Consider the following 71,290-nt stretch of genomic DNA (forward strand, 5'->3'; position numbering starts at 1 on the left):
CCTCCTCTTTAGCCTGGCACCCTATTATGCCAGGATTTAAATCGAATTAAAGAGGAGATGATAGATGAAACCTGAGCAATATGTACTGTCTCTTCCCTTCCTCTTCCTTCCTTCTTTCCTTCTTTCCTTCTTTCTTTCCAGCTGGCACAACCCACATCCCCTCTCCCTCCTCTTTAGCCCGGCACCCTATTTGGCCAGCATTTAAATCGGATTAAAGATGGGAAGCTAGATGAAAGCTGAGCTATATGTACTGTCCCTTCCTCTTCCTTCCTTCTTTCCTTCTTTCCTTCTTTCCTCTCAGCTGGCAAAACCCACATCCCCCCTCCCCCCTCCCTCCTCTTTCTCCTGGCAGCCTATTTGGCCAGGATTTTAGACGGATTAAAGAGGAGATGCTAGATAAAATCTGAGCTTTATGTACTGTCTCTTCCCTTCCGCTTCCATCCTTCCTTCTTTCATTCTTTCCTTCTAGCTGGCAAAGCCCACATCCCCCTCCCACCTCTCTCCTCTTTCTCCTGGCACCCTATCTCCCCAGGTATTAAATCGGATTAAAGAGGAGATGCTAGATGAAACCTGAGGTATATGTACTGCCTCTTCCCTTTCTCTTCCTTCTTTCCTTCTTTCCGTATTTATATCCTTACTTCCAGCTGACAAAACCCAAATCTCCCCTCCCTCTTCTTTCTCCTGGCAACTAATTTTGCTAGGATTTAAATCATATTAAGGAGGAGATGCTAGATGAAACTGGAGCAATATGTACTGTCTCTTCCCTTCAGCTTCCATCCTTCCTTCTTTCCTTCCTTCATTCCAGCTGGCAAAACCCACATCCCCCCTCCCCGCTCCCTCCGCTTTCTCCTAGCACTCTATTTGGCCAGGATTTAAATCGGATTAAAAAGCAGATGCTAGATGAAACCTGAGCTATATGTACTGTCTCTTCCCTTCCTCTTCCTTCCTTCCTTATTTTCTTCCATCCTTCCAGCTAGCAAAACTCGCATCCCCCCTCCCCTCCCTACTCTTTCTCTTGGCACCCTATTTGTCCAGCATTTAAATCGGATTAAAGATGGGAAGCTAGATGAAACATGAGCTATATCTACTGTCTCTTCCCTTCCTCTTCCTTCTTTCCTTCTTTCCTTCTTTGCTCTCAGCTGGCAAAACCCACATCCCCCCTCCCCCTCCCTCCCCTTTCTGCTGGCACCCTATTTGTTTAAGATTTAAATCGGATTAAAGAGGAGATGCTAGGTGAAACCTGAGCTATATGTACTGTCTCTTCCCTTGCTCTTCCTTCCTTCTTTCCTTTCAGCTGGAAAAACCCACATCCCCCTCCCCCCTGCCTCCTCTTTCTCCTGGCACCCTATTTGGCCAGGATTTAAATCGGATTAAAAAGGAGATGCTAGATTAAACCTGAGCTATATGTACTGTCTCTTCCCTTCCTCTTCCTTCCTTCCTTATTTTCTTCCATCCTTCCATCTGGCAAAACTCGCATCCCACCTCCCCCTCCCTACACTTTCTCTTGGCACCCTATTTGGCCAGCATTTAAATCGGATTAAAGATGGGAAGCTAGATGAAAGCTGAGCTATATGTACTGTCCCTTCCTCTTCCTTCCTTCTTTCCTTCTTTCCTTCTTTCCTCTCAGCTGGCAAAACCCACATCCCCCTCCCCCCTCCCTCCCCTTTCTGCTGGCACCCTATTTGTTTAAGATTTAAATCGGATTAAAGAGGAGATGCTAGGTGAAACCTGAGCTATATGTACTGTCTCTTCCCTTGCTCTTCCTTCCTTCTTTCCTTCTTTCCTCTCAGCTGGCAAAACCCAAATCCCCCTCCCCCCTCCCTCCGCTTTCTCCTAGCACCCTATCTGGCCAGTATTTTGCCAGGATTTAAATCATATTAAGGAGGAGATGCTAGATGAAACCTGAGCAATATGTACTGTCTCTTCCCTTCAGCTTCCATCCTTCCTTCTTTCCTTCCTTCATTCCAGCTGGCAAAACCCACATCCCCCCTCCCCCCTCCCCCCGCTTTCTCCTAGCACCCTATCTGGCCAGTATTTAAATCAGATTAAAGAGGAGATGCTAGATTCAACCTGCGCTATATGTACTGTCTCTTCCCTTCCTCTTCCTTCCTTCTTTCCATCTTTCCTTCATTCCTTACAGCTGGCACAACCCATATTCCCCCCCCCCGCCCCACTCGCCCCTCTTTATCCTGGCACACTAATTGGCCAGGATTTAAATCGGATTAAAGAGGAGATGCAAGATGAAACTTGAGCTATATGTACTGTCTCTTCCCTGCCTCTTACTTCCTTCTTTTGTTCTTTCATTCTTTATTCCAGCTGGCAAAACCCAAATCTCCCCTGCCTCCTCTTTCTCCTGGCACCCTAATTGGCCAGTATTTAAATCGGATTAAAAAGGAGATGCTAGATGAATCCTGAGTTATATGTAGTGTCTCTTCCCTTCCTCTTCCTTCCTTCCTTCCTTCCTTCCAGCTGGCAAAACCCACATTCCCCCTCCCCCTCCCTACTCTTTCTATTGGCACCCTATTTGGCCAGGATTTAAATCGGATTAGAGAGGAGATGCTTAGATGAAACCTGAGCTATAAGTACTGTCTCTTCCCTTCCTCTTCCTTCATTCTTTCGTTCTTTCCTTCTTTCCTTTCAGCTGGCAAAACCCACATCTCCCCTCCCCTTTCCCTCCCCTTTCTCCTGGCACACTATTTGGCCAGGATTTAAATCGGATTAAAGAGGAGATGTCTAGATCCAACCTGAGCTATAAGTACTGTCTCTTCCTTTCCTCTTCCTTCCTTCTTTCCTTCTTTCCTTCCAGCTGGCAAAACCCACAACCCCCTACCCTGTCCCTCCTCCCTTCCTCTTCCACCCTTCTTTCCTTCTTTCCTTCCTTCCTTCCAGCTGGCAAAACCCACATCCCCCTACCCCCTCCCTCTTCCCTTCCTCTTCCTTCCTTCTTTCCTTCTTCTTTCCTTTCATCTGGCAAAACCCACAACCCCCTACCCCCTCCCTCTTCCCTTCCTCTTCCTTCCTTCCTTCTTTCCTTCATTCCTTCTTTCCTTTCAGCTGGCAAAACCCACTTCCCCCCTCCCCTTTCCCTCCCCTTTCTCCTGGCACCCTATTTGGCCAGGATTTAAACCGGATTAAAGAGGAGATGCTAGGTGAAACCTGAGCTATATGTACTGTCTTTTCCTTTCCTCTTCCTTCCTTCTTTCCTTCTTTCCATCTTTCCTCTCAGCTGGCAAAACCCACATCCCCCCTTCCCCCTCCCTCCCCTTTCTGCTGGCCCCCTATTTGTTTAAGATTTAAATAGGATTAAAGAGGAGATGCTAGGTGAAACCTGAGCTATATGTACTGTCTCTTCCCTTGCTCTTCCTTCCTTCTTTCCTTCTTTCCTCTCAGCTGGCAAAACCCAAATCGCCCTCCCCCCTCCCTCCTCTTTCTCCTGGCAGCCTATTTGGCCAGGATTTTAAACGGATTAAAGAGGAGATGCTAGATAAAATCTGAGCTTTATGTACTGTCTCTTCCCTTGCTCTCCCTTCCTTCTTTCCTTCTTTCCATCCAGCTGGAAAAACCCACATCCCCCTCCCACCTCTCTCCTCTTTCTCCTGACAGCCTATCTGGCCAGGATTCAAAACGGATTAAGAGGAGATGCTAGATGAAAACTGAGCTTTATGTACTGTCTCTGCCCTTCCACTCCCTTCCTTCTTTCCTACCAGCTGGCAAAATCCACATCCCCCCTCCCTCCTCTTTCTCCTGGCACCCTATGTGGCAAGGATTTAAATCGGATTAAAGAGGAGATGCTAGATGAAACCTGAGCAATATTTACTGTCTCTTCCCTTCCGCTTCCATCCTTCCTTCTTTCATTCTTTCCTTCTAGCTGGCAAAGCCCATACCTCCCCTCCCTCCTCTTTAGCCTGGCACCCTATTATGCCAGGATTTAAATCGGATTAAAGAGGAGATGATAGATGAAAACTGAGCTTTATGTACTGTCTCTGCCCTTCCACTCCCTTCCTTCTTTCCTACCTCCTGGCAAAACCCACATCCCCCCTCCCTCCCCTTTCTCCTGGCATCCTATCTGGCCAGGATTTAAATCGGATTAAAGAGGAGATGCTAGATGAAACCTGAGCTATATGTACTGTCTCTTCCCTTCCTCTTCCTTCCTTCTTTCCTTTCAGCTGGAAATCCCACATCCCCCTCCCCCCTGCCTGCTCTTTCTCCTAGCACCCTATTTGGCCAGGATTTAAATCGGATTAAAAAGGAGATGCTAGATGAAACCTGAGCTATATGTACTGTCTCTTCCCTTCCTCTTCCTTCCTTATTTTCTTCCATCCTTCCAGCTGAAAAAACTCGCATCCCCCCTCCCCCTCCCTACTCTTTCTCTTGGCACCCTATTTGGCCAGCATTTAAATCGGATTAAAGATGGGAAGCTAGATGAAACCTGAGCTATATGTACTGTCTCTTCCTTTCCTTTTCCTTCCTTCTTTCCTTCTTTCCTTCCGTCCTTCCAGCTGGCAAAACCTACATCCCCCCTCCCTCCCCTTTCTGCTGCCACCCTATTTGTTTAAGATTTAAATCGGATTAAAGAGGAGATGCTAGGTGAAACCTGAGCTATATGTACTGTCTCTTCCGTTCCCCTTCCTTCCTTCTTTCCTTCTTTCCTTCTTTCCTCTCAGCTGGCAAAACCCACATCCCCCCTCCCCCCTCCCTCCCCTTTCTGCTGGCCCCCTATTTGTTTAAGATTGAAATCGGATTAAAGAGGAGATGCTAGGTGAAACCTGAGCTATATGTACTGTCTCTTCCCTTGCTCTCCCTTCCTTCTTTCCTTCTTTCCATCCAGCTGGAAAAACCCACATCCCCCTCCCACCTCTCTCCTCTTTCTCCTGGCACCCTATCTCGCCAGGTATTAAATCGATTAAAGAGGAGATGCTAGATGAAACCTGAGCTATATGTGCTGCCTCTTCCCTTCCTCTTCCTTCCTTCTTTCCTTCTTTCCGTATTTATATCCTTCCTCTCAGCTGGCAAAACCCAAATCCCCCTCCCCCCTCCCTCCTCTTTCTCCTGGCAGCCTATTTGGCCAGGATTTTAAACGGATTAAAGAGGAGATGCTAGATAAAATCTGAGCTTTATGTACTGTCTCTTCCCTTGCTCTCCCTTCCTTCTTTCCTTCTTTCCATCCAGCTGGAAAAACCCACATCCCCCTCCCACCTCTCTCCTCTTTCTCCTGACAGCCTATCTGGCCAGGATTCAAAACGGATTAAGAGGAGATGCTAGATGAAAACTGAGCTTTATGTACTGTCTCTGCCCTTCCACTCCCTTCCTTCTTTCCTACCAGCCGGCAAAATCCACATCCCCCTCCCTCCTCTTTCTCCTGGCACCCTATGTGGCAAGGATTTAAATCGGATTAAAGAGGAGATGCTAGATGAAACCTGAGCAATATTTACTGTCTCTTCCCTTCCGCTTCCATCCTTCCTTCTTTCATTCTTTCCTTCTAGCTGGCAAAGCCCATACCTCCCCTCCCTCCTCTTTAGCCTGGCACCCTATTATGCCAGGATTTAAATCTGATTAAAGAGGAGATGATAGATGAAACCTGAGCAATATGTACTGTCTCTTCCCTTCCTCTTCCTTCCTTCTTTCCTTCTTTCCTTTCATCTGGTAAAAGCCACATCCCCCCTCCCCCTCCCTCCTCTTTCTCCTGGCACCCTATTTGGCCAGGATTTAAACCGGATTAAAGAGATGCTAAGTGAAACCTGATCTATATGTACTGTCTCTTCCTTTCCTTTTCCTTCCTTCTTTCCTTCTTTCCTTCCGTCCTTCCAGCTGGCAAAACCTACATCCCACCTCCCCCCTCCCTCCCCTTTCTGCTGCCATCCTATTTGTTTAAGATTTAAATTGGATTAAAGAGGAGATGCTAGGTGAAACCTGAGCTATATGTACTGTCTCTTCCGTTCCTCTTCCTTCCTTCTTTCCTTCTTTCCTTCTTTCCTCTCAGCTGGCAAAACCCACATCCCCCCTCCCCCCTCCCTCCCCTTTCTGCTGGCCCCCTATTTGTTTAAGATTTAAATCGGATTAAAGAGGAGATGCTAGGTGAAACCTGAGCTATATGTACTGTCTCTTCCCTTGCTCTTCCTTCCTTCTTTCCTTCTTTCATCTCAGCTGGCAAAACCCAAATCCCCCTCCCCCCTCCTCTTTCTCCTGGCAGCCTATTTGGCCAGGATTTTAAACGGATTAAAGAGGAGATGCTAGATAAAATCTGAGCTTTATGTACTGTCTCTTCCCTTGCTCTCCCTTCCTTCTTTCCTTCTTTCCATCCAGCTGGAAAAACCCACATCCCCCTCCCACCTCTCTCCTCTTTCTCCTGACAGCCTATCTGGCCAGGATTCAAAACGGATTAAGAGGAGATGCTAGATGAAAACTGAGCTTTATGTACTGTCTCTGCCCTTCCACTCCCTTCCTTCTTTCCTACCTGCTGGCAAAACCCACATCCCCCCTCCCTCCTCTTTCTCCTGGCATCCTATCTGGTCAGGATTTAAATCGGATTAAAGAGGAGATGCTAGATGAAACCTGAGCTATATGTACTGTCTCTTCCCTTCCTCTTCCTTCCTTCCTTCTTTCCTTTCAGCTGGAAAAACCCACATCCCCCCTCCCCCCTGCCTCCTCTTTCTCCTAGCACTCTAATTGGCCAGGATTTAAATCGGATTAAAAAGGTGATGCTACATGAAACCTGAGCTATATGTACTGTCTCTTCCCTTCCGCTTCCATCCTTCCTTCTTTCATTCTTTCCTTCTAGCTGGCAAAGCCCATACCTCCCCTCCCTCCTCTTTAGCCTGGCACCCTATTATGCCAGGATTTAAATCGAATTAAAGAGGAGATGATAGATGAAACCTGAGCAATATGTACTGTCTCTTCCCTTCCTCTTCCTTCCTTCTTTCCTTCTTTCCTTCTTTCTTTCCAGCTGGCACAACCCACATCCCCTCTCCCTCCTCTTTAGCCCGGCACCCTATTTGGCCAGGATTTAAATAGGATTAAAGAGGAGATGATAGATGAATCTTGAGCTATATGTACTGTCTCTTTCCTTCCTCTTCCTTCCTTCTTTCCTTCTTTCCTTTCATCTGGTAAAAGCCACATCCCCCTCCCCCTCCCTCCTCTTTCTCCTGGCACCCTATTTGGCCAGGATTTAAACCGGATTAAAGAGATGCTAAGTGAAACCTGAGCTATATGTACTGTCTCTTCCTTTCCTTTTCCTTCCTTCTTTCCTTCTTTCCTTCCGTCCTTCCAGCTGGCAAAACCTACATCCCCCCTCCCCCCTCCCTCCCCTTTCTGCTGCCACCCTATTTGTTTAAGATTTAAATCGGATTAAAGAGGAGATGCTAGGTGAAACCTGAGCTATAGGTACTGTCTCTTCCGTTCCTCTTCCTTCCTTCTTTCCTTCTTTCCTTCTTTCCTCTCAGCTGGCAAAACCCACATCCCCCCTCCCCCCTCCCTCCCCTTTCTGCTGGCCCCCTATTTGTTTAAGATTTAAATCGGATTAAAGAGGAGATGCTAGGTGAAACCTGAGCTATATGTACTGTCTCTTCCCTTCCGCTTCCATCCTTCCTTCTTTCATTCTTTCCCTCTAGCTGGCAAAGCCCATACCTCCCCTCCCTCCTCTTTAGCCTGGCACCCTATTATGCCAGGATTTAAATCGAATTAAAGAGGAGATGATAGATGAAACCTGAGCAATATGTACTGTCTCTTCCCTTCCTCTTCCTTCCTTCTTTCCTTCTTTCCTTCCTCCTTTCCAGCTGGCACAACCCACATCCCCTCTCCCTCCTCTTTAGCCCGGCACCCTATTTGGCCAGGATTTAAATAGGATTAAAGAGGAGATGATAGATGAATCTTGAGCTATATGTACTTTCTCTTTCCTTCCTCTTCCTTCCTTCTTTCCTTCTTTCCTTTCATCTGGTAAAAGCCACATCCCCCCTCCCCCCTCCCTCCTCTTTCTCCTGGCAACCTATTTGGCCAGGATTTAAACCGGATTAAAGAGATGCTAAGTGAAACCTGAGCTATATGTACTGTCTGTTCCTTTCCTTTTCCTTCCTTCTTTCCTTCTTTCCTTCCATCCTTCCAGCTGGCAAAACCTACATCCCCCCTCCCCCCTCCCTCCCCTTTCTGCTGCCACCCTATTTGTTTAAGATTTAAATCGGATTAAAGAGGAGATGCTAGGTGAAACCTGAGCTATATGTACTGTCTCTTCCGTTCCTCTTCCTTCCTTCTTTCCTTCTTTCCTCTCAGCTGGCAAAACCCACATCCCCCTCCCCCCTCCCTCCCCTTTCTGCTGGCCCCCTATTTGTTTAAGATTTAAATCGGATTAAAGAGGAGATGCTAGGTGAAACCTGAGCTATATGTACTGTCTCTTCCCTTGCTCTCCCTTCCTTCTTTCCTTCTTTCCATCCAGCTGGAAAAACCCACATCCCCCTCCCACCTCTCTCCTCTTTCTCCTGGCACCCTATCTCGCCAGGTATTAAATCGATTAAAGAGGAGATGCTAGATGAAACCTGAGCTATATGTGCTGCCTCTTCCCTTCCTTTTCCTTCCTTCTTTCCTTCTTTCCGTATTTATATCCTTCCTCTCAGCTGGCAAAACCCAAATCCCCCTCCCCCCTCCCTCCTCTTTCTCCTGGCAGCCTATTTGGCCAGGATTTTAAACGGATTAAAGAGGAGATGCTAGATAAAATCTGAGCTTTATGTACTGTCTCTTCCCTTGCTCTCCCTTCCTTCTTTCCTTCTTTCCATCCAGCTGGAAAAACCCACATCCCCCTCCCACCTCTCTCCTCTTTCTCCTGACAGCCTATCTGGCCAGGATTCAAAAAGGATTAAGAGGAGATGCTAGATGAAAACTGAGCTTTATGTACTGTCTCTGCCCTTCCACTCCCTTCCTTCTTTCCTACCAGCTGGCAAAATCCACATCCCCCTCCCTCCTCTTTCTCCTGGCACCCTATGTGGCAAGGATTTAAATCGGATTAAAGAGGAGATGCTAGATGAAACCTGAGCAATATTTACTGTCTCTTCCCTTCCGATTCCATCCTTCCTTCTTTCATTCTTTCCTTCTAGCTGGCAAAGCCCATACCTCCCCTCCCTCCTCTTTAGCCTGGCACCCTATTATGCCAGGATTTAAATCGGATTAAAGAGGAGATGATAGATGAATCTTGAGCTATATGTACTTTCTCTTTCCTTCCTCTTCCTTCCTTCTTTCCTTCTTTCCTTTCATCTGGTAAAAGCCACATCCCCCCTCCCCCTCCCTCCTCTTTCTCCTGGCACCCTATTTGGCCAGCATTTAAACCGGATTAAAGAGATGCTAAGTGAAACCTGAGCAATATGTACTGTCTCTTCCCTTCGTCTTCCTTCCTTCTTTCCTTCTTTCCTTCCGTCCTTCCAGCTGGCAAAACCTTCATCCCACCTCCCCCCTCCCTCCCCTTTCTGCTGCCATCCTATTTGTTTAAGATTTAAATTGGATTAAAGAGGAGATGCTAGGTGAAACCTGAGCTATATGTACTGTCTCTTCCGTTCCTCTTCCTTCCTTCTTTCCTTCTTTCCTTCTTTCCTCTCAGCTGGCAAAACCCACAACCCCCTCCCCCCTCCCTCCCCTTTCTGCTGGCCCCCTATTTGTTTAAGATTTAAATCGGATTAAAGAGGAGATGCTAGGTGAAACCTGAGCTATATGTACTGTCTCTTCCCTTGCTCTTCCTTCCTTCTTTCCTTCTTTCCTTCTTTCCTCTCAGCTGGCAAAACCCACAACCCCCTCCCCCCTCCCTCCCCTTTCTGCTGGCCCCCTATTTGTTTAAGATTTAAATCGGATTAAAGAGGAGATGCTAGGTGAAACCTGAGCTATATGTACTGTCTCTTCCCTTGCTCTTCCTTCCTTCTTTCCTTCTTTCATCTCAGCTGGCAAAACCCAAATCCCCCTCCCCCCTCCTCTTTCTCCTGGCAGCCTATTTGGCCAGGATTTTAAACGGATTAAAGAGGAGATGCTAGATAAAATCTGAGCTTTATGTACTGTCTCTTCCCTTGCTCTCCCTTCCTTCTTTCCTTCTTTCCATCCAGCTGGAAAAACCCACATCCCCCTCCCACCTCTCTCCTCTTTCTCCTGACAGCCTATCTGGCCAGGATTCAAAACGGATTAAGAGGAGATGCTAGATGAAAACTGAGCTTTATGTACTGTCTCTGCCCTTCCACTCCCTTCCTTCTTTCCTACCTGCTGGCAAAACCCACATCCCCCCTCCCTCCTCTTTCTCCTGGCATCCTATCTGGCCAGGATTTAAATCGGATTAAAGAGGAGATGCTAGATGAAACCTGAGCTATATGTACTGTCTCTTCCCTTCCTCTTCCTTCCTTCCTTCTTTCCTTTCAGCTGGAAAAACCCACATCCCCCCTCCCCCCTGCCTCCTCTTTCTCCTAGCACTCTAATTGGCCAGGATTTAAATCGGATTAAAAAGGTGATGCTACATGAAACCTGAGCTATATGTACTGTCTCTTCCCTTCCGCTTCCATCCTTCCTTCTTTCATTCTTTCCTTCTAGCTGGCAAAGCCCATACCTCCCCTCCCTCCTCTTTAGCCTGGCACCCTATTATGCCAGGATTTAAATCGAATTAAAGAGGAGATGATAGATGAAACCTGAGCAATATGTACTGTCTCTTCCCTTCCTCTTCCTTCCTTCTTTCCTTCTTTCCTTCTTTCTTTCCAGCTGGCACAACCCACATCCCCTCTCCCTCCTCTTTAGCCCGGCACCCTATTTGGCCAGGATTTAAATAGGATTAAAGAGGAGATGATAGATGAATCTTGAGCTATATGTACTGTCTCTTTCCTTCCTCTTCCTTCCTTCTTTCCTTCTTTCCTTTCATCTGGTAAAAGCCACATCCCCCTCCCCCTCCCTCCTCTTTCTCCTGGCACCCTATTTGGCCAGGATTTAAACCGGATTAAAGAGATGCTAAGTGAAACCTGAGCTATATGTACTGTCTCTTCCTTTCCTTTTCCTTCCTTCTTTCCTTCTTTCCTTCCGTCCTTCCAGCTGGCAAAACCTACATCCCCCCTCCCCCCTCCCTCCCCTTTCTGCTGCCACCCTATTTGTTTAAGATTTAAATCGGATTAAAGAGGAGATGCTAGGTGAAACCTGAGCTTTATGTACTGTCTCTGCCCTTCCACTCCCTTCCTTCTTTCCTACCAGCTGGCAAAATCCACATCCCCCTCCCTCCTCTTTCTCCTGGCACCCTATGTGGCAAGGATTTAAATCGGATTAAAGAGGAGATGCTAGATGAAACCTGAGCAATATTTACTGTCTCTTCCCTTCCGCTTCCATCCTTCCTTCTTTCATTCTTTCCTTCTAGCTGGCAAAGCCCATACCTCCCCTCCCTCCTCTTTAGCCTGGCACCCTATTATGCCAGGATTTAAATCTGATTAAAGAGGAGATGATAGATGAAACCTGAGCAATATGTACTGTCTCTTCCCTTCCTCTTCCTTCCTTCTTTCCTTCTTTCCTTTCATCTGGTAAAAGCCACATCCCCCCTCCCCCTCCCTCCTCTTTCTCCTGGCACCCTATTTGGCCAGGATTTAAACCGGATTAAAGAGGAGATGCTAGGTGAAACCTGAGCTATATGTACTGTCTCTTCCCTTGCTCTTCCTTCCTTCTTTCCTTCTTTCCTCTCAGCTGGCAAAACCCAAATCGCCCTCCCCCCTCCCTCCTCTTTCTCCTGGCAGCCTATTTGGCCAGGATTTTAAACGGATTAAAGAGGAGATGCTAGATAAAATCTGAGCTTTATGTACTGTCTCTTCCCTTGCTCTCCCTTCCTTCTTTCCTTCTTTCCATCCAGCTGGAAAAACCCACATCCCCCTCCCACCTCTCTCCTCTTTCTCCTGACAGCCTATCTGGCCAGGATTCAAAACGGATTAAGAGGAGATGCTAGATGAAAACTGAGCTTTATGTACTGTCTCTGCCCTTCCACTCCCTTCCTTCTTTCCTACCAGCTGGCAAAATCCACATCCCCCCTCCCTCCTCTTTCTCCTGGCACCCTATGTGGCAAGGATTTAAATCGGATTAAAGAGGAGATGCTAGATGAAACCTGAGCAATATTTACTGTCTCTTCCCTTCCGCTTCCATCCTTCCTTCTTTCATTCTTTCCTTCTAGCTGGCAAAGCCCATACCTCCCCTCCCTCCTCTTTAGCCTGGCACCCTATTATGCCAGGATTTAAATCGGATTAAAGAGGAGATGATAGATGAAAACTGAGCTTTATGTACTGTCTCTGCCCTTCCACTCCCTTCCTTCTTTCCTACCTCCTGGCAAAACCCACATCCCCCCTCCCTCCCCTTTCTCCTGGCATCCTATCTGGCCAGGATTTAAATCGGATTAAAGAGGAGATGCTAGATGAAACCTGAGCTATATGTACTGTCTCTTCCCTTCCTCTTCCTTCCTTCTTTCCTTTCAGCTGGAAATCCCACATCCCCCTCCCCCCTGCCTGCTCTTTCTCCTAGCACCCTATTTGGCCAGGATTTAAATCGGATTAAAAAGGAGATGCTAGATGAAACCTGAGCTATATGTACTGTCTCTTCCCTTCCTCTTCCTTCCTTATTTTCTTCCATCCTTCCAGCTGAAAAAACTCGCATCCCCCCTCCCCCTCCCTACTCTTTCTCTTGGCACCCTATTTGGCCAGCATTTAAATCGGATTAAAGATGGGAAGCTAGATGAAACCTGAGCTATATGTACTGTCTCTTCCTTTCCTTTTCCTTCCTTCTTTCCTTCTTTCCTTCCGTCCTTCCAGCTGGCAAAACCTACATCCCCCCTCCCTCCCCTTTCTGCTGCCACCCTATTTGTTTAAGATTTAAATCGGATTAAAGAGGAGATGCTAGGTGAAACCTGAGCTATATGTACTGTCTCTTCCGTTCCCCTTCCTTCCTTCTTTCCTTCTTTCCTTCTTTCCTCTCAGCTGGCAAAACCCACATCCCCCCTCCCCCCTCCCTCCCCTTTCTGCTGGCCCCCTATTTGTTTAAGATTGAAATCGGATTAAAGAGGAGATGCTAGGTGAAACCTGAGCTATATGTACTGTCTCTTCCCTTGCTCTCCCTTCCTTCTTTCCTTCTTTCCATCCAGCTGGAAAAACCCACATCCCCCTCCCACCTCTCTCCTCTTTCTCCTGGCACCCTATCTCGCCAGGTATTAAATCGATTAAAGAGGAGATGCTAGATGAAACCTGAGCTATATGTGCTGCCTCTTCCCTTCCTCTTCCTTCCTTCTTTCCTTCTTTCCGTATTTATATCCTTCCTCTCAGCTGGCAAAACCCAAATCCCCCTCCCCCCTCCCTCCTCTTTCTCCTGGCAGCCTATTTGGCCAGGATTTTAAACGGATTAAAGAGGAGATGCTAGATAAAATCTGAGCTTTATGTACTGTCTCTTCCCTTGCTCTCCCTTCCTTCTTTCCTTCTTTCCATCCAGCTGGAAAAACCCACATCCCCCTCCCACCTCTCTCCTCTTTCTCCTGACAGCCTATCTGGCCAGGATTCAAAACGGATTAAGAGGAGATGCTAGATGAAAACTGAGCTTTATGTACTGTCTCTGCCCTTCCACTCCCTTCCTTCTTTCCTACCAGCCGGCAAAATCCACATCCCCCTCCCTCCTCTTTCTCCTGGCACCCTATGTGGCAAGGATTTAAATCGGATTAAAGAGGAGATGCTAGATGAAACCTGAGCAATATTTACTGTCTCTTCCCTTCCGCTTCCATCCTTCCTTCTTTCATTCTTTCCTTCTAGCTGGCAAAGCCCATACCTCCCCTCCCTCCTCTTTAGCCTGGCACCCTATTATGCCAGGATTTAAATCTGATTAAAGAGGAGATGATAGATGAAACCTGAGCAATATGTACTGTCTCTTCCCTTCCTCTTCCTTCCTTCTTTCCTTCTTTCCTTTCATCTGGTAAAAGCCACATCCCCCCTCCCCCTCCCTCCTCTTTCTCCTGGCACCCTATTTGGCCAGGATTTAAACCGGATTAAAGAGATGCTAAGTGAAACCTGATCTATATGTACTGTCTCTTCCTTTCCTTTTCCTTCCTTCTTTCCTTCTTTCCTTCCGTCCTTCCAGCTGGCAAAACCTACATCCCACCTCCCCCCTCCCTCCCCTTTCTGCTGCCATCCTATTTGTTTAAGATTTAAATTGGATTAAAGAGGAGATGCTAGGTGAAACCTGAGCTATATGTACTGTCTCTTCCGTTCCTCTTCCTTCCTTCTTTCCTTCTTTCCTTCTTTCCTCTCAGCTGGCAAAACCCACATCCCCCCTCCCCCCTCCCTCCCCTTTCTGCTGGCCCCCTATTTGTTTAAGATTTAAATCGGATTAAAGAGGAGATGCTAGGTGAAACCTGAGCTATATGTACTGTCTCTTCCCTTGCTCTTCCTTCCTTCTTTCCTTCTTTCATCTCAGCTGGCAAAACCCAAATCCCCCTCCCCCCTCCTCTTTCTCCTGGCAGCCTATTTGGCCAGGATTTTAAACGGATTAAAGAGGAGATGCTAGATAAAATCTGAGCTTTATGTACTGTCTCTTCCCTTGCTCTCCCTTCCTTCTTTCCTTCTTTCCATCCAGCTGGAAAAACCCACATCCCCCTCCCACCTCTCTCCTCTTTCTCCTGACAGCCTATCTGGCCAGGATTCAAAACGGATTAAGAGGAGATGCTAGATGAAAACTGAGCTTTATGTACTGTCTCTGCCCTTCCACTCCCTTCCTTCTTTCCTACCTGCTGGCAAAACCCACATCCCCCCTCCCTCCTCTTTCTCCTGGCATCCTATCTGGTCAGGATTTAAATCGGATTAAAGAGGAGATGCTAGATGAAACCTGAGCTATATGTACTGTCTCTTCCCTTCCTCTTCCTTCCTTCCTTCTTTCCTTTCAGCTGGAAAAACCCACATCCCCCCTCCCCCCTGCCTCCTCTTTCTCCTAGCACTCTAATTGGCCAGGATTTAAATCGGATTAAAAAGGTGATGCTACATGAAACCTGAGCTATATGTACTGTCTCTTCCCTTCCGCTTCCATCCTTCCTTCTTTCATTCTTTCCTTCTAGCTGGCAAAGCCCATACCTCCCCTCCCTCCTCTTTAGCCTGGCACCCTATTATGCCAGGATTTAAATCGAATTAAAGAGGAGATGATAGATGAAACCTGAGCAATATGTACTGTCTCTTCCCTTCCTCTTCCTTCCTTCTTTCCTTCTTTCCTTCTTTCTTTCCAGCTGGCACAACCCACATCCCCTCTCCCTCCTCTTTAGCCCGGCACCCTATTTGGCCAGGATTTAAATAGGATTAAAGAGGAGATGATAGATGAATCTTGAGCTATATGTACTGTCTCTTTCCTTCCTCTTCCTTCCTTCTTTCCTTCTTTCCTTTCATCTGGTAAAAGCCACATCCCCCTCCCCCTCCCTCCTCTTTCTCCTGGCACCCTATTTGGCCAGGATTTAAACCGGATTAAAGAGATGCTAAGTGAAACCTGAGCTATATGTACTGTCTCTTCCTTTCCTTTTCCTTCCTTCTTTCCTTCTTTCCTTCCGTCCTTCCAGCTGGCAAAACCTACATCCCCCCTCCCCCCTCCCTCCCCTTTCTGCTGCCACCCTATTTGTTTAAGATTTAAATCGGATTAAAGAGGAGATGCTAGGTGAAACCTGAGCTATAGGTACTGTCTCTTCCGTTCCTCTTCCTTCCTTCTTTCCTTCTTTCCTTCTTTCCTCTCAGCTGGCAAAACCCACATCCCCCCTCCCCCCTCCCTCCCCTTTCTGCTGGCCCCCTATTTGTTTAAGATTTAAATCGGATTAAAGAGGAGATGCTAGGTGAAACCTGAGCTATATGTACTGTCTCTTCCCTTCCGCTTCCATCCTTCCTTCTTTCATTCTTTCCCTCTAGCTGGCAAAGCCCATACCTCCCCTCCCTCCTCTTTAGCCTGGCACCCTATTATGCCAGGATTTAAATCGAATTAAAGAGGAGATGATAGATGAAACCTGAGCAATATGTACTGTCTCTTCCCTTCCTCTTCCTTCCTTCTTTCCTTCTTTCCTTCCTCCTTTCCAGCTGGCACAACCCACATCCCCTCTCCCTCCTCTTTAGCCCGGCACCCTATTTGGCCAGGATTTAAATAGGATTAAAGAGGAGATGATAGATGAATCTTGAGCTATATGTACTTTCTCTTTCCTTCCTCTTCCTTCCTTCTTTCCTTCTTTCCTTTCATCTGGTAAAAGCCACATCCCCCCTCCCCCTCCCTCCTCTTTCTCCTGGCAACCTATTTGGCCAGGATTTAAACCGGATTAAAGAGATGCTAAGTGAAACCTGAGCTATATGTACTGTCTGTTCCTTTCCTTTTCCTTCCTTCTTTCCTTCTTTCCTTCCATCCTTCCAGCTGGCAAAACCTACATCCCCCCTCCCCCCTCCCTCCCCTTTCTGCTGCCACCCTATTTGTTTAAGATTTAAATCGGATTAAAGAGGAGATGCTAGGTGAAACCTGAGCTATATGTACTGTCTCTTCCGTTCCTCTTCCTTCCTTCTTTCCTTCTTTCCTCTCAGCTGGCAAAACCCACATCCCCCTCCCCCCTCCCTCCCCTTTCTGCTGGCCCCCTATTTGTTTAAGATTTAAATCGGATTAAAGAGGAGATGCTAGGTGAAACCTGAGCTATATGTACTGTCTCTTCCCTTGCTCTCCCTTCCTTCTTTCCTTCTTTCCATCCAGCTGGAAAAACCCACATCCCCCTCCCACCTCTCTCCTCTTTCTCCTGGCACCCTATCTCGCCAGGTATTAAATCGATTAAAGAGGAGATGCTAGATGAAACCTGAGCTATATGTGCTGCCTCTTCCCTTCCTTTTCCTTCCTTCTTTCCTTCTTTCCGTATTTATATCCTTCCTCTCAGCTGGCAAAACCCAAATCCCCCTCCCCCCTCCCTCCTCTTTCTCCTGGCAGCCTATTTGGCCAGGATTTTAAACGGATTAAAGAGGAGATGCTAGATAAAATCTGAGCTTTATGTACTGTCTCTTCCCTTGCTCTCCCTTCCTTCTTTCCTTCTTTCCATCCAGCTGGAAAAACCCACATCCCCCTCCCACCTCTCTCCTCTTTCTCCTGACAGCCTATCTGGCCAGGATTCAAAAAGGATTAAGAGGAGATGCTAGATGAAAACTGAGCTTTATGTACTGTCTCTGCCCTTCCACTCCCTTCCTTCTTTCCTACCAGCTGGCAAAATCCACATCCCCCTCCCTCCTCTTTCTCCTGGCACCCTATGTGGCAAGGATTTAAATCGGATTAAAGAGGAGATGCTAGATGAAACCTGAGCAATATTTACTGTCTCTTCCCTTCCGATTCCATCCTTCCTTCTTTCATTCTTTCCTTCTAGCTGGCAAAGCCCATACCTCCCCTCCCTCCTCTTTAGCCTGGCACCCTATTATGCCAGGATTTAAATCGGATTAAAGAGGAGATGATAGATGAATCTTGAGCTATATGTACTTTCTCTTTCCTTCCTCTTCCTTCCTTCTTTCCTTCTTTCCTTTCATCTGGTAAAAGCCACATCCCCCCTCCCCCTCCCTCCTCTTTCTCCTGGCACCCTATTTGGCCAGCATTTAAACCGGATTAAAGAGATGCTAAGTGAAACCTGATCTATATGTACTGTCTCTTCCTTTCCTTTTCTTCCTTCTTTCCTTCTTTCCTTCCGTCCTTCCAGCTGGCAAAACCTTCATCCCACCTCCCCCCTCCCTCCCCTTTCTGCTGCCATCCTATTTGTTTAAGATTTAAATTGGATTAAAGAGGAGATGCTAGGTGAAACCTGAGCTATATGTACTGTCTCTTCCGTTCCTCTTCCTTCCTTCTTTCCTTCTTTCCTTCTTTCCTCTCAGCTGGCAAAACCCACAACCCCCTCCCCCCTCCCTCCCCTTTCTGCTGGCCCCCTATTTGTTTAAGATTTAAATCGGATTAAAGAGGAGATGCTAGGTGAAACCTGAGCTATATGTACTGTCTCTTCCCTTGCTCTTCCTTCCTTCTTTCCTTCTTTCCTTCTTTCCTCTCAGCTGGCAAAACCCACAACCCCCTCCCCCCTCCCTCCCCTTTCTGCTGGCCCCCTATTTGTTTAAGATTTAAATCGGATTAAAGAGGAGATGCTAGGTGAAACCTGAGCTATATGTACTGTCTCTTCCCTTGCTCTTCCTTCCTTCTTTCCTTCTTTCATCTCAGCTGGCAAAACCCAAATCCCCCTCCCCCCTCCTCTTTCTCCTGGCAGCCTATTTGGCCAGGATTTTAAACGGATTAAAGAGGAGATGCTAGATAAAATCTGAGCTTTATGTACTGTCTCTTCCCTTGCTCTCCCTTCCTTCTTTCCTTCTTTCCATCCAGCTGGAAAAACCCACATCCCCCTCCCACCTCTCTCCTCTTTCTCCTGACAGCCTATCTGGCCAGGATTCAAAACGGATTAAGAGGAGATGCTAGATGAAAACTGAGCTTTATGTACTGTCTCTGCCCTTCCACTCCCTTCCTTCTTTCCTACCTGCTGGCAAAACCCACATCCCCCCTCCCTCCTCTTTCTCCTGGCATCCTATCTGGCCAGGATTTAAATCGGATTAAAGAGGAGATGCTAGATGAAACCTGAGCTATATGTACTGTCTCTTCCCTTCCTCTTCCTTCCTTCCTTCTTTCCTTTCAGCTGGAAAAACCCACATCCCCCCTCCCCCCTGCCTCCTCTTTCTCCTAGCACTCTAATTGGCCAGGATTTAAATCGGATTAAAAAGGTGATGCTACATGAAACCTGAGCTATATGTACTGTCTCTTCCCTTCCGCTTCCATCCTTCCTTCTTTCATTCTTTCCTTCTAGCTGGCAAAGCCCATACCTCCCCTCCCTCCTCTTTAGCCTGGCACCCTATTATGCCAGGATTTAAATCGAATTAAAGAGGAGATGATAGATGAAACCTGAGCAATATGTACTGTCTCTTCCCTTCCTCTTCCTTCCTTCTTTCCTTCTTTCCTTCTTTCTTTCCAGCTGGCACAACCCACATCCCCTCTCCCTCCTCTTTAGCCCGGCACCCTATTTGGCCAGGATTTAAATAGGATTAAAGAGGAGATGATAGATGAATCTTGAGCTATATGTACTGTCTCTTTCCTTCCTCTTCCTTCCTTCTTTCCTTCTTTCCTTTCATCTGGTAAAAGCCACATCCCCCTCCCCCTCCCTCCTCTTTCTCCTGGCACCCTATTTGGCCAGGATTTAAACCGGATTAAAGAGATGCTAAGTGAAACCTGAGCTATATGTACTGTCTCTTCCTTTCCTCTTCCTTCCTTCTTTCCTTCTTTCCTTCTTTCCTCTCAGCTGGCAAAACCCACATCCCCCCTCCCCCCTCCCTCCCCTTTCTGCTGGCCCCCTATTTGTTTAAGATTTAAATCGGATTAAAGAGGAGATGCTAGGTGAAACCTGAGCTATATGTACTGTCTCTTCCCTTCCGCTTCCATCCTTCCTTCTTTCATTCTTTCCTTCTAGCTGGCAAAGCCCATACCTCCCCTCCCTCCTCTTTAGCCTGGCACCCTATTATGCCAGGATTTAAATCGAATTAAAGAGGAGATGATAGATGAAACCTGAGCAATATGTACTGTCTCTTCCCTTCCTCTTCCTTCCTTCTTTCCTTCTTTCCTTCTTTCTTTCCAGCTGGCACAACCCACATCCCCTCTCCCTCCTCTTTAGCCCGGCACCCTATTTGGCCAGGATTTAAATAGGATTAAAGAGGAGATGATAGATGAATCTTGAGCTATATGTACTGTCTCTTTCCTTCCTCTTCCTTCCTTCTTTCCTTCTTTCCTTTCATCTGGTAAAAGCCACATCCCCCCTCCCCCTCCCTCCTCTTTCTCCTGGCACCCTATTTGGCCAGGATTTAAACCGGATTAAAGAGATGCTAAGTGAAACCTGAGCTATATGTACTGTCTGTTCCTTTCCTTTTCCTTCCTTCTTTCCTTCTTTCCTTCCATCCTTCCAGCTGGCAAAACCTACATCCCCCCTCCCCCCTCCCTCCCCTTTCTGCTGCCACCCAATTTTTTAAGATTTAAATCGGATTAAAGAGGAGATGCTAGGTGAAACCTGAGCTATATGTACTGTCTCTTCCGTTCCTCTTCCTTCCTTCTTTCCTTCTTTCCTTCTTTCCTCTCAGCTGGCAAAACCCACATCCCCCTCCCCCCTCCCTCCCCTTTCTGCTGGCCCCCTATTTGTTTAAGATTTAAATCGGATTAAAGAGGAGATGCTAGGTGAAACCTGAGCTATATGTACTGTCTCTTCCCTTGCTCTCCCTTCCTTCTTTCCTTCTTTCCATCCAGCTGGAAAAACCCACATCCCCCTCCCACCTCTCTCCTCTTTCTCCTGGCACCCTATCTCGCCAGGTATTAAATCGATTAAAGAGGAGATGCTAGATGAAACCTGAGCTATATGTGCTGCCTCTTCCCTTCCTTTTCCTTCCTTCTTTCCTTCTTTCCGTATTTATATCCTTCCTCTCAGCTGGCAAAACCCAAATCCCCCTCCCCCCTCCCTCCTCTTTCTCCTGGCAGCCTATTTGGCCAGGATTTTAAACGGATTAAAGAGGAGATGCTAGATAAAATCTGAGCTTTATGTACTGTCTCTTCCCTTGCTCTCCCTTCCTTCTTTCCTTCTTTCCATCCAGCTGGAAAAACCCACATCCCCCTCCCACCTCTCTCCTCTTTCTCCTGACAGCCTATCTGGCCAGGATTCAAAAAGGATTAAGAGGAGATGCTAGATGAAAACTGAGCTTTATGTACTGTCTCTGCCCTTCCACTCCCTTCCTTCTTTCCTACCAGCTGGCAAAATCCACATCCCCCTCCCTCCTCTTTCTCCTGGCACCCTATGTGGCAAGGATTTAAATCGGATTAAAGAGGAGATGCTAGATGAAACCTGAGCAATATTTACTGTCTCTTCCCTTCCGATTCCATCCTTCCTTCTTTCATTCTTTCCTTCTAGCTGGCAAAGCCCATACCTCCCCTCCCTCCTCTTTAGCCTGGCACCCTATTATGCCAGGATTTAAATCGGATTAAAGAGGAGATGATAGATGAAACCTGAGCAATATGTACTGTCTCTTCCCTTCGTCTTCCTTCCTTCTTTCCTTCTTTCCTTTCATCTGGTAAAAGCCACATCCCCCCTCCCCCTCCCTCCTCTTTCTCCTGGCACCCTATTTGGCCAGCATTTAAACCGGATTAAAGAGATGCTAAGTGAAACCTGATCTATATGTACTGTCTCTTCCTTTCCTTTTCCTTCCTTCTTTCCTTCTTTCCTTCCGTCCTTCCAGCTGGCAAAACCTTCATCCCACCTCCCCGCTCCCTCCCCTTTCTGCTGCCATCCTATTTGTTTAAGATTTAAATTGGATTAAAGAGGAGATGCTAGGTGAAACCTGAGCTATATGTACTGTCTCTTCCGTTCCTCTTCCTTCCTTCTTTCCTTCTTTCCTTCTTTCCTCTCAGCTGGCAAAACCCACATCCCCCCTCCCCCCTCCCTCCCCTTTCTGCTGGCCCCCTATTTGTTTAAGATTTAAATCGGATTAAAGAGGAGATGCTAGATGAAACCTGAGCTATATGTACTGTCTCTTCCCTTGCTCTTCCTTCCTTCTTTCCTTCTTTCCTCTCAGCTGGCAAAACCCAAATCCCCCTCCCCCCTCCCTCCTCTTTCTCCTGGCAGCCTATTTGGCCTGGATTTTAAACGGATTAAAGAGGAGATGCTCGATAAAATCTGAGCTTTATGTACTGTCTCTTCCCTTGCTCTCCCTTCCTTCTTTCCTTCTTTCCATCCAGCTGGAAAAACCCACATCCCCCTCCCACCTCTCTCCTCTTTCTCCTGACAGCCTATCTGGCCAGGATTCAAAACGGATTAAGAGGAGATGCTAGATGAAAACTGAGCTTTATGTACTGTCTCTGCCCTTCCACTCCCTTCCTTCTTTCCTACCTGCTGGCAAAACCCACATCCCCCCTCCCTCCTCTTTCTCCTGGCATCCTATCTGGCCAGGATTTAAATCGGATTAAAAAGGTGATGCTACATGAAACCTGAGCTATATGTACTGTCTCTTCCCTTCCGCTTCCATCCTTCCTTCTTTCATTCTTTCCTTCTAGCTGGCAAAGCCCATACCTCCCCTCCCTCCTCTTTAGCCTGGCACCCTATTATGCCAGGATTTAAATCGAATTAAAGAGGAGATGATAGATGAAACCTGAGCAATATGTACTGTCTCTTCCCTTCCTCTTCCTTCCTTCTTTCCTTCTTTCCTTCTTTCTTTCCAGCTGGCACAACCCACATCCCCTCTCCCTCCTCTTTAGCCCGGCACCCTATTTGGCCAGGATTTAAATCGGATTAAAGAGGAGATGATAGATGAATCTTGAGCTATATGTACTGTCTCTTTCCTTCCTCTTCCTTCCTTCTTTCCTTCTTTCCTTTCATCTGGTAAAAGCCACATCCCGCCTCCCCCTCCCTCCTCTTTCTCCTGGCACCCTATTTGGCCAGGATTTAAACCGGATTAAAGAGATGCTAAGTGAAACCTGAGCTATATGTACTGTCTCTTCCTTTCCTTTTCCTTCCTTCTTTCCTTCTTTCCTTCCGTCCTTCCAGCTGGCAAAACCTACATCCCCCCTCCCCCTCCCTCCCCTTTCTGCTGCCACCCTATTTGTTTGAGATTTAAATCGGATTAAAGAGGAGATGCTAGGTGAAACCTGAGCTATATGTACTGTCTCTTCCGTTCCTCTTCCTTCCTTCTTTCCTTCTTTCCTTCTTTCTTCTCAGCTGGCAAAACCCACATCCCCCCTCCCCCCTCCCTCCCCTTTCTGCTGGCCCCCTATTTGTTTAAGATTGAAATCGGATTAAAGAGGAGATGCTAGGTGAAACCTGAGCTATATGTACTGTCTCTTCCCTTTCTCTTCATTCCTTCTTTCATTCTCGAATCCCCCCTCCCCCTCCCTCCACTTTCTCTTGGCACCCTATTTGGCCAGGATTTAAATCGGATTAAAGATGGGAAGCTAGATGAAAGCTGAGCTATATGTACTGTCCCTTCCTCTTCCTTCCTTCTTTCCTTCTTTCTGTCTCTTCCCTTGCTCTTCATTCCTTCTTTCCTCTCAGCTGGCAAAACCCAAATCCCCCTCCCCCCTCCCTCCTCTTTCTCCTGGCAGCCTATTTGGCCAGGATTTTAAACGGATTAAAGAGGAGATGCTAGATAAAATCTGAGCTTTATGTACTGTCTCTTCCCTTGCTCTTCCTTCCTTCTTTCCTTCTTTCCATCCAGCTGGAAAAACCCACATCCCCCTCCCACCTCTCTCCTCTTTCTCCTGACAGCCTATCTGGCCAGGATTCAAAACGGATTAAGAGGAGATGCTAGATGAAAACTGAGCTTTATGTACTGTCTCTGCCCTTCCACTCCCTTCCTTCTTTCCTACCTGCTGGCAAAACCCACATCTCCCCTCCCTCCTCTTTCTCCTGGCATCCTATCTGGCCAGGATTTAAATCGGATTAAATACGAGATGCTAGATGAAACCTGAGCTATATGTACTGTCTCTTCCCTTCCTCTTCCTTCCTTCCTTCTTTCCTTTCAGCTGGAAAAATCCACATCCCCCCTCCCCCCTGCCTCCTCTTTCTCCTACCACTCTATTTGGCCAGGATTTAAATCGGATTAAAAAGGAGATGCTAGATGAAACCTGAGCTATATGTACTGTCTCTTCCCTTCCTCTTCCTTCCTTCTTTATTTTCTTCCATCCTTCCAGCTGGCAAAACTCGCATCCCCCCTCCCCCTCCCTACTCTTTCTCTTGGCACCCTATTTGGACAGCATTTAAATCGGATTAAAGATGGGAAGCTAGATGAAACCTGAGCTATATGTACTGTCTCTTCCATTCCTCTTCCTTCCTTCTTTCCTTCTTTCCTTCTTTCCTCTCAGCTGGCAAAACCCACAACCCCCTCCCCCCTCCCTCCCCTTTCTGCTGGCACCCTATTTGTTTAAGATTTAAATCGGATTAAAGAGGAGATGCTAGGTGAAACCTGAGCTATATGTACTGTCTCTTCCCTTGCTCTTCCTTCCTTCTTTCCTCCTTTCCTCTCAGCTGGCAAAACCCAAATCCCCCTCCCCCCTCCCTCCTCTTTCTCCTGGCAGCCTATTTGGCCAGGATTTTAAACGGATTAAAGAGGAGATGCTCGATAAAATCTGAGCTTTATGTACTGTCTCTTCCCTTGCTCTCCCTTCCTTCTTTCCTTCTTTCCATCCAGCTGGAAAAACCCACATCCCCCTCCCACCTCTCTCCTCTTTCTCCTGACAGCCTATCTGGCCAGGATTCAAAACGGATTAAGAGGAGATGCTAGATGAAAACTGAGCTTTATGTACTGTCTCTGCCCTTCCACTCCCTTCCTTCTTTCCTACCTGCTGGCAAAACCCACATCCCCCCTCCCTCCTCTTTCTCCTGGCATCCTATCTGGCCAGGATTTAAATCGGATTAAAGAGGAGATGCTAGATGAAACCTGAGCTATATGTACTGTCTCTTCCCTTCCTCTTCCTTCCTTCCTTCTTTCCTTTCAGCTGGAAAAACCCACATCCCCCCTCCCCCCTGCCTCCTCTTTCTCCTAGCACTCTATTTGGCCAGGATTTAAATCGGATTAAAAAGGTGATGCTACATGAAACCTGAGCTATATGTACTGTCTCTTCCCTTCCGCTTCCATCCTTCCTTCTTTCATTCTTTCTTTCTAGCTGGCAAAGCCCATACCTCCCCTCCCTCCTCTTTAGCCTGGCACCCTATTATGCCAGGATTCAAATCGAATTAAAGAGGAGATGATAGATGAAACCTGAGCAATATGTACTGTCTCTTCCCTTCCTCTTCCTTCCTTCTTTCCTTCTTTCTTTCCAGCTGGCACAACCCACATCCCCTCTCCCTCCTCTTTAGCCCGGCACCCTATTTGGCCAGGATTTAAATCGGATTAAAGAGGAGATGATAGATGAATCTTGAGCTATATGTACTGTCTCTTTCCTTCCTCTTCCTTCCTTCTTTCCTTCTTTCCTTTCATCTGGTAAAAGCCACATCCCCCCTCCCCCTCCCTCCTCTTTCTCCTGGCACCCTATTTGGCCAGGATTTAAACCGGATTAAAGAGATGCTAAGTGAAACCTGAGCTATATGTACTGTCTGTTCCTTTCCTTTTCCTTCCTTCTTTCCTTCTTTCCTTCCGTCCTTCCAGCTGGCAAAACCTACATCCCCCCTCCCCCCTCCCTCCCCTTTCTGCTGCCACCCTATTTGTTTAAGATTTAAATCGGATTAAAGAGGAGATGCTAGGTGAAACCTGAGCTATATGTACTGTCTCTTCCGTTCCTCTTCCTTCCTTCTTTCCTTCTTTCCTTCTTTCCTCTCAGCTGGCAAAACCCACATCCCCCCTCCCCCCTCCCTCCCCTTTCTGCTGGCACCCTATTTGTTTAAGATTTAAATCGGATTAAAGAGGAGATGCTAGGTGAAACCTGAGCTATATGTACTGTCTCTTCCCTTGCTCTTCATTCCTTCTTTCCTTCTTTCCTCTCAGCTGGCAAAACCCAAATCCCCCTCCCCCCTCCCTCCTCTTTCTCCTGGCAGCCTATTTGGCCAGGATTTTAAACGGATTAAAGAGGAGATGCTCGATAAAATCTGAGCTTTATGTACTGTCTCTTCCCTTGCTCTCCCTTCCTTCTTTCCTTCTTTCCATCCAGCTGGAAAAACCCACATCCCCCTCCCACCTCTCTCCTCTTTCTCCTGACAGCCTATCTGGCCAGGATTCAAAACGGATTAAGAGGAGATGCTAGATGAAAACTGAGCTTTATGTACTGTCTCTGCCCTTCCACTCCCTTCCTTCTTTCCTACCTGCTGGCAAAACCCACATCCCCCCTCCCTCCTCTTTCTCCTGGCATCCTATCTGGCCAGGATTTAAATCGGATTAAAGAGGAGATGCTAGATGAAACCTGAGCTATATGTACTGTCTCTTCCCTTCCTCTTCCTTCCTTCCTTCTTTCCTTTCAGCTGGAAAAACCCACATCCCCCCTCCCCCCTGCCTCCTCTTTCTCCTAGCACTCTATTTGGCCAGGATTTAAATCGGATTAAAAAGGTGATGCTACATGAAACCTGAGCTATATGTACTGTCTCTTCCCTTCCGCTTCCATCCTTCCTTCTTTCATTCTTTCCTTCTAGCTGGCAAAGCCCATACCTCCCCTCCCTCCTCTTTAGCCTGGCACCCTATTATGCCAGGATTTAAATCGAATTAAAGAGGAGATGATAGATGAAACCTGAGCAATATGTACTGTCTCTTCCCTTCCTCTTCCTTCCTTCTTTCCTTCTTTCCTTCTTTCTTTCCAGCTGGCACAACCCACATCCCCTCTCCCTCCTCTTTAGCCCGGCACCCATTTGGCCAGGATTTAAATCGGATTAAAGAGGAGATGATAGATGAATCTTGAGCTATATGTACTGTCTCTTTCCTTCCTCTTCCTTCCTTCTCTCCTTCTTTCCTTTCATCTGGTAAAAGCCACATCCCCCCTCCCCCTCCCTCCTCTTTCTCCTGGCACCCTATTTGGCCAGGATTTAAACCGGATTAAAGAGATGCTAAGTGAAACCTGAGCTATATGTACTATCTGTTCCTTTCCTTTTCCTTCCTTCTTTCCTTCTTTCCTTCCGTCCTTCCAGCTGGCAAAACCTACATCCCCCCTCCCCCCTCCCTCCCCTTTCTGCTGCCACCCTATTTGTTTAAGATTTAAATCGGATTAAAGAGGAGATGCTAGGTGAAACCTGAGCTATATGTACTGTCTCTTCCGTTCCTCTTCCTTCCTTCTTTCCTTCTTTCCTTCTTTCCTCTCAGCTGGCAAAACCCACATCCCCCCTCCCCCCTCCCTCCCCTTTCTGCTGGCCCCCTATTTGTTTAAGATTTAAATCGGATTAAAGAGGAGATGCTAGGTGAAACCTGAGCTATATGTACTGTCTCTTCCCTTGCTCTTCCTTTCTTCTTTCCTTCTCGCATCCCCCCTCCCCCTCCCTCCACTTTCTCTTGGCACCCTATTTGGCCAGGATTTAAATCGGATTAAAGATGGGAAGCTAGATGAAAGCTGAGCTATATGTACTGTCCCTTCCTCTTCCTTCCTTCTTTCCTTCTTTCTGTCTCTTCCCTTGCTCTTCATTCCTTCTTTCCTCTCAGCTGGCAAAACCCAAATCCCCCTCCCCCCTCCCTCCTCTTTCTCCTGGCAGCCTATTTGGCCAGGATTTTAAACGGATTAAAGAGGAGATGCTCGATAAAATCTGAGCTTTATGTACTGTCTCTTCCCTTGCTCTCCCTTCCTTCTTTCCTTCTTTCCATCCAGCTGGAAAAACCCACATCCCCCTCCCACCTCTCTCCTCTTTCTCCTGACAGCCTATCTGGCCAGGATTCAAAACGGATTAAGAGGAGATGCTAGATGAAAACTGAGCTTTGTGTACTGTCTCTGCCCTTCCACTCCCTTCCTTCTTTCCTACCTGCTGGCAAAACCCACATCCCCCCTCCCTCCTCTTTCTCCTGGCATCCTATCTGGCCAGGATTTAAATCGGATTAAAGAGGAGATGCTAGATGAAACCTGAGCTATATGTACTGTCTCTTCCCTTCCTCTTCCTTCCTTCCTTCTTTCCTTTCAGCTGGAAAAACCCACATCCCCCCTCCCCCCTGCCTCCTCTTTCTCCTAGCACTCTATTTGGCCAGGATTTAAATCGGATTAAAAAGGTGATGCTACATGAAACCTGAGCTATATGTACTGTCTCTTCCCTTCCGCTTCCATCCTTCCTTCTTTCATTCTTTCCTTCTAGCTGGCAAAGCCCATACCTCCCCTCCCTCCTCTTTAGCCTGGCACCCTATTATGCCAGGATTCAAATCGAATTAAAGAGGAGATGATAGATGAAACCTGAGCAATATGTACTGTCTCTTCCCTTCCTCTTCCTTCCTTCTTTCCTTCTTTCTTTCCAGCTGGCACAACCCACATCCCCTCTCCCTCCTCTTTAGCCCGGCACCCTATTTGGCCAGGATTTAAATCGGATTAAAGAGGAGATGATAGATGAATCTTGAGCTATATGTACTGTCTCTTTCCTTCCTCTTCCTTCCTTCTTTCCTTCTTTCCTTTCATCTGGTAAAAGCCACATCCCCCTCCCCCTCCCTCCTCTTTCTCCTGGCACCCTATTTGGCCAGGATTTAAACCGGATTAAAGAGATGCTAAGTGAAACCTGAGCTATATGTACTGTCTCTTCCTTTCCTCTTCCTTCCTTCTTTCCTTCTTTCCTTCTTTCCTCTCAGCTGGCAAAACCCACATCCCCCCTCCCCCCTCCCTCCCCTTTCTGCTGGCCCCCTATTTGTTTAAGATTTAAATCGGATTAAAGAGGAGATGCTAGGTGAAACCTGAGCTATATGTACTGTCTCTTCCCTTCCGCTTCCATCCTTCCTTCTTTCATTCTTTCTTTCTAGCTGGCAAAGCCCATACCTCCCCTCCCTCCTCTTTAGCCTGGCACCCTATTATGCCAGGATTTAAATCGAATTAAAGAGGAGATGATAGATGAAACCTGAGCAATATGTACTGTCTCTTCCCTTCCTCTTCCTTCCTTCTTTCCTTCTTTCCTTCTTTCTTTCCAGCTGGCACAACCCACATCCCCTCTCCCTCCTCTTTAGCCCGGCACCCTATTTGGCCAGGATTTAAATAGGATTAAAGAGGAGATGATAGATGAATCTTGAGCTATATGTACTGTCTCTTTCCTTCCTCTTCCTTCCTTTTTTCCTTCTTTCCTTTCATCTGGTAAAAGCCACATCCCCCTCCCCCTCCCTCCTCTTTCTCCTGGCACCCTATTTGGCCAGGATTTAAACCGGATTAAAGAGATGCTAAGTGAAACCTGAGCTATATGTACTGTCTGTTCCTTTCCTTTTCCTTCCTTCTTTCCTTCTTTCCTTCCATCCTTCCAGCTGGCAAAACCTACATCCCCCCTCCCCCCTCCCTCCCCTTTCTGCTGCCACCCTATTTGTTTAAGATTTAAATCGGATTAAAGAGGAGATGCTAGGTGAAACCTGAGCTATATGTACTGTCTCTTCCGTTCCTCTTCCTTCCTTCTTTCCTTCTTTCCTTCTTTCCTCTCAGCTGGCAAAACCCACATCCCCCTCCCCCCTCCCTCCCCTTTCTGCTGGCCCCCTATTTGTTTAAGATTTAAATCGGATTAAAGAGGAGATGCTAGGTGAAACCTGAGCTATATGTACTGTCTCTTCCCTTGCTCTCCCTTCCTTCTTTCCTTCTTTCCATCCAGCTGGAAAAACCCACATCCCCCTCCCACCTCTCTCCTCTTTCTCCTGGCACCCTATCTCGCCAGGTATTAAATCGATTAAAGAGGAGATGCTAGATGAAACCTGAGCTATATGTGCTGCCTCTTCCCTTCCTTTTCCTTCCTTCTTTCCTTCTTTCCGTATTTATATCCTTCCTCTCAGCTGGCAAAACCCAAATCCCCCTCCCCCCTCCCTCCTCTTTCTCCTGGCAGCCTATTTGGCCAGGATTTTAAACGGATTAAAGAGGAGATGCTAGATAAAATCTGAGCTTTATGTACTGTCTCTTCCCTTGCTCTCCCTTCCTTCTTTCCTTCTTTCCATCCAGCTGGAAAAACCCACATCCCCCTCCCACCTCTCTCCTCTTTCTCCTGACAGCCTATCTGGCCAGGATTCAAAAAGGATTAAGAGGAGATGCTAGATGAAAACTGAGCTTTATGTACTGTCTCTGCCCTTCCACTCCCTTCCTTCTTTCCTACCAGCTGGCAAAATCCACATCCCCCTCCCTCCTCTTTCTCCTGGCACCCTATGTGGCAAGGATTTAAATCGGATTAAAGAGGAGATGCTAGATGAAACCTGAGCAATATTTACTGTCTCTTCCCTTCCGATTCCATCCTTCCTTCTTTCATTCTTTCCTTCTAGCTGGCAAAGCCCATACCTCCCCTCCCTCCTCTTTAGCCTGGCACCCTATTATGCCAGGATTTAAATCGGATTAAAGAGGAGATGATAGATGAAACCTGAGCAATATGTACTGTCTCTTCCCTTCGTCTTCCTTCCTTCTTTCCTTCTTTCCTTTCATCTGGTAAAAGTCACATCCCCCCTCCCCCTCCCTCCTCTTTCTCCTGGCACCCTATTTGGCCAGCATTTAAACCGGATTAAAGAGATGCTAAGTGAAACCTGATCTATATGTACTGTCTCTTCCTTTCCTTTTCCTTCCTTCTTTCCTTCTTTCCTTCCGTCCTTCCAGCTGGCAAAACCTTCATCCCACCTCCCCCCTCCCTCCCCTTTCTGCTGCCATCCTATTTGTTTAAGATTTAAATTGGATTAAAGAGGAGATGCTAGGTGAAACCTGAGCTATATGTACTGTCTCTTCCGTTCCTCTTCCTTCCTTCTGGAAAAACCCACATCCCCCTCCCACCTCTCTCCTCTTTCTCCTGACAGCCTATCTGGCCAGGATTCAAAACGGATTAAGAGGAGATGCTAGATGAAAACTGAGCTTTATGTACTGTCTCTGCCCTTCCACTCCCTTCCTTCTTTCCTACCTGCTGGCAAAACCCACATCCCCCCTCCCTCCTCTTTCTCCTGGCATCCTATCTGGCCAGGATTTAAATCGGATTAAAGAGGAGATGCTAGATGAAACCTGAGCTATATGTACTGTCTCTTCCCTTCCTCTTCCTTCCTTCCTTCTTTCCTTTCAGCTGGAAAAACCCACATCCCCCCTCCCCCCTGCCTCCTCTTTCTCCTAGCACTCTATTTGGCCAGGATTTAAATCGGATTAAAAAGGTGATGCTACATGAAACCTGAGCTATATGTACTGTCTCTTCCCTTCCGCTTCCATCCTTCCTTCTTTCATTCTTTCCTTCTAGCTGGCAAAGCCCATACCTCCCCTCCCTCCTCTTTAGCCTGGCACCCTATTATGCCAGGATTCAAATCGAATTAAAGAGGAGATGATAGATGAAACCTGAGCAATATGTACTGTCTCTTCCCTTCCTCTTCCTTCCTTCTTTCCTTCTTTCTTTCCAGCTGGCACAACCCACATCCCCTCTCCCTCCTCTTTAGCCCGGCACCCTATTTGGCCAGGATTTAAATCGGATTAAAGAGGAGATGATAGATGAATCTTGAGCTATATGTACTGTCTCTTTCCTTCCTCTTCCTTCCTTCTTTCCTTCTTTCCTTTCATCTGGTAAAAGCCACATCCCCCCTCCCCCTCCCTCCTCTTTCTCCTGGCACCCTATTTGGCCAGGATTTAAACCGGATTAAAGAGATGCTAAGTGAAACCTGAGCTATATGTACTGTCTGTTCCTTTCCTTTTCCTTCCTTCTTTCCTTCTTTCCTTCCGTCCTTCCAGCTGGCAAAACCTACATCCCCCCTCCCCCCTCCCTCCCCTTTCTGCTGCCACCCTATTTGTTTAAGATTTAAATCGGATTAAAGAGGAGATGCTAGGTGAAACCTGAGCTATATGTACTGTCTCTTCCGTTCCTCTTCCTTCCTTCTTTCCTTCTTTCCTTCTTTCCTCTCAGCTGGCAAAACCCACATCCCCCCTCCCCCCTCCCTCCCCTTTCTGCTGGCACCCTATTTGTTTAAGATTTAAATCGGATTAAAGAGGAGATGCTAGGTGAAACCTGAGCTATATGTACTGTCTCTTCCCTTGCTCTTCATTCCTTCTTTCCTTCTTTCCTCTCAGCTGGCAAAACCCAAATCCCCCTCCCCCCTCCCTCCTCTTTCTCCTGGCAGCCTATTTGGCCAGGATTTTAAACTGATTAAAGAGGAGATGCTCGATAAAATCTGAGCTTTATGTACTGTCTCTTCCCTTGCTCTCCCTTCCTTCTTTCCTTCTTTCCATCCAGCTGGAAAAACCCACATCCCCCTCCCACCTCTCTCCTCTTTCTCCTGACAGCCTATCTGGCCAGGATTCAAAACGGATTAAGAGGAGATGCTAGATGAAAACTGAGCTTTATGTACTGTCTCTGCCCTTCCACTCCCTTCCTTCTTTCCTACCTGCTGGCAAAACCCACATCCCCCCTCCCTCCTCTTTCTCCTGGCATCCTATCTGGCCAGGATTTAAATCGGATTAAAGAGGAGATGCTAGATGAAACCTGAGCTATATGTACTGTCTCTTCCCTTCCTCTTCCTTCCTTCCTTCTTTCCTTTCAGCTGGAAAAACCCACATCCCCCCTCCCCCCTGCCTCCTCTTTCTCCTAGCACTCTATTTGGCCAGGATTTAAATCGGATTAAAAAGGTGATGCTACATGAAACCTGAGCTATATGTACTGTCTCTTCCCTTCCGCTTCCATCCTTCCTTCTTTCATTCTTTCCTTCTAGCTGGCAAAGCCCATACCTCCCCTCCCTCCTCTTTAGCCTGGCACCCTATTATGCCAGGATTTAAATTGAATTAAAGAGGAGATGATAGATGAAACCTGAGCAATATGTACTGTCTCTTCCCTTCCTCTTCCTTCCTTCTTTCCTTCTTTCCTTCTTTCTTTCCAGCTGGCACAACCCACATCCCCTCTCCCTCCTCTTTAGCCCGGCACCCATTTGGCCAGGATTTAAATCGGATTAAAGAGGAGATGATAGATGAATCTTGAGCTATATGTACTGTCTCTTTCCTTCCTCTTCCTTCCTTCTTTCCTTCTTTCCTTTCATCTGGTAAAAGCCACATCCCCCCTCCCCCTCCCTCCTCTTTCTCCTGGCACCCTATTTGGCCAGGATTTAAACCGGATTAAAGAGATGCTAAGTGAAACCTGAGCTATATGTACTATCTGTTCCTTTCCTTTTCCTTCCTTCTTTCCTTCTTTCCTTCCGTCCTTCCAGCTGGCAAAACCTACATCCCCCCTCCCCCCTCCCTCCCCTTTCTGCTGCCACCCTATTTGTTTAAGATTTAAATCGGATTAAAGAGGAGATGCTAGGTGAAACCTGAGCTATATGTACTGTCTCTTCCGTTCCTCTTCCTTCCTTCTTTCCTTCTTTCCTTCTTTCCTCTCAGCTGGCAAAACCCACATCCCCCCTCCCCCCTCCCTCCCCTTTCTGCTGGCCCCCTATTTGTTTAAGATTTAAATCGGATTAAAGAGGAGATGCTAGGTGAAACCTGAGCTATATGTACTGTCTCTTCCCTTGCTCTTCCTTTCTTCTTTCCTTCTCGCATCCCCCCTCCCCCTCCCTCCACTTTCTCTTGGCACCCTATTTGGCCAGGATTTAAATCGGATTAAAGATGGGAAGCTAGATGAAAGCTGAGCTATATGTACTGTCCCTTCCTCTTCCTTCCTTCTTTCCTTCTTTCTGTCTCTTCCCTTGCTCTTCATTCCTTCTTTCCTCTCAGCTGGCAAAACCCAAATCCCCCTCCCCCCTCCCTCCTCTTTCTCCTGGCAGCCTATTTGGCCAGGATTTTAAACGGATTAAAGAGGAGATGCTAGATAAAATCTGAGCTTTATGTACTGTCTCTTCCCTTGCTCTTCCTTCCTTCTTTCCTTCTTTCCATCCAGCTGGAAAAACCCACATCCCCCTCCCACCTCTCTCCTCTTTCTCCTGACAGCCTATCTGGCCAGGATTCAAAACGGATTAAGAGGAGATGCTAGATGAAAACTGAGCTTTATGTACTGTCTCTGCCCTTCCACTCCCTTCCTTCTTTCCTACCTGCTGGCAAAACCCAAATCCCCCCTCCCTCCTCTTTCTCCTGGCATCCTATCTGGCCAGGATTTAAATCGGATTAAATAGGAGATGCTAGATAAAACCTGAGCTATATGTACTGTCTCTTCCCTTCCTCTTCCTTCCTTCCTTCTTTCCTTTCAGCTGGAAAAATCCACATCCCCCCTCCCCCCTGCCTCCTCTTTCTCCTAGCACTCCATTTGGCCAGGATTTAAATCGGATTAAAAAGGAGATGCTAGATGAAACCTGAGCTATATGTACTGTCTCTTCCCTTCCTCTTCCTTCCTTCTTTATTTTCTTCCATCCTTCCAGCTGGCAAAACTCGCATCCCCCCTCCCCCTCCCTACTCTTTCTCTTGGCACCCTATTTGGCCAGCATTTAAATCGGATTAAAGATGGGAAGCTAGATGAAACCTGAACTATATGTACTGTCTCTTCCATTCCTCTTCCTTCCTTCTTTCCTTCTTTCCTTCTTTCCTCTCAGCTGGCAAAACCCACAACCCCCTCCCCCCTCCCTCCCCTTTCTGCTGGCACCCTATTTGTTTAAGATTTAAATCGGATTAAAGAGGAGATGCTAGGTGAAACCTGAGCTATATGTACTGTCTCTTCCCTTGCTCTTCCTTCCTTCTTTCCTTCTTTCCTCTCAGCTGGCAAAACCCAAATCCCCCTCCCCCCACCCTCCTCTTTCTCCTGGCAGCCTATTTGGCCAGGATTTTAAACGGATTAAAGAGGAGATGCTCGATAAAATCTGAGCTTTATGTACTGTCTCTTCCCTTGCTCTCCCTTCCTTCTTTCCTTCTTTCCATCCAGCTGGAAAAACCCACATCCCCCTCACACCTCTCTCCTCTTTCTCCTGACAGCCTATCTGGCCAGGATTCAAAACGGATTAAGAGGAGATGCTAGATGAAAACTGAGCTTTATGTACTGTCTCTGCCCTTCCATACCCTTCCTTCTTTCCTACCTGCTGGCAAAACCCACATCCCCCCTCCCTCCTCTTTCTCCTGGCATCCTATCTGGCCAGGATTAAGAGGAGATGCTAGATGAAACCTGAGCTATATGTACTGTCTCTTCCCTTCCTCTTCCTTCCTTCCTTCTTTCCTTTCAGCTGGAAAAACCCACATCCCCCCTCCCCCCTGCCTCCTCTTTCTCCTAGCACTCTATTTGGCCAGGATTTAAATCGGATTAAAAAGGAGATGCTAGATGAAACCTGAGCTATATGTACTGTCTCTTCCCTTCCTCTTCCTTCCTTCTTTATTTTCTTCCATCCTTCCAGCTGGCAAAACTCGCATCCCCCCTCCCCCTCCCTACTCTTTCTCTTGGCACCCTATTTGGCCAGCATTTAAATCGGATTAAAGATGGGAAGCTAGATGAAACCTGAGCTATATATACTGTCTCTTCCATTCCTCTTCCTTCCTTCTTTCCTTCTTTCCTTCTTTCCTCTCTGCTGGCAAAACCCACATCCCCCCTCCCCCCTCCCTCCCCTTTCTGCCTCCACCCTATTTGGTTAAGATTTAAATCGGATTAAAGAGGAGATGCTAGGTGAAACCTGAGCTATATGTACTGTCTCTTCCCTTCCTCTTCCTTCCTTCCTTCTTTCCTTTCAGCTGGAAAAACCCACATCCCCCCTCCCCCCTGCCTCCTCTTTCTCCTAGCACTCTATTTGGCCAGGATTTAAATCGGATTAAAAAGGTGATGCTACATGAAACCTGAGCTATATGTACTGTCTCTTCCCTTCCGCTTCCATCCTTCCTTCTTTCATTCTTTCCTTCTAGCTGGCAAAGCCCATACCTCCCCTCCCTCCTCTTTAGCCTGGCACCCTATTATGCCAGGATTCAAATCGAATTAAAGAGGAGATGATAGATGAAACCTGAGCAATATGTACTGTCTCTTCCCTTCCTCTTCCTTCCTTCTTTCCTTCTTTCTTTCCAGCTGGCACAACCCACATCCCCTCTCCCTCCTCTTTAGCCCGGCACCCTATTTGGCCAGGATTTAAATCGGATTAAAGAGGAGATGATAGATGAATCTTGAGCTATATGTACTGTCTCTTTCCTTCCTCTTCCTTCCTTCTTTCCTTCTTTCCTTTCATCTGGTAAAAGCCACATCCCCCCTCCCCCTCCCTCCTCTTTCTCCTGGCACCCTATTTGGCCAGGATTTAAACCGGATTAAAGAGATGCTAAGTGAAACCTGAGCTATATGTACTGTCTGTTCCTTTCCTTTTCCTTCCTTCTTTCCTTCTTTCCTTCCGTCCTTCCAGCTGGCAAAACCTACATCCCCCCTCCCCCCTCCCTCCCCTTTCTGCTGCCACCCTATTTGTTTAAGATTTAAATCGGATTAAAGAGGAGATGCTAGGTGAAACCTGAGCTATATGTACTGTCTCTTCCGTTCCTCTTCCTTCCTTCTTTCCTTCTTTCCTTCTTTCCTCTCAGCTGGCAAAACCCACATCCCCCCTCCCCCCTCCCTCCCCTTTCTGCTGGCACCCTATTTGTTTAAGATTTAAATCGGATTAAAGAGGAGATGCTAGGTGAAACCTGAGCTATATGTACTGTCTCTTCCCTTGCTCTTCATTCCTTCTTTCCTTCTTTCCTCTCAGCTGGCAAAACCCAAATCCCCCTCCCCCCTCCCTCCTCTTTCTCCTGGCAGCCTATTTGGCCAGGATTTTAAACGGATTAAAGAGGAGATGCTAGATAAAATCTGAGCTTTATGTACTGTCTCTTCCCTTGCTCTCCCTTCCTTCTTTCCTTCTTTCCATCCAGCTGGAAAAACCCACATCCCCCTCCCACCTCTCTCCTCTTTCTCCTGACAGCCTATCTGGCCAGGATTCAAAACGGATTAAGAGGAGATGCTAGATGAAAACTGAGCTTTATGTACTGTCTCTGCCCTTCCACTCCCTTCCTTCTTTCCTACCTGCTGGCAAAACCCACATCCCCCCTCCCTCCTCTTTCTCCTGGCATCCTATCTGGCCAGGATTTAAATCGGATTAAAGAGGAGATGCTAGATGAAACCTGAGCTATATGTACTGTCTCTTCCCTTCCTCTTCCTTCCTTCCTTCTTTCCTTTCAGCTGGAAAAACCCACATCCCCCCTCCCCCCTGCCTCCTCTTTCTCCTAGCACTCTATTTGGCCAGGATTTAAATCGGATTAAAAAGGTGATGCTACATGAAACCTGAGCTATATGTACTGTCTCTTCCCTTCCGCTTCCATCCTTCCTTCTTTCATTCTTTCCTTCTAGCTGGCAAAGCCCATACCTCCCCTCCCTCCTCTTTAGCCTGGCACCCTATTATGCCAGGATTTAAATTGAATTAAAGAGGAGATGATAGATGAAACCTGAGCAACATGTACTGTCTCTTCCCTTCCTCTTCCTTCCTTCTTTCCTTCTTTCCTTCTTTCTTTCCAGCTGGCACAACCCACATCCCCTCTCCCTCCTCTTTAGCCCGGCACCCATTTGGCCAGGATTTAAATCGGATTAAAGAGGAGATGATAGATGAATCTTGAGCTATATGTACTGTCTCTTTCCTTCCTCTTCCTTCCTTCTTTCCTTCTTTCCTTTCATCTGGTAAAAGCCACATCCCCCCTCCCCCTCCCTCCTCTTTCTCCTGGCACCCTATTTGGCCAGGATTTAAACCGGATTAAAGAGATGCTAAGTGAAACCTGAGCTATATGTACTATCTGTTCCTTTCCTTTTCCTTCCTTCTTTCCTTCTTTCCTTCCGTCCTTCCAGCTGGCAAAACCTACATCCCCCCTCCCCCCTCCCTCCCCTTTCTGCTGCCACCCTATTTGTTTAAGATTTAAATCGGATTAAAGAGGAGATGCTAGGTGAAACCTGAGCTATATGTACTGTCTCTTCCGTTCCTCTTCCTTCCTTCTTTCCTTCTTTCCTTCTTTCCTCTCAGCTGGCAAAACCCACATCCCCCCTCCCCCCTCCCTCCCCTTTCTGCTGGCCCCCTATTTGTTTAAGATTTAAATCGGATTAAAGAGGAGATGCTAGGTGAAACCTGAGCTATATGTACTGTCTCTTCCCTTGCTCTTCCTTTCTTCTTTCCTTCTCGCATCCCCCCTCCCCCTCCCTCCACTTTCTCTTGGCACCCTATTTGGCCAGGATTTAAATCGGATTAAAGATGGGAAGCTAGATGAAAGCTGAGCTATATGTACTGTCCCTTCCTCTTCCTTCCTTCTTTCCTTCTTTCTGTCTCTTCCCTTGCTCTTCATTCCTTCTTTCCTCTCAGCTGGCAAAACCCAAATCCCCCTCCCCCCTCCCTCCTCTTTCTCCTGGCAGCCTATTTGGCCAGGATTTTAAACGGATTAAAGAGGAGATGCTAGATAAAATCTGAGCTTTATGTACTGTCTCTTCCCTTGCTCTTCCTTCCTTCTTTCCTTCTTTCCATCCAGCTGGAAAAACCCACATCCCCCTCCCACCTCTCTCCTCTTTCTCCTGACAGCCTATCTGGCCAGGATTCAAAACGGATTAAGAGGAGATGCTAGATGAAAACTGAGCTTTATGTACTGTCTCTGCCCTTCCACTCCCTTCCTTCTTTCCTACCTGCTGGCAAAACCCAAATCCCCCCTCCCTCCTCTTTCTCCTGGCATCCTATCTGGCCAGGATTTAAATCGGATTAAATAGGAGATGCTAGATAAAACCTGAGCTATATGTACTGTCTCTTCCCTTCCTCTTCCTTCCTTCCTTCTTTCCTTTCAGCTGGAAAAATCCACATCCCCCCTCCCCCCTGCCTCCTCTTTCTCCTAGCACTCTATTTGGCCAGGATTTAAATCGGATTAAAAAGGAGATGCTAGATGAAACCTGAGCTATATGTACTGTCTCTTCCCTTCCTCTTCCTTCCTTCTTTATTTTCTTCCATCCTTCCAGCTGGCAAAACTCGCATCCCCCCTCCCCCTCCCTACGCTTTCTCTTGGCACCCTATTTGGCCAGCATTTAAATCGGATTAAAGATGGGAAGCTAGATGAAACCTGAACTATATGTACTGTCTCTTCCATTCCTCTTCCTTCCTTCTTTCCTTCTTTCCTTCTTTCCTCTCAGCTGGCAAAACCCACAACCCCCTCCCCCCTCCCTCCCCTTTCTGCTGGCACCCTATTTGTTTAAGATTTAAATCGGATTAAAGAGGAGATGCTAGGTGAAACCTGAGCTATATGTACTGTCTCTTCCCTTGCTCTTCCTTCCTTCTTTCCTTCTTTCCTCTCAGCTGGCAAAACCCAAATCCCCCTCCCCCCACCCTCCTCTTTCTCCTGGCAGCCTATTTGGCCAGGATTTTAAACGGATTAAAGAGGAGATGCTCGATAAAATCTGAGCTTTATGTACTGTCTCTTCCCTTGCTCTCCCTTCCTTCTTTCCTTCTTTCCATCCAGCTGGAAAAACCCACATCCCCCTCACACCTCTCTCCTCTTTCTCCTGACAGCCTATCTGGCCAGGATTCAAAACGGATTAAGAGGAGATGCTAGATGAAAACTGAGCTTTATGTACTGTCTCTGCCCTTCCATACCCTTCCTTCTTTCCTACCTGCTGGCAAAACCCACATCCCCCCTCCCTCCTCTTTCTCCTGGCATCCTATCTGGCCAGGATTAAGAGGAGATGCTAGATGAAACCTGAGCTATATGTACTGTCTCTTCCCTTCCTCTTCCTTCCTTCCTTCTTTCCTTTCAGCTGGAAAAACCCACATCCCCCCTCCCCCCTGCCTCCTCTTTCTCCTAGCACTCTATTTGGCCAGGATTTAAATCGGATTAAAAAGGAGATGCTAGATGAAACCTGAGCTATATGTACTGTCTCTTCCCTTCCTCTTCCTTCCTTCTTTATTTTCTTCCATCCTTCCAGCTGGCAAAACTCGCATCCCCCCTCCCCCTCCCTACTCTTTCTCTTGGCACCCTATTTGGCCAGCATTTAAATCGGATTAAAGATGGGAAGCTAGATGAAACCTGAGCTATATATACTGTCTCTTCCATTCCTCTTCCTTCCTTCTTTCCTTCTTTCCTTCTTTCCTCTCTGCTGGCAAAACCCACATCCCCCCTCCCCCCTCCCTCCCCTTTCTGCCTCCACCCTATTTGGTTAAGATTTAAATCGGATTAAAGAGGAGATGCTAGGTGAAACCTGAGCTATATGTACTGTCTCTTCCCTTGCTCTTCATTCCTTCTTTCCTTCTTTCCTCTCAGCTGGCAAAACACAAATCCCCCTCCCCCCTCCCTCCTCTTTCTCCTGGCAGCCTATTTGGCCAGGATTTTAAACGGATTAAAGAGGAGATGCTAGATAAAATCTGAGCTTTATGTACTGTCTCTTCCCTTGCTCTCCCTTCCTTCTTTCCTTCTTTCCATCCAGCTGGAAAAACCCACATCCCCCTCGCACCTCTCTCCTCTTTCTCCTGGCACCCTATCTCGCCAGGTATTAAATCGGATTAAAGAGAAGATGCTAGATGAAACCTGAGCTATATGTACTGCCTCTTCCCTTCCTCTTCCTTCCTTCTTTCCTTCTTTCCGTATTTATATACTTCCTTCCAGCTGACAAAACCCAAATCTCCCCTCCCTCTTCTTTCTCCTGGCAACCAATTTTGCCAGGATTTAAATCATATTAAGGAGGAGATGGTAGATGAAACCTGAGCAATATGTACTGCCTCTTCCCTTCCTCTTCCTTCCTTCCCTATTTTCTTCCATCCTTCCAGCTGGCAAAACTCGCATCCCCCCTCCCCCTCCCTACACTTTCTCTTGGCACCCTATTTGGCCAGGATTTAAATCGGATTAAAGATGGGAAGCTAGATGAAACCTGAGCTATATGTACTGTCTCTTCCGTTCCTCTTCCTTCCTTCTTTCCTTCTTTCCTTCTTTCCTCTCAGCTGGCAAAACCCACATCCCCCCTCCCCCCTCCCTCCCCTTTCTGCTGGCACCCTATTTGTTTAAGATTTAAATCGGATTAAAGAGGAGATGCTAGGTGAAACCTGAGCTATATGTACTGTCTCTTCCCTTGCTCTTCCTTCCTTCTTTCGTTCTTTCTTCTCAGCTGGCAAAACCCAAATCCCCCTCCCCCCTCCCTCCTCTTTCTCCTGGCAGCCTATTTGGCCAGGATTTTAAACGGATTAAAGAGGAGATGCTAGATAAAATCTGAGCTTTATGTACTGTCTCTTCCCTTTCTCTCCCTTCCTTCTTTCCTTCTTTCCATCCAGCTGGAAAAACCCACATCCCCCTCCCACCTTTCTCCTCTTTCTCCTGACAGCCTATCTGGCCAGGATTCAAACCGGATTAAGAGGAGATGCTAGATGAAAACTGAGCTTTATGTACTCTCTCTGCCCTTCCGCTCCCTTCCTTCTTTCCTACCTGCTGGCAAAACCCACATCCCCCCTCCCTCCTCTTTCTCCTGGCATCCTATCTGGCCAGGATTTAAATCGGATTAAAGAGGAGATGCTAGATGAAACCTGCGCTATATGTACTGTCTCTTCCCTTGCTCTTCATTCCTTCTTTCGTTCTTTCCTCTCAGCTAGCAAAAAACAAATCCCCCTCCCCCCTCCCTTCTCTTTCTCCTGGCAGCCTATTTGGCCAGGATTTTAAACGGATTAAAGAGGAGATGCTAGATAAAATCTGAGCTTTATGTACTGTCACTTCCCTTGCTCTCCCTTCCTTCTTTCCTTCTTTCCACCAGCTGGAAAAACCCACATCCCCCTCCCACCTCTCTCCTCTTAATCCTGGCACCCTATCTCGCCAGGTATTAAATCGGATTAAACAGGAGATGCTAGATGAAACCTCAGCTATATGTACTGCCTCTTCCCTTCCTCTTCCTTCCTTCTTTCCTTCTTTCCGTATTTATATCCTTCCTTCCAGCTGACAAAACCCAAATCTCCCCTCCCTCTTCTTTCTCCTGGCAACCAATTTTGCCAGAATTTAAATCGTATTAAGGAGGAGATGCTAGATGAAACCTGAGCAATATGTACTGTCTCTTCCCTTCAGCTTCCATCCTTCCTTCTTTCCTTCCTTCATTCCAGCTGGGAAAACCCACATCCCCCCTCCCCCCTCCCTCCTCTTTCTCCTAGCACCCTATCTGGCCAGTATTTAAATCAGATTAAAGAGGAGATGATAGATGAAACCTGAGCAATATGTACTGTCTCTTCCCTTCCTCTTCCTTCCTTCTTTCCTTCTTTCCTTCTTTCTTTCCAGCTGGCACAACCCACATCCCCTCTCCCTCCTCTTTAGCCTGGCACCCTATTTGGCCAGGATTTAAATCGGATTAAAGAGGAGATGCTCCAGCAAAGGATCACCGCCTTGTCGGGGCGCTGGAGCTTGAGCACCTCAATGATGTCATGAGCGAAACCGTGAAGGGCCACCCAAGACGGGATGGTTGTGGCAGAGAGGTCAGACCAAGCGTGATCCCTGGGGAAGGCAATGGCAAACCACTCCAGTATCCTTGCCAAGAAAACTAAATGGACCAGTACAACCAGAGATATGTCGGTATGCCATTGGAAGATGGGACTCCCAGGTCGGAAGATGGCCAAAATGCTACTGGGGAGGAGCAGAGGATAAGTTCAACTAGCCCCAGATGTGATGACGCAGCTAGCTCAAAGCCGAAAGGAAGGCTAGCGGCTGGAGGCGAACGACGAATCCGATGTTCTAAAGATCAACACACCATAGGAACCTGGAATGTAAGATCTATGAGCCAGGGCAAATTGGATGTTGTTATTGGTGAGATGTCAAGACTAAAGATAGACATTCTGGGGGTCAGCGAACTGAAATGGACTGGAATGGGCCACTTCACATCAGATGACCACCAGATCTACTACTGCGGACAAGAGGAACATCGAAGAAATGGAGTAGCCTTCATAATTAATAAGAAATTCGCTAAAGCGGTGCTTGGATACAACCCAAAAAATGACAGAATGATCTCAATTCGAGTGCAAGGAAAGCCTTTCAACATCACAGTGATCCAAATATACGCCCCAACCACAGCTGCTGAAGAAGCAGAAGTAGATCAGTTCTATGAGGATCTGCAGGACCTACTGGATAATACACCAAAAAGAGACATTATTTTCATTACAGGAGACTGGAATGCCAAGATGGGAAGTCAAATGACAACTGGGATCACAGGCAAGCATGGTCTGGGAGAACAAAATGAAGCGGGACGCAGGCTGATAGAATTCTGCCAGGAAAACTCGCTGTGTATAACGAATACTCTCTTCCAACAACCTAAAAGACGGCTTTATACATGGACCTCACCAGATGGTCAACACCGAAATCAGATTGACTACATCCTTTGCAGCCAAAGGTGGCGGACATCCATCCAGTCGGTGAAAACAAGACCTGGGGCTGACTGTAGCTCAGATCACGAACTTCTTATTGCCCAATTTAGAATAAAACTAAAGAGATCAGGGAAAATACACAGACCAGTTAGATATGATCTCACTAACATTCCTAGCGAATATACAGTGGAAGTGAAGAACAGATTTGAAGGACTAGATTTAGTAAACAGAGTCCCAGAAGAACTATGGACAGAAGTCCGCGACATTGTTCAGGAGGCGGCAACAAAGTACGTTCCAAAGAAAAAGAAAACCAAGAAGGCAAAATGGTTGTCTGCTGAGACACTGGAAGTAGCCCAAGAAAGGAGGAAAGCAAAAGGAAACAGTGAAAAGGGGAGATATGCCCAGTTAAATGCGCAATTCCAGAGGTTAGCCAGAAGAGACAAGGAACTATTTTTAAACAAGCAATGCATGGAAGTGGAAGAAGACAACAGAATAGGAAGGACAAGAGACCTCTTCCAGAAAATTAGAAACATTGGAGGTAAATTTCAGGCAAAAATTGGTATGATAAGAAACAAAGATGGCAGGGACCTAACAGAAGCTGAAGAGATCAAGAGAAGGTGGCGAGACTATACAGAAGATCTGTATAGGAAGGATAATAATATCGAGGATAGCTTTGACGGTGTGGTGAATGAATTAGAACCAGACATCTTGAGGAGTGAGGTTGAATGGGCCTTAAGAAGCATTGCTAACAACAAGGCAGCAGGAGATGATGGGATCCCAGCTGAACTGTTTAAAATCTTAAAAGATGATGCTGTCAAGGTGATGCATGCCATTTGCCAGCAAATATGGAAAACACAAGAATGGCCATCAGACTGGAAAAAATCAACTTATATCCCCATACCAAAAAAGGGAAATGCGAAAGACTGCTCCAACTTCCGTACAGTGGCCCTTATTTCTCATGCCAGTAAGGTAATGCTCAAGATCCTGCAAGGAAGACTCCAGCAATACATGGAGCGAGAGTTGCCAGATGTTCAAGCTGGGTTTAGAAAAGGCAGAGGAACGAGAGACCAGATTGCCAATATCCGCTGGATAATGGAGAAAGGCAGGGAGTTTCAGAAAAACATCTACTTCTGCTTCATTGACTATTCTAAAGCCTTTGACTGTGTGGATCATAATAAATTGTGGCAAGTTCTTAGTGGGATGGGCATCCCAAGCCACCTTGTCTCTCTCCTGAGGAATCTGTACAAGGACCAAGTAGCAACAGTCAGGACTGACCACGGAACAACAGACTGGTTCAAGATTGGGAAAGGTGTACGGCAAGGCTGCATCCTCTCAACCAACCTTTTTAACTTGTATGCGGAACACATCATGCGATGTGCGGGGCTGGATGAATGCAAAGCTGGGGTGAAAATGGCTGGAAGAAACATTAACAACCTCAGATATGCAGATGACACCACCCTGATGGCCGAAAGCGAGAAGGAGCTGAGGAGCCTTCTAATCAAGGTGAAAGAAGAAAGCGCAAAAGCCGGGTTGCAGCTAAATGTCAAAAAAACCAAGATTATGGCAACAAGAATGATTGACAACTGGAAAATAGAGGGAGAAACCGTGGAGGCCCTGACAGACTTTGTATTTCTAGGTGCAAAGATTACTGCAGATGCAGACTGTAGCCAGGAAATCAGAAGACGCCTACTTCTTGGGAGGAGAGCAATGTCCAGTCTCGATAAAATAGTGAAGAGTAGAGACATCAGACTGGCAACAAAGATCCGCCTAGTCAAAGCCATGGTATTCCCTGTAGTCACCTACGGATGTGAGAGCTGGACCTTAGGGAAGGCTGAGCGAAGGAAGATCGATGCTTTTGAGCTGTGGTGTTGGAGGAAAGTGCTGAGAGTGCCTTGGACTGCGAGAAGATCCAACCAGTCCATCCTCCAGAAAATAAAGCCCGACTGCTCACTGGAGGGAAAGATACTAGAGACAAAGTTGAAGTACTTTGGCCACATCATGAGGAGACAGGAAAGCCTAGAGAAGACAATTATGCTGGGGAAAGTGGAAGGCAAAAGGAAGAGGGGCCGACCAAGGGCAAGATGGATGGATGGCATCCTTGAAGTGACTGGACTGACCTTGAGGGAGCTGGGGGTGGTAACGGCCGACAGGGAGCTCTGGCGTAGGCTGGTCCATGAGGTCACGAAGAGTCGACTGAACGAATGAACAACAACAACAAAGAGGAGATGATAGATGAATCTTGAGCTATATGTACTGTCTCTTCCCTTCCTCTTCCTTCCTTCCTTCCTTCTTTCCTTCCTTCCTTCCTTCCTTCCTTCCAGCTGGCAAAACCCAAATCTCCCCTCCCTCCTCTTTCTCCTGGCACCCTAATTGGCTGGGATTTCAATCGGATTAAAGAGGAGATGATAGATGAATCCTGAGCTATATAAACTGTCTTTTCCCTTGCTCTTCCTTCCTTCTTTCCTTCTTTCCTTTCATCTGGTAAAACCCACATCCCCCCTCCCCCTCCCTCCTCTTTCTCCTGGCACCCTATTTGGCCAGGATTTAAACCGGATTAAAGAGATGCTAAGTGAAACCTGAGCTATATGTACTGTCTCTTCCTTTCCTTTTCCTTCCTTCTTTCCTTCTTTCCTTCCGTCCTTCCAGCTGGCAAAACCTACATCCCCCCTCCCCCCTCCCTCCCCTTTCTGCTGCCACCCTATTTGTTTAAGATTTAAATCGGATTAAAGAGGAGATGCTAGGTGAAACCTGAGCTATTTGTACTGTCTCTTCCATTCCTCTTCCTTCCTTCTTTCCTTCTTTCCTTCTTTCCTCTCAGCTGGCAAAACCCACATCCCCCCTCCCTCCCCTTTCTGCTGGCCCCCTATTTGTTTAAGATTTAAATCGGATTAAAGAGATGCTAGGTGAAACCTGAGCTATATGTACTTTCTCTTCCCTTGCTCTTCCTTCCTTCTTTCGTTCTTTCCTCTCAGCTGGCAAAACCCAAATCCCCCTCCCCTCTCCCTCCTCTTTCTCCTGGCAGCCTATTTGGCCAGGATTTTAAACGGATTAAAGAGGAGATGCTAATTAAAATCTGAGCTTTATGTACTGTCTCTTCCCTTGCTCTCCCTTCCTTCTTTCCTTCTTTCCATCCAGCTGGAAAAACCCACATCCCCCTCCCACCTCTCTCCGCTTCCTCCTGACAGCCTATCTGGCCAGGATTCAAAACGGATTAAGAGGAGATGCTAGATGAAAACTGAGCTTTATGTACTGTCTCTGCCCTTCCACTCCCTTCCTTCTTTCCTACCTGCTGGCAAAACCCACATCCCCCCTCCCTCCTCTTTCTCCTGGCATCCTATCTGGCCAGGATTTAAATCGGATTAAAGAGGAGATGCTAGATGAAACCTGAGCTATATGTACTGTCTCTTCCCTTCCTCTTCCTTCCTTCCTTCTTTCCTTTCAGCTGGAAAAACCCACATCCCCCCTCCCCCCTGCCTCCTTTTTCTCCTAGCACTCTATTTGGCCAGGATTTAAATCGGATTAAAAAGGAGATGCTAGATGAAACCTGAGCTATATGTACTGTCTCTTCACTTCCTCTTCCTTCCTTCCTTCCTTATTTTCTTCCATCCTTCCAGCTGGCAAAACTCGCATCCCCCCTCCCCCTCCCTACTCTTTCTCTTGGCACCCTATTTGGCCAGCATTTAAATCGGATTAAAGATGGGAAGCTAGATGAAACCTGAGCTATATGTACTGTCTCTTCAGTTCCTCTTCCTTCCTTCTTTCCTTCTTTCCTTCTTTCCTCTCAGCTGGCAAAACCCACATCAACCCTCCCCCCTCCCTCCCCTTTCTGCTGCCACCCTATTTGTTTAAGATTTAAATCGGATTAAAGAGGAGATGCTAGATAAAATCTGAGCTTTATGTACTGTCTCTTCCCTTGCTCTCCCTTCCTTCTTTCCTTCTTTCCATCCAGCTGGAAAAACCCACATCCCCCTCCCACCTCTCTCCTCTTTCTCCTGGCACCCTATCTCGCCAGGTATTAAATCGATTAAAGAGGAGATGCTAGATGAAATCTGAGCTATATGTGCTGCCTCTTCCCTTCCTCTTCCTTCCTTCTTTCCTTCTTTCCATATTTATATCCTTCCTTCCAGCTGACAAAACCCAAATCTCCCCTCCCTCTTCTTTCTCCTGGCAACCAATTTTGCCAGGATTTAAATCGTATTAAGGAGGAGATGCTAGATGAAACCTGAGCAATATGTACTGTCTCTTCCCTTCCTCTTCCTTCCTTCCCTATTTTCTTCCATCATTCCAGCTGGCAAAACTCGCATCCCCCCTCCCCCTCCCTACACTTTCTCTTGGCACCCTATTTGGCCAGGATTTAAATCGGATTAAAGATGGGAAGCTAGATGAAACCTGAGCTATATGTACTGTCTCTTCCGTTCCTCTTCCTTCCTTCTTTCCTTCTTTCCTTCTTTCCTCTCAGCTGGCAAAACCCACATCCCCCCTCCCCCTCCCTCCCCTTTCTGCTGGCACCCTATTTGTTTAAAATTTAAATCGGATTAAAGAGGAGATGCTAGGTGAAACCTGAGCTATATGTACTGTCTCTTCCCTTGCTCTTCCTTCCTTCTTTCGTTCTTTCTTCTCAGCTGGCAAAACCCAAATCCCGCTCCCCCCTCCCTCCTCTTTCTCCTGGCAGCCTATTTGGCCAGGATTTTAAACGGATTAAAGAGGAGATGCTAGATAAAATCTGAGCTTTATGTACTGTCTCTTCCCTTGCTCTCCCTTCCTTCTTTCCTTCTTTCCATCCAGCTGGAAAAACCCACATCCCCCTCCCCCCTGCCTCCTCTTTCTCCTAGCACTCTATTTGGCCAGGATTTAAATCGGATTAAAAAGGAGATGCTAGATGAAACCTGAGCTATATGTACTGTCTCTTCCCTTCCTCTTCCTTCCTTCCCTATTTTCTTCCATCATTCCAGCTGGCAAAACTCGCATCCCCCCTCCCCCTCCCTACACTTTCTCTTGGCACCCTATTTGGCCAGCATTTAAATCGGATTAAAGATGGGAAGCTAGATGAAAGCTGAGCTATATGTACTGTCCCTTCCTCTTCCTTCCTTCTTTCCTTCTTTCCTCTCAGCTGGCAAAACCCACATCCCCCTCCCCCCTCCCCCCCCTTTCTGCTGGCACCCTTTTTGTTTAAGATTTAAATCGGATTAAAGAGGAGATGCTAAGTGAAACCTGAGCTATATGTACTGTTTCTTCCCTTGCTCTTCATTCCTTCTTTCCTCTCAGCTGGCAAAACCCAAATCCCCCTCCCCCCTCCCTCCTCTTTCTCCTGGCAGCCTATTTGGCCAGGATTTTAAACGGATTAAAGAGGAGATGCTAGATAAAATCTGAGCTTTATGTACTGTCTCTTCCCTTGCTCTCCCTTCCTTCTTTCCTTCTTTCTTTCCAGCTGGAAAAACCCACATCCCCCTCCCACCTCTCTCCTATTTCCTGGCACCCTATCTGGCCAGGATTTAAATCGGATTAAAAAGGAGATGCTAGATGAAACCTGAGCTATATTTACTGTCTCTTCCCTTCCTCTTCCTTCCTTCTTTCCTTCTTTCCGTATCTATATCCTTCCTTCCAGCTGACAAAACCCAAATCTCCCCTCCCTCTTCTTTCTCCTGGCACCCTATTTGGCCAGGTTCTAAATCGGAATAAAAAGGAGATGCTAGATGAAACCTGAGCTATATGTACTGTCTCTTCCCTTCCTCTTCCTTCCTTCTTTATTTTCTTCCATCCTTCCAGCTGGCAAAACTCGCCTCCCCCCTCCCCTTCCCTACTCTTTCTCTTGGCACCCTATTTGGCCAGCATTTAAATCGGATTAAAGATGGGGAGCTAGATGAAAGCTGAGCTATATGTACTGTCCCTTCCTCTTCCTTCCTTCTTTCCTTCTTTCCTTCTTTCCTCTCAGCTGGAAAAACCCACATCCCCCTCCCCCCTCCCTCCCCTTTCTGCTGGCACCCTATTTGTTTAAGATTTAAATCGGATTAAAGAGGAGATGCTAGGTGAAACCTGAGCTATATGTACTGTCTCTTCCCTTGCTCTTCCTTCCTTCTTTCCTTCTTTCCTCTCAGCTGGCAAAACCCAAATCCCCCTCCCCCCTCCCTCCTCTTTCTCCTGCCAGCCTATTTGGCCAGGATTTTAAACGGATTAAAGAGGAGATGCTAGATAAAATCTGAGCTTTATGTACTGTCTCTTCCCTTGCTCTCCCTTCCTTCCTTCCTTCTTTCCATCCAGCTGGAAAAACCCACATCCCCCTTCCACCTCTCTCCTCTTTCTCCTGACAGCCTATCTCGCCAGGTATTAAATCAGATTAAAGAGGAGATGCTAGATGAAACCTGAGCTATATGTACTGCCTCTTCCCTTCCTCTTCCTTCCTTCTTCCCTTCTTCCTGTATTTATATCCTTCCTTCCAGCTGACAAAACCCAAATCTCCCCTCCCTCTTCTTTCTCCTGGCAACCAATTTTGCCAGGATTTAAATCGTATTAAGGAGGAGATGCTAGATGAAACCTGAGCAATATGTACTGTCTCTTCCCTTCAGCTTTCATCCTTCCTTCTTTCCTTCCTTCATTCCAGCTGGCAAAACCCACATCCCCCCTCCCTCCGCTTTCTCCTAGCACCCTATCTGGCCAGTATTTAAATCAGATTAAAGAGGAGATGCTAGTTTCAACCTGCGCTATATGTACTGTCTCTTCCCTTCCTCTTCCTTCCTTCTTTCCATCTTTCCTTCACTCCTTACAGCTGGCACAACCCATATCCCCCCCGCCCCCGCCCCCGCCCCACTCGCCCCTCTTTATCCTGGCACACTAATTGGCCAGGATTTAAATCGGATTAAAGAGGAGATGCAAGATGAAACTTGAGCTATATGTACTGTCTCTTCCCTGCCTCTTACTTCCTTCTTTTGTTCTTTCCTTCCTTTATTCCAGCTGGAAAAACCCAAATCTCCCCTGCCTCCTCTTTCTCCTGGCACCCTAATTGGCCAGGATTTAAATCGGATTAAAGAGGAGATGATAGATGAAATCTGAGCTATATGTACTGTCTCTTCCCTTGCTCTTCCTTCCTTCTTTCCTTCTTTCCTTTCAGCTGGTAAAACCCACTTTCCCCCTCCCCCCTCCCTCCTCTTTTTCCTGGCACCCATTCGGCCAGTATTTAAATCGGATTAAAAAGGAGATGCTAGATGAAATCTGAGCTATATGTACTGTCTCTTCCCTTGCTCTTCCTTCCTTCTTTCCTTCTTTCCTTTCAGCTGGTAAAACCCACATCCCCCCTCCCTCCTCTTTCTCCTGGCACCCTTTCGGCCAGTATCTAAATCGGATTAAAAAGGAGATGCTAGATGAATCCTGAGTTATATGTAGTGTCTCTTCCCTTCCTCTTCCTTCCTTTCTTCCTTCCTTCCTTCCTTCCTTCCTTCCAGCTGGCAAAACCGACATTCCCCCTCCCCCTCTCTACTCTTTCTATTGGCACCCTATTTGGCCAGGATTTAAATCGGATTAAAGAGGAGATGCTTAGATGAAACCTGAGCTATAAGTACTGTCTCTTCCCTTCCTCTTCCTTCTTTCTTTCGTTCTTTCCTTCTTTCCTTTCAGCTGGCAAAACCCACATCTCCCCTCCCCTTTCCCTCCCCTTTCTCCTGGCACACTATTTGGCCAGGACTTAAACCGGATTAAAGAGGAGATGCTAGGTGAAACCTGAGCTATACCTACTGTCTCTTCCTTTCCTCTTCCTTCCTTCTTTCCTTCCAGCTGGCAAAACCCACATCCCCCTACCCCGTCCCTCCTCCCTTCCTCTTCCATCCTTCTTTCCTTCTTTCCTTTCTTCCTTCCAGCTGGCAATACCCACATCCCCCTACCCCCTCCCTCTTCCCTTCATCTTCCTTCCTTCTTTCCTTCTTTCCTTCTTTCCTTCTTTCCTCTCAGCTGGCAAAACCCACATCAACCCTCCCCCCTCCCTCCCCTTTCTGCTGCCACCCTATTTGTTTAAGATTTAAATCGGATTAAAGAGGAGATGCTAGATAAAATCTGAGCTTTATGTACTGTCTCTTCCCTTGCTCTCCCTTCCTTCTTTCCTTCTTTCCATCCAGCTGGAAAAACCCACATCCCCCTCCCACCTCTCTCCTCTTTCTCCTGGCACCCTATCTCGCCAGGTATTAAATCGATTAAAGAGGAGATGCTAGATGAAATCTGAGCTATATGTGCTGCCTCTTCCCTTCCTCTTCCTTCCTTCTTTCCTTCTTTCCATATTTATATCCTTCCTTCCAGCTGACAAAACCCAAATCTCCCCTCCCTCTTCTTTCTCCTGGCAACCAATTTTGCCAGGATTTAAATCGTATTAAGGAGGAGATGCTAGATGAAACCTGAGCAATATGTACTGTCTCTTCCCTTCCTCTTCCTTCCTTCCCTATTTTCTTCCATCATTCCAGCTGGCAAAACTCGCATCCCCCCTCCCCCTCCCTACACTTTCTCTTGGCACCCTATTTGGCCAGGATTTAAATCGGATTAAAGATGGGAAGCTAGATGAAACCTGAGCTATATGTACTGTCTCTTCCGTTCCTCTTCCTTCCTTCCTTCCTTCTTTCCTTCTTTCCTCTCAGCTGGCAAAACCCACATCCCCCCTCCCCCTCCCTCCCCTTTCTGCTGGCACCCTATTTGTTTAAAATTTAAATCGGATTAAAGAGGAGATGCTAGGTGAAACCTGAGCTATATGTACTGTCTCTTCCCTTGCTCTTCCTTCCTTCTTTCGTTCTTTCTTCTCAGCTGGCAAAACCCAAATCCCGCTCCCCCCTCCCTCCTCTTTCTCCTGGCAGCCTATTTGGCCAGGATTTTAAACGGATTAAAGAGGAGATGCTAGATAAAATCTGAGCTTTATGTACTGTCTCTTCCCTTGCTCTCCCTTCCTTCTTTCCTTCTTTCCATCCAGCTGGAAAAACCCACATCCCCCTCCCCCCTGCCTCCTCTTTCTCCTAGCACTCTATTTGGCCAGGATTTAAATCGGATTAAAAAGGAGATGCTAGATGAAACCTGAGCTATATGTACTGTCTCTTCCCTTCCTCTTCCTTCCTTCCCTATTTTCTTCCATCATTCCAGCTGGCAAAACTCGCATCCCCCCTCCCCCTCCCTACACTTTCTCTTGGCACCCTATTTGGCCAGCATTTAAATCGGATTAAAGATGGGAAGCTAGATGAAAGCTGAGCTATATGTACTGTCCCTTCCTCTTCCTTCCTTCTTTCCTTCTTTCCTTCTTTCCTCTCAGCTGGCAAAACCCACATCCCCCTCCCCCTCCCCCCCTTTCTGCTGGCACCCTTTTTGTTTAAGATTTAAATCGGATTAAAGAGGAGATGCTAAGTGAAACCTGAGCTATATGTACTGTCTCTTCCCTTGCTCTTCATTCCTTCTTTCCTCTCAGCTGGCAAAACCCAAATCCCCCTCCCCCCTCCCTCCTCTTTCTCCTGGCAGCCTATTTGGCCAGGATTTTAAACGGATTAAAGAGGAGATGCTAGATAAAATCTGAGCTTTATGTACTGTCTCTTCCCTTGCTCTCCCTTCCTTCTTTCCTTCTTTCTTTCCAGCTGGAAAAACCCACATCCCCCTCCCACCTCTCTCCTATTTCCTGGCACCCTATCTGGCCAGGATTTAAATCGGATTAAAAAGGAGATGCTAGATGAAACCTGAGCTATATTTACTGTCTCTTCCCTTCCTCTTCCTTCCTTCTTTCCTTCTTTCCGTATCTATATCCTTCCTTCCAGCTGACAAAACCCAAATCTCCCCTCCCTCTTCTTTCTCCTGGCACCCTATTTGGCCAGGTTCTAAATCGGAATAAAAAGGAGATGCTAGATGAAACCTGAGCTATATGTACTGTCTCTTCCCTTCCTCTTCCTTCCTTCTTTATTTTCTTCCATCCTTCCAGCTGGCAAAACTCGCCTCCCCCCTCCCCTTCCCTACTCTTTCTCTTGGCACCCTATTTGGCCAGCATTTAAATCGGATTAAAGATGGGGAGCTAGATGAAAGCTGAGCTATATGTACTGTCCCTTCCTCTTCCTTCCTTCTTTCTGTAAAGAAGCGTTAATCCCACCGCTTGTTAACAAAATTATGTGAGGAAGTACTAATTTTCCTTGATGCCAACAATATTTGTAAGGAACCTTCTTATATATATATCAATTAAGCTGCCACCAATATGTTTAGAGACGCTGGTTTGTGTCTCTATTTATCCTTAGTTGTGTTGTGAGGTGACGCTGGTAGTGTGGAATGCACCAAGCGTAAAAGCAATGAAGGAGGCAGGTTTGAAATACAAAGAGAACAAGTTTTATTGTTAACAGAACGTAATTGTTGCAGTTTTGAGAGTTTGAACTTGGCACAAGGCTTGATGTTACAAAATGGCTGGTTTGAGATACATGTTTCTGATGATACAATTCTACAAACTTCTTCTTTAATGATGTGCTTATACTACTTCAGAGTTCCCTATTGTGAATGTCCACACTGTTTGCCCTATACTCGGAACAAACCACTGAACACCAGTCTTTCCTTACTGGCAATCCTGCAAACCCCCTCTGTTAGATTCTTTTAACCTAAGCAATCTAACAAGGTAACACCTTCAGCTCTCTTGCTGAAGAAATATTCACAAATTCTAGGAACTACTGAATTCTCACAGCTTCACAACAGAGCCCTAACTGGCTATCCTCTTCCCCGGGTCTCTTCCACCGGACTAAACTACTTTCCCCAGAGTCCTTTCTTGACTCTGCTATTTCCCAGAGCCCTTAACTGGCTCTGCTCTTCTCCGGGTCTCCTCCACCGGACTGGAGCTTAACTGCCACTTTCAAACCTTTTTCTCCTTAAGCTCCGCCCACCTCCTCTGAGGCTTTGTCTTGTCACCATGGCAACCTATCCCTCACAGCTAGGCCATGGCAATAAATGTAATATATAAATACAGATTCAAACACATTATAGATAACACTTTATAATAAACATTATAAATACAGTTTAAACACATTATAAATAACACTTTATAATAAATACATCTCTACACCTTCCCCCCCAGAAATATTATTTTTTTGGACCATTCCCAGTCCCAGAATGGCAAAAAAATAATTCCACATATTATCCAACAATAAATACATATATATCAATTCTGAAAGGGGAACATATTAGGGTTAAATACATTTCAATTATACATATATACAAACCTTTAACCTACGAAATTCTAGTATCATCTATGGATGTGGTATCCAAGTCTCACATTTTTATACTTATACATATATTTGTAAATATTTATTGCCTATTGCAAAACGTATATACCTATCACACTTTAATATAATGGGTTTATATCTTATATCTATGGTATGAAACATATACAGTTCACCACTGTAATAACATCATACATTTCACAAATCTGCAATTAAAACAGGTTAACCATTTTTAAAATATTACACTACATTACACATCTATTACCTTTCTACATTAACACTTTTATTACGCAATGTGTTATTTGATCTGGCCCTTGTAGAGAATAAGGTTTTTGTTTTTTCTTTTACTCAATTCCAATTCTCCTTTCCCTGATACCCAGTCTCAAATTACAACAGGCCAATACACTTCCCCCAGTACCACATTCTTCTTCTTTCTCCTCTCCGCTGCTGGAGTTATCCTCTTTCCATCTGGTCTTCCAATTATCAGGAACAGTTCTGCTTTTATCGAGTTCTAAGGCTTGAAATGAGACTTGCTTCAGCGTAGCACTCTGTTGTTGCGAAGAATCAGCACTTCCTTGAATATTCTCTCCTGGTCTTGAAGAGAACTCGCCACCGTTGGAAGAACGAACAAGAACACCTACTCTCTCCCTTGTGATCTCATCACTGTAGTCTGGATGAACCCCCGAAGCTGGAAATTGTAAATTCTTCCTTTTATCACCAATATAGTCTGTGTATATTAGTTTTCTTGTCAGTCTATCAACTTGGCTTTTATTCTCTCTTTCTTCTTTGTTCAAGGATAAAGGAGATTTCTCTTCCGACACCTGGCCAAATCTTCTTTTTCTGTTCACCCTCTCTATAGATGTAGACACATCGACATGTTCAGAGTTAGCAAGGAAGAGTTGATCTAAAGTTTTACTCTCAACAAAATGTCTCTCTTTTTCACCATCACCTGTCATAGGGTACAATCTTGTATTTATCATTTTGTTGATGCCAGCTCCTTGATAAGTTTCATATAAACTCTTATCCTCAGCTATAGTTCCATTCTTTAGAACTTCTTTTGTTTGATCATCTGGAACTTTTACAGTGGATGAATCATGTCCAGAAGTCATCTTAATTTCAATTAGCCCTTCAGGTGTATGGATCTTTGTTTCACAGAAGACCCCTGGATATTCTGGACTCGCATCAGCTTCTACTGTCACATCTAGAGTTTGTTTTTCTTCAGCTTTCCCTTTAGATTTTATTTTATTGTCTTTGTCAAAAAGTTCAGCTGAGGTAATTTCTTTACGTGGAGCTGAAGGAATTACATCTTTTAAGGTCAAGGATTCCTCTTTCTCCTCAGAGTTTATCACTTGTCTTTCCAGACCTATTGTTTCTATACTCTCTTCACTGGCTCTCAAATAATCAGCCACTGGAATCGGCTCTGCTGCAGGGCTTGTTCCTCGTTTGCATGGTCTCTTCTGGCTGTACACTTCTGACTTTATATTTGGAACACCATCTCCAGCAATAAATCTATAGGGTTGTTCTTCTGCTCTTTGTTCCTGTTGAATTTCCTCAACTCCTCCTGTCTTCTTAACAAGCTTAGCAACTGTAGCACTGGCTTCCGGGCTCTCATCCCCATCTTGTCGGATGGCAAAACACAGGGCTTTCTGTTCAGGGCTTTTGTTGATACATTTTTTCTCCCCACACGCCATCTTACAGTATTTAATCTCCTCAGCCAAATCATTTCCAATTAAACATTGGTATGGTATGTCAGGACTGACTGCAAAATCCCACACACCCTTCCATCCTTCATATTGTATTGGCAAAGTCACGACCGCTGTCGGAATCGCAGGACCTAAGCCTTTTAATCTTACTTCAGAGGTTGGCTGCTGAAATCTCTGAGGTATTATTTCGGGATGCACTATGCATACTTCGGAACCTGTATCTCTGAGTCCTTTCCTGTCTTTGTTATCAATAGAAATGGTTTCTAAATAGTCCTTAGATGGGCTGCCTGACAGGATGAACAGACATTGTTTCTCTTGAGGCTCTGAGCTTGAACTCTCCTTTGAAACAGTATCTGCTTCTGCCCTTGGTGTTTCTTTCATTTTATTCACAAAGAGGGTTGTTTTCTCATTCCTTAACAGAGGACATTGATATTTTATATGATCCAATTTTCCACATTGATAGCACCGACGTTTTACCTCAGGAGCAGTTGGTCTTATTACACTCTGCCTCCTATAGGTGGTGTCTTCTAAGTCAGCACCCTTTTCTTGCTGTGGGCGCTTTTGTTGTGAATAAAATGGCTGCCTGTTTGTTCTTTTGTCCCCTGGCAGATCTTCCCTTTTAAATCCTTCTTTCAAGGTTGTTATTTGATCTGCCATACCCGCTGCCTCTACAATCGTGGATGGCTTGCGATCTTGAATCACCCAACGAATTTCATAAGGAACTAATTGGAAAAATTGTTCCAATTTCAAAAGTTCCCTCAGCTGTTGATAATCTTCTACCTCAGACGTCTTTATCCAACTATCGAACAGTTGAGACAATCTAGAGGCCACCTGAGCAAAACTTTGAGTTTTATCTTTCTTTAAGGATCTGAACTTAAATCTATAATATTCCGGAGTCAATCTATATTCCTGTTGAACCTGTTTCTTAAACAGATCATAGTCTCTACAAGACTCCTCCGGCATCTGTCCATAAATCTGTAAAAGCTTCTCATTTATCTGAGGCCTTAGGTACATCATCCATTTGTCTTTAGTTAACCCAAAATCTCGACAACATCTCTCAAAAGATATAAGGAATTTCTCTGGGTCATCTCCTTTAGTAAAATTTGGGAATTTCTTTGTCAAATCTGGGGTATCCACTCCAGATCTCCCTTCCTGAACATCACTGGATGTTTGAGACAAAGCCAATCTTTGCTTTTCTAGCTCAAACTCCATTCTCTTCCATTCTAACTCCCGTTCCAATTCTCTCTCTCTTTGTCTCTCTTCAAATTCTCTTTCCCTTTGTTTTTCTTCCAATTCTCTTTGTTTCGCCTCTCTTTCCATCTCCAATTCTCTCTCTCTTTGTTTTGCCTCCATCTCCAGTTCTAATCGTCTCATCTCTAATCGTTTTTCCTCCATCTCCAGTTTGTATTTATAAGCAATTTCTGTCATAGGCACTGGCTCTGTCTCTGACTCAGAGCCCGAACTTTCTCCTTGGTCTCCCTCTCTTTCTTCAGCTAGCTTTCTCTGCCGCCTGGTAGCCATTTTTCAGCAACTTTTACCTCACAACTTATTTTAAAATTAAACTTAAGGCACTCGATTAGTTGTTACACGAATCCCGTCGTCTGCCACCAAAAATGTAAAGAAGCGTTAATCCCACTGCTTGTTAACAAAATTATGTGAGGAAGTACTAATTTTCCTTGATGCCAACAATATTTGTAAGGAACCTTCTTATATATATATCAATTAAGCTGCCACCAATATGTTTAGAGACGCTGGTTTGTGTCTCTATTTATCCTTAGTTGTGTTGTGAGGTGATGCTGGTAGTGTGGAATGCACCAAGCGTAAAAGCAATGAAGGAGGCAGGTTTGAAATACAAAGAGAACAAGTTTTATTGTTAACAGAACGTAATTGTTGCAGTTTTGAGAGTTTGAACTTGGCACAAGGCTTGATGTTACAAAATGGCTGGTTTGAGATACATGTTTCTGATGATACAATTCTACAAACTTCTTCTTTAATGATGTGCTTATACTACTTCAGAGTTCCCTATTGTGAATGTCCACACTGTTTGCCCTATACTCGGAACAAACCACTGAACACCAGTCTTTCCTTACTGGCAATCCTGCAAACCCCCTCTGTTAGATTCTTTTAACCTAAGCAATCTAACAAGGTAACACCTTCAGCTCTCTTGCTGAAGAAATATTCACAAATTCTAGGAACTACTGAATTCTCACAGCTTCACAACAGAGCCCTAACTGGCTATCCTCTTCCCCGGGTCTCTTCCACCGGACAAAACTACTTTCCCCAGAGTCCTTTCTTGACTCTGCTATTTTCCAGAGCCCTTAACTGGCCCTGCTCTTCTCCGGGTCTCCTCCACCGGACTGGAGCTTAACTGCCACTTTCAAACCTTTTTCTCCTTAAGCTCCGCCCACCTCCTCTGAGGCTTTGTCTTGTCACCATGGCAACCTATCCCTCACAGCTAGGCCATGGCAATAAATGTAATATATAAATACAGATTCAAACACATTATAGATAACACTTTATAATAAACATTATAAATACAGTTTAAACACATTATAAATAACACTTTATAATAAATACATCTCTACACTTTCCTTCTTTCCTTCTTTCCTCTCAGCTGGCAAAACCCACATCCCCCCTCCCCCTCCCTCCCCTTTCTGCTGGCACGCTATTTGTTTAAGATGTAAATCGGATTAAAGAGGAGATGCTAGGTGAAACCTGAGCTATATGTACTGTCTCTTCCCTTGCTCTTCCTTCCTTCTTTCCTTCTTTCCTTCTTTCTTTCCAGCTGGCACAACCCACATCCCCTCTCCCTCCTCTTTAGCCCGGCACCCTATTTGGCCAGGATTTAAATCGGATTAAAGAGGAGATGATAGATGAATCTTGAGCTATATGTACTGTCTCTTCCCTTCCTCTTCCTTCCTTCCTTCCTTCTTTCCTTCCTTCCTTCCTTCCTTCCTTCCTTCCTTCCAGCTGGCAAAACCCAAATCTCCCCTCCCTCCTCTTTCTCCTGGCACCCTAATTGGCTGGGATTTCAATCGGATTAAAGAGGAGATGATAGATGAATCCTGAGCTATATAAACTGTCTTTTCCCTTGCTCTTCCTTCCTTCTTTCCTTCTTTCCTTTCATCTGGTAAAACCCACATCCCCCCTCCCCCTCCCTCCTCTTTCTCCTGGCACCCTATTTGGCCAGGATTTAAACCGGATTAAAGAGATGCTAAGTGAAACCTGAGCTATATGTACTGTCTCTTCCTTTCCTTTTCCTTCCTTCTTTCCTTCTTTCCTTCCGTCCTTCCAGCTGGCAAAACCTACATCCCCCCTCCCCCCTCCCTCCCCTTTCTGCTGCCACCCTATTTGTTTAAGATTTAAATCGGATTAAAGAGGAGATGCTAGGTGAAACCTGAGCTATATGTACTGTCTCTTCCATTCCTCTTCCTTCCTTCTTTCCTTCTTTCCTTCTTTCCTCTCAGCTGGCAAAACCCACTTCCCCCCTCCCCTTTCCCTCCCCTTTCTCCTGGCACCCTGTTTGGCCAGGATTTAAACCGGATTAAAGAGGAGATGCTAGGTGAAACCTGATCTATATGTACTGTCTCTTCCTTTCCTTTTCCTTCCTTCTTTCCTTCTTTCCTTCTGTCCTTCCAGCTGTCAAAACCCACATTCCCCTACCGCCTCCCTCCTCTTTCTCCTGACAGCCTCTCTGGCCAGGATTCAAAACGGATTAAGAGGAGATGCTAGATGAAAACTGAGCTTTATGTACTGTCTCTGCCCTTCCACTCCCTTCCTTCTTTCCTTCTTTCCATCCAGCTGGAAAAACCCACATCCCCCTCCCATCTTTCTCCTCTTTCTCCTGACAGCCTATCTGGCCAGGATTCAAAACGGATTAAGAGGAGATGCTAGATGAAAACTGAGCTTTATGTACTCTCTCTGCCCTTCCACTCCCTTCCTTCTTTCCTACCTGCTGGCAAAACCCACATCCCCCCTCCCTCCTCTTTCTCCTGGCATCCTATCTGGCCAGGATTTAAATCGGATTAAAGAGGAGATGCTAGATGAAACCTGAGCTATATGTACTGTCTCTTCCCTTCCTCTTCCTTCCTTCCTTCTTTCCTTTCAGCTGGAAAAATCCACATCCCCCCTCCCCCCTGCCTCCTCTTTCTCCTAGCACTCTATTTGGCCAGGATTTAAATCGGATTAAAAAGGAGATGCTAGATGAAACCTGAGCTATATGTACTGTCTCTTCCCTTCCTCTTCCTTCTTTCTTTCGTTCTTTCCTTCTTTCCTTTCAGCTGGCAAAACCCACATCTCCCCTCCCCTTTCCCTCCCCTTTCTCCTGGCACACTATTTGGCCAGGACTTAAACCGGATTAAAGAGGAGATGCTAGGTGAAACCTGAGCTATACCTACTGTCTCTTCCTTTCCTCTTCCTTCCTTCTTTCCTTCCAGCTGGCAAAACCCACATCCCCCTACCCCGTCCCTCCTCCCTTCCTCTTCCATCCTTCTTTCCTTCTTTCCTTTCTTCCTTCCAGCTGGCAATACCCACATCCCCCTACCCCCTCCCTCTTCCCTTCATCTTCCTTCCTTCTTCCCTTCTTTCCTTCTTTCCTTCCAGCTGGCACAACCCACAACCCCCTACCCCCTCCCTCTTCCCTTCCTCTTCCTTCCTTCTTTCCTTCATTCCTTCTTTCCTTTCAGCTGGCAAAACCCACTTCCCCCCTCCCCTTTCCCTCCCCTTTCGTGGCAACAGAGTCCTTGCGACCCTGGGAAAGGTGGGTAGTGGTAGGCTCCTTGGCAGCCCCCTTGGTCTTAAGGTCCTGCTGATTAATGCCAGATCCCTTAATGGTAAGACCGCGGCCATCCAGGACTTGGGTCGCAGTAGTCTTTCGGCAATTGATCAGATGCGCTGTTCCGCAGGCTTCGGCCTTGGTTTCCCAGCGCCTGGTGGTGCTGGGAGACTTTAACATCCACACTGAGACCACCCTATCTGGCGCAGCTCAGGACTTTATGGCCACCATGACGACCATAGGACTGTCACAGATAATATCTGGCCCCACTCATCAAGCTGGACATACTCTCGACCTTGTTTTCGTGGCGGACAACGAAATGATCAGAGTGGAAGATCAAAACATCCTTCCGGTGTCATGGTCTGATCATTATCTGATCACTTTTAGACTTGCTGCGACTCTTTAACCTCCGCAGGGGTGGAGGACAGATTAAAATGGTCCGCCCTAGGAGACTGATGGATCCGGACGGATTCCTGAGGAATCTTGGGGTTCTTCCTGCCTTGGAGCCTGGCGATTCTATCGACGCCTTGGTAACTCTCTATAATGGGGAGATGTCCAGGGCGTTAGATAGGATCGCTCCCGAACGCCCCATCTCCTTGCGTCGTGACAGGCCATCTCCCTGGTTCACCGGGGAGCTGGCTGTGATGAAGCATACGAGAAGGGGGCTAGAGCGCAAATGGAGGAAATCTCGGGCCGTCTCTGATCTAGCACGGGCTAAAGCCTCTCTTAAGGCATACTCCGTGGCTATACGGGTGGCCAGGAAATCATTCACGACCACCCGTATAGCGTCTGCAGCTAACAGATCATCGGAGCTGTTTCGGGTCGTGGGGGAACTCCTCCACCCACCTGTGGTCGAGGAGGTCACTGACGACCCAGCAGCTCGGTGTCTCGCTCAGATACGCCTCGAGCTCGACTCCAATTCCATCGCAGTGCCAGAAGAGGTGACGGAGGCACCTGCTTGTCCATCCTTGTGGGATTCTTTTAGGCTTGTTCTTCCTGAAACCATAGAGGAGGTTCTTGGGGCTGTGAGGGTGACCACCTCACCTCTAGACCCATGCCCATCTTGGCTCATTAAATCAGCCAGGGAGGGGTTGGTTGACTGGTTTGTATTGATTATCAATGCATCGTTGGAGCAAGGGATTTTCCCATCTGGTTTGAAACAGGCAGTGGTTCGTCCACTCCTCAAAAAAGCTTCCCTTGACTCCATGGTGCTGAATAACTACAGGCCAGTCTCCAACCTCCCTTTCTTGGGTAAGGTGCTGGAGCGGGTGGTCGCCTCGCAGCTCCAGGGCTTCCTAGACGATACCAACTACCTAGATTAGGCACAGTCTGGTTTCAGGCCTGGTCATGGCACCGAGACAGCCTTGGTCGCCTTGGTGGATGACCTCCGCAGAGAGCTGGACAGGGGGAGTGTGACCCTGTTGGTTCTCCTGGTCATCTCAGCGGCTTTCGATACCATCTGGGTCGTCTCTCTGGGATGGGCCTTGGGGGCACGGTTCTGTCATGGCTCCGGTCCTTCCTGGAGGGACGCACCCAGATGGTGAAGCTGGGAGACGCCTGCTCGGCCCCCTGGCCTTTGACCTGTGGGGTCCCGCAAGGCTCTATTCTGTCTCCCATGCTCTTTAACATCTACATGAAACCGCTGGGAGAGGTCATCCGGAGTTTTGGAGTTGGGTGCCATCTCTATGCGGATGACACACAACTCTACTACTCCTTTCCACCTAATTCCAAGGAGGCTTCTCGGGTGCTGGACGAGTGCCTGGCCGCTGTGTCGATCTGGATGAGGAAGAACAAGCTGAAGATCAATCCCGACAAGACAGAGGTCCTCATGGTCGATCGTAAACCGGATCGGGGTATAGGGTGGCAACCTGTGTTGGACGGGGTTACACTCCCCCTGAAGCCACAGGTCCGCAGTTTGGGTGTCCTCCTGGATTCGTCGCTTACACTTGAGGCTCAGGAGGGCCTTTGCACAACTGAGACTTGTGCGCCAGCTGCGACCGTACCTCGTGAAGGCGGATCTGGCCGGGGTGGTCCACGCCTTGGTCACCTCTAGAATGGATTACTGCAATGCGCTCTACGTGGGGCTGCCCTTGAAGACGGCTCGGAAACTACAATTGGTCCAGCGGGCAGCAGCCAGGATGCTAACTGGAGCTCATTATCAAGAGAGGTCAACCCTCTTGTTTAAGGAGCTCCACTGGCTGCCATTTATTTTCCGAGCCCAATTCAAGGTGCAGGTGCTCACCTACAAAGCCCTGAACGGTTTGGGACCACCCTACCTGCGTGACCGCATTTCCATCTACGAACCCACACGCTCGCTCCGGTCATCTGGGGAGGCCCTGCTCGTGAGATCCCACCTACGTCGCAAGCGCGCTTGGTGGGGACGCGGGACAGGGCCTTCTCTGTGGCGGCCCCCCCCCCCCCCGACTTTGGAATGCCCTTCCAAAAGAGCTTCGTCAGGCCCCTACTCTGGCAGTTTTCAGAAGGAACCTAAAAACTTGGCTGTTCCGATGTGCCTTCGCAGATTAGGAATCCCCACCCCAAGTCCTAGATGCACTTTAGCACAACTAATGTTGCTGCACACCGCACTTTTAATCCTACGTTCCTCCTGCCATCTCAGCACTTTTAACCCTGTACCTCATTGCGCTGGCCGAACCAGTTTTAATAGTGTCTTGATGTATTGTCATTGTGGTTATTTTGCTTAATTTGTTTGATTTGCTTTGTTTATTGCTGTGTTATGTTTTCTATTGTATTGTGTTTTGTGGCTTCGGCCCGTGTAAGCCGCATCGAGTCCTTCGGGAGATGCTAGCAGGGTACAAATAAAGTTAATAATAATAATAATAATAATAATAATTTCTCCTGGCACCCTGTTTGGCCAGGATTTAAACCGGATTAAAGAGGAGATGCTAGGTGAATCCTGAGCTATATGTACTGTCTCTTCCTTTCCTTTTCCTTCCTTCTTTCCTTCTTTCCTTCTTTCCTTCCAGCTGGCAAAACCCACATTCCCCTACCGCCTCCCTCCTCTTTCTCCTGACAGCCTCTCTGGCCAGGATTCAAAACGGATTAAGAGGAGATGCTAGATGAAAACTGAGCTTTATGTACTGTCTCTTCCCTTCCTCTCACTTCCTTCTTTCCTACCAGCTGGCAAAACCCACATCCCCCCTCCCTCCTCTTTCTCCTGGCACCCTATGTGGCAAGGATTTAAATCGGATTAAAGAGGAGATGCTAGATGAAACCTGAGCAATATTTACTGTCTCTTCCCTTCCGCTTCCATCCTTCCTTCTTTCATTCTTTCCTTCTAGCTGGCAAAGCCCATACCTCCCCTCCCTCCTCTTTAGCCTGGCACCCTATTATTAAGAGGAGATGATAGATGAAACTTGAGCTATATGTACTGTCTCTTCCCTTCCTCTTCCTTCCTTCCTTCCTTCCTTCCAGCTGGCAAAACCCAAATCTCCCCTCCCTCCTCTTTCTCCTGGCACCCTAATTGGCTAGGATTTCAATCAGATTAAAGAGGAGATGATAGATGAATCCTGAGCTATATAAACTGTCTTTTCCCTTGCTCTTCCTTCCTTCTTTCCTTCTTTCCTTTCAGCTGGTAAAACCCACATCCCCCCTCCCCCTCCCTCCTCTTTCTCCTGGCACCCTATTTGGCCAGGATTTAAACCGGATTAAAGAGATGCTAGGTGAAACCTGAGCTATATGTACTGTCTCTTCCTTTCCTTTTCCTTCCTTCTTTCCTTCTTTCCTTCCGTCATTCCAGCTGGCAAAACCCACATTCCCCTACCTCCTCCCTCCTCTTTCCCGTGACAGCCTATCTGGCCAGGATGCAAAACGGATTAAGAGGAGATGCTAGATGAAAACTGAGCTTTATGTACTGTCTCTGCCCTTCCACTCCCTTCCTTCTTTCCTACCTGCTGGCAAAACCCACATCCCCCCTCCCTCCTCTTTCTCCTGGCATCCTATCTGGCCAGGATTTAGTCGGATTAAAGAGGAGATGCTAGATGAAACCTGAGCTATATGTACTGTCTCTTCCTTTCCTCTTCCTTCCTTCCTTCTTTCCTTTCAGCTTGAAAAACCCACATCCCCCCTCCCCCCTGCCTCCTCTTTCTCCTATCACTGTATTTGGCCAGGATTTAAATCGGATAAAAAAGGAGATGCTAGATGAAACCTGAGCTATATGTACTGTCTCTTCCCTTCCTCTTCCTTCCTTCCTTATTTTCTTCCATCCTTCCAGCTGGAAAAACTCGCATCCCCCCTCCCCCTCCCTACTCTTTCTCTTGGCACACTATTTGTCCAGCATTTAAATCGGATTAAAGATGGGAAGCTAGATGAAACCTGAGCTATATGTACTGTCTCTTCCGTTCCTCTTCCTTCCTTCTTTCCTTCTTTCCTTCTTTCCTCTCAGCTGGCAAAACCCACTTCCCCCCTCCCCTTTCCCTCCCCTTTCTCCTGGCACCCTGTTTGGCCAGGATTTAAACCGGATTAAAGAGGAGATGCTAGGTGAAACCTGATCTATATGTACTGTCTCTTCCTTTCCTTTTCCTTCCTTCTTTCCTTCTTTCCTTCTGTCCTTCCAGCTGTCAAAACCCACATTCCCCTACCGCCTCCCTCCTCTTTCTCCTGACAGCCTATTTGGCCAGGATTCAAAACGGATTAAGAGGAGATGCTAGATGAAAACTGAGCTTTATGTACTGTCTCTGCCCTTCCACTCCCTTCCTTCTTTCCTTCTTTCCATCCAGCTGGAAAAACCCACATCCCCCTCCCATCTTTCTCCTCTTTCTCCTGACAGCCTATCTGGCCAGGATTCAAAACGGATTAAGAGGAGATGCTAGGTGAAAACTGAGCTTTATGTACTCTCTCTGCCCTTCCACTCCCTTCCTTCTTTCCTACCTGCTGGCAAAACCCACATCCCCCCTCCCTCCTCTTTCTCCTGGCATCCTATCTGGCCAGGATTTAAATCGGATTAAAGAGGAGATGCTAGATGAAACCTGAGCTATATGTACTGTCTCTTCCCTTCCTCTTCCTTCCTTCCTTCTTTCCTTTCAGCTGGAAAAATCCACATCCCCCCTCCCCCCTGCCTCCTCTTTCTCCTAGCACTCTATTTGGCCAGGATTTAAATCGGATTAAAAAGGAGATGCTAGATGAAACCTGAGCTATATGTACTGTCTCTTCCCTTCCTCTTCCTTCTTTCTTTCGTTCTTTCCTTCTTTCCTTTCAGCTGGCAAAACCCACATCTCCCCTCCCCTTTCCCTCCCCTTTCTCCTGGCACACTATTTGGCCAGGACTTAAACCGGATTAAAGAGGAGATGCTAGGTGAAACCTGAGCTATACCTACTGTCTCTTCCTTTCCTCTTCCTTCCTTCTTTCCTTCCAGCTGGCAAAACCCACATCCCCCTACCCCGTCCCTCCTCCCTTCCTCTTCCATCCTTCTTTCCTTCTTTCCTTTCTTCCTTCCAGCTGGCAATACCCACATCCCCCTACCCCCTCCCTCTTCCCTTCATCTTCCTTCCTTCTTCCCTTCTTTCCTTCTTTCCTTCCAGCTGGCACAACCCACAACCCCCTACCCCCTCCCTCTTCCCTTCCTCTTCCTTCCTTCTTTCCTTCATTCCTTCTTTCCTTTCAGCTGGCAAAACCCACTTCCCCCCTCCCCTTTCCCTCCCCTTTCGTGGCAACAGAGTCCTTGCGACCCTGGGAAAGGTGGGTAGTGGTAGGCTCCTTGGCAGCCCCCTTGGTCTTAAGGTCCTGCTGATTAATGCCAGATCCCTTAATGGTAAGACCGCGGCCATCCAGGACTTGGGTCGCAGTAGTCTTTCGGCAATTGATCAGATGAGCTGTTCCGCAGGCTTCGGCCTTGGTTTCCCAGCGCCTGGTGGTGCTGGGAGACTTTAACATCCACACTGAGACCACCCTATCTGGCGCAGCTCAGGACTTTATGGCCACCATGACGACCATAGGACTGTCACAGATAATATCTGGCCCCACTCATCAAGCTGGACATACTCTCGACCTTGTTTTCGTGGCGGACAACGAAATGATCAGAGTGGAAGATCAAAACATCCTTCCGGTGTCATGGTCTGATCATTATCTGATCACTTTTAGACTTGCTGCGACTCTTTAACCTCCGCAGGGGTGGAGGACAGATTAAAATGGTCCGCCCTAGGAGACTGATGGATCCGGACGGATTCCTGAGGAATCTTGGGGTTCTTCCTGCCTTGGAGCCTGGCGATTCTATCGACGCCTTGGTAACTCTCTATAATGGGGAGATGTCCAGGGCGTTAGATAGGATCGCTCCCGAACGCCCCATCTCCTTGCGTCGTGACAGGCCATCTCCCTGGTTCACCGGGGAGCTGGCTGTGATGAAGCATACGAGAAGGGGGCTAGAGCGCAAATGGAGGAAATCTCGGGCCGTCTCTGATCTAGCACGGGCTAAAGCCTCTCTTAAGGCATACTCCGTGGCTATACGGGTGGCCAGGAAATCATTCACGACCACCCGTATAGCGTATAGCGTCTGCAGCTAACAGATCATCGGAGCTGTTTCGGGTCGTGGGGGAACTCCTCCACCCACCTGTGGTCGAGGAGGTCACTGACGACCCAGCAGCTCGGTGTCGCGATTTCGCACACCATTTTGCAGATAAAGTCGCTCAGATACGCCTCGAGCTCGACTCCAATTCCATCGCAGTGCCAGAAGAGGTGACGGAGGCACCTGCTTGTCCATCCTTGTGGGATTCTTTTAGGCTTGTTCTTCCTGAAACCATAGAGGAGGTTCTTGGGGCTGTGAGGGTGACCACCTCACCTCTAGACCCATGCCCATCTTGGCTCATTAAATCAGCCAGGGAGGGGTTGGTTGACTGGTTTGTATTGATTATCAATGCATCGTTGGAGCAAGGGATTTTCCCATCTGGTTTGAAACAGGCAGTGGTTCGTCCACTCTTCAAAAAAGCTTCCCTTGACTCCATGGTGCTGAATAACTACAGGCCAGTCTCCAACCTCCCTTTCTTGGGTAAGGTGCTGGAGCGGGTGGTCGCCTCGCAGCTCCAGGGCTTCCTAGACGATACCAACTACCTAGATTAGGCACAGTCTGGTTTCAGGCCTGGTCATGGCACCGAGACAGCCTTGGTCGCCTTGGTGGATGACCTCCGCAGAGAGCTGGACAGGGGGAGTGTGACCCTGTTGGTTCTCCTGGTCATCTCAGCGGCTTTCGATACCATCTGGGTCGTCTCTCTGGGATGGGCCTTGGGGGCACGGTTCTGTCATGGCTCCGGTCCTTCCTGGAGGGACGCACCCAGATGGTGAAGCTGGGAGACGCCTGCTCGGCCCCCTGGCCTTTGACCTGTGGGGTCCCGCAAGGCTCTATTCTGTCTCCCATGCTCTTTAACATCTACATGAAACCGCTGGGAGAGGTCATCCGGAGTTTTGGAGTTGGGTGCCATCTCTATGCGGATGACACACAACTCTACTACTCCTTTCCACCTAATTCCAAGGAGGCTTCTCGGGTGCTGGACGAGTGCCTGGCCGCTGTGTCGATCTGGATGAGGAAGAACAAGCTGAAGATCAATCCCGACAAGACAGAGGTCCTCATGGTCGATCGTAAACCGGATCGGGGTATAGGGTGGCAACCTGTGTTGGACGGGGTTACACTCCCCCTGAAGCCACAGGTCCGCAGTTTGGGTGTCCTCCTGGATTCGTCGCTTACACTTGAGGCTCAGGTGTCCGGCGGTATCCGGGAGGGCCTTTGCACAACTGAGACTTGTGCGCCAGCTGCGACCGTACCTCGTGAAGGCGGATCTGGCCGGGGTGGTCCACGCCTTGGTCACCTCTAGAATGGATTACTGCAATGCGCTCTACGTGGGGCTGCCCTTGAAGACGGCTCGGAAACTACAATTGGTCCAGCGGGCAGCAGCCAGGATGCTAACTGGAGCTCATTATCAAGAGAGGTCAACCCTCTTGTTTAAGGAGCTCCACTGGCTGCCATTTATTTTCCGAGCCCAATTCAAGGTGCAGGTGCTCACCTACAAAGCCCTGAACGGTTTGGGACCACCCTACCTGCGTGACCGCATTTCCATCTACGAACCCACACGCTCGCTCCGGTCATCTGGGGAGGCCCTGCTCGTGAGATCCCACCTACGTCGCAAGCGCGCTTGGTGGGGACGCGGGACAGGGCCTTCTCTGTGGCGGCCCCCCCCCCCCCCCGACTTTGGAATGCCCTTCCAAAAGAGCTTCGTCAGGCCCCTACTCTGGCAGTTTTCAGAAGGAACCTAAAAACTTGGCTGTTCCGATGTGCCTTCGCAGATTAGGAATCCCCACCCCAAGTCCTAGATGCACTTTAGCACAACTAATGTTGCTGCACACCGCACTTTTAATCCTACGTTCCTCCTGCCATCTCAGCACTTTTAACCCTGTACCTCATTGCGCTGGCCGAACCAGTTTTAATAGTGTCTTGATGTATTGTCATTGTGGTTATTTTGCTTAATTTGTTTGATTTGCTTTGTTTATTGCTGTGTTATGTTTTCTATTGTATTGTGTTTTGTGGCTTCGGCCCGTGTAAGCCGCATCGAGTCCTTCGGGAGATGCTAGCAGGGTACAAATAAAGTTAATAATAATAATAATAATAATAATAATAATTTCTCCTGGCACCCTGTTTGGCCAGGATTTAAACCGGATTAAAGAGGAGATGCTAGGTGAATCCTGAGCTATATGTACTGTCTCTTCCTTTCCTTTTCCTTCCTTCTTTCCTTCTTTCCTTCTTTCCTTCCAGCTGGCAAAACCCACATTCCCCTACCGCCTCCCTCCTCTTTCTCCTGACAGCCTCTCTGGCCAGGATTCAAAACGGATTAAGAGGAGATGCTAGATGAAAACTGAGCTTTATGTACTGTCTCTTCCCTTCCTCTCACTTCCTTCTTTCCTACCAGCTGGCAAAACCCACATCCCCCCTCCCTCCTCTTTCTCCTGGCACCCTATGTGGCAAGGATTTAAATCGGATTAAAGAGGAGATGCTAGATGAAACCTGAGCAATATTTACTGTCTCTTCCCTTCCGCTTCCATCCTTCCTTCTTTCATTCTTTCCTTCTAGCTGGCAAAGCCCATACCTCCCCTCCCTCCTCTTTAGCCTGGCACCCTATTATTAAGAGGAGATGATAGATGAAACTTGAGCTATATGTACTGTCTCTTCCCTTCCTCTTCCTTCCTTCCTTCCTTCCTTCCAGCTGGCAAAACCCAAATCTCCCCTCCCTCCTCTTTCTCCTGGCACCCTAATTGGCTAGGATTTCAATCAGATTAAAGAGGAGATGATAGATGAATCCTGAGCTATATAAACTGTCTTTTCCCTTGCTCTTCCTTCCTTCTTTCCTTCTTTCCTTTCAGCTGGTAAAACCCACATCCCCCCTCCCCCTCCCTCCTCTTTCTCCTGGCACCCTATTTGGCCAGGATTTAAACCGGATTAAAGAGATGCTAGGTGAAACCTGAGCTATATGTACTGTCTCTTCCTTTCCTTTTCCTTCCTTCTTTCCTTCTTTCCTTCCGTCATTCCAGCTGGCAAAACCCACATTCCCCTACCTCCTCCCTCCTCTTTCCCGTGACAGCCTATCTGGCCAGGATGCAAAACGGATTAAGAGGAGATGCTAGATGAAAACTGAGCTTTATGTACTGTCTCTGCCCTTCCACTCCCTTCCTTCTTTCCTACCTGCTGGCAAAACCCACATCCCCCCTCCCTCCTCTTTCTCCTGGCATCCTATCTGGCCAGGATTTAGTCGGATTAAAGAGGAGATGCTAGATGAAACCTGAGCTATATGTACTGTCTCTTCCTTTCCTCTTCCTTCCTTCCTTCTTTCCTTTCAGCTTGAAAAACCCACATCCCCCCTCCCCCCTGCCTCCTCTTTCTCCTATCACTGTATTTGGCCAGGATTTAAATCGGATAAAAAAGGAGATGCTAGATGAAACCTGAGCTATATGTACTGTCTCTTCCCTTCCTCTTCCTTCCTTCCTTATTTTCTTCCATCCTTCCAGCTGGAAAAACTCGCATCCCCCCTCCCCCTCCCTACTCTTTCTCTTGGCACACTATTTGTCCAGCATTTAAATCGGATTAAAGATGGGAAGCTAGATGAAACCTGAGCTATATGTACTGTCTCTTCCGTTCCTCTTCCTTCCTTCTTTCCTTCTTTCCTTCTTTCCTCTCAGCTGGCAAAACCCACTTCCCCCCTCCCCTTTCCCTCCCCTTTCTCCTGGCACCCTGTTTGGCCAGGATTTAAACCGGATTAAAGAGGAGATGCTAGGTGAAACCTGATCTATATGTACTGTCTCTTCCTTTCCTTTTCCTTCCTTCTTTCCTTCTTTCCTTCTGTCCTTCCAGCTGTCAAAACCCACATTCCCCTACCGCCTCCCTCCTCTTTCTCCTGACAGCCTATTTGGCCAGGATTCAAAACGGATTAAGAGGAGATGCTAGATGAAAACTGAGCTTTATGTACTGTCTCTGCCCTTCCACTCCCTTCCTTCTTTCCTTCTTTCCATCCAGCTGGAAAAACCCACATCCCCCTCCCATCTTTCTCCTCTTTCTCCTGACAGCCTATCTGGCCAGGATTCAAAACGGATTAAGAGGAGATGCTAGGTGAAAACTGAGCTTTATGTACTCTCTCTGCCCTTCCACTCCCTTCCTTCTTTCCTACCTGCTGGCAAAACCCACATCCCCCCTCCCTCCTCTTTCTCCTGGCATCCTATCTGGCCAGGATTTAAATCGGATTAAAGAGGAGATGCTAGATGAAACCTGAGCTA

The sequence above is a fragment of the Anolis sagrei genome, chromosome Y, assembly GCF_037176765.1.
Source record: "Anolis sagrei isolate rAnoSag1 chromosome Y, rAnoSag1.mat, whole genome shotgun sequence".
In the NCBI taxonomy this organism is placed as follows: domain Eukaryota; kingdom Metazoa; phylum Chordata; class Lepidosauria; order Squamata; family Dactyloidae; genus Anolis; species Anolis sagrei.